The sequence below is a fragment of the Nicotiana tabacum genome, chromosome 2, assembly GCF_000715075.1.
Source record: "Nicotiana tabacum cultivar K326 chromosome 2, ASM71507v2, whole genome shotgun sequence".
Taxonomy (NCBI): domain Eukaryota; kingdom Viridiplantae; phylum Streptophyta; class Magnoliopsida; order Solanales; family Solanaceae; genus Nicotiana; species Nicotiana tabacum.
In genome coordinates this window covers 50,127,765-50,199,853 of record NC_134081.1, presented here as the reverse complement: position 1 = coordinate 50,199,853, position 72,089 = coordinate 50,127,765, and the positions used below count along the sequence as shown (strand labels likewise).

At 38.3% G+C, this 72,089-nt stretch overlaps 1 protein-coding gene across 2 annotated transcripts; it reads right to left on the bottom strand.

Moving 5' to 3' along the window:
• Nucleotides 1-14,997: 14,997 nt before the first annotated feature.
• On the bottom strand, nucleotides 14,998-19,889 carry LOC107805160 (KH domain-containing protein At3g08620). Of its 2 annotated transcripts, none has more exons than XM_016629152.2 (7): nucleotides 19,635-19,889; nucleotides 19,435-19,523; nucleotides 18,619-18,782; nucleotides 16,675-16,794; nucleotides 16,257-16,373; nucleotides 15,943-16,086; nucleotides 14,998-15,511 (listed from the first exon to the last, which is right to left on the bottom strand). In XM_016629152.2, exons 1-7 carry the CDS (start codon nucleotides 19,718-19,720, stop codon nucleotides 15,365-15,367), a joined length of 867 nt encoding a protein of 288 aa, XP_016484638.1. In that variant the 5' UTR covers nucleotides 19,721-19,889; the 3' UTR covers nucleotides 14,998-15,364. The 2 variants fall into 2 exon arrangements, with proteins under 2 accessions (XP_016484638.1, XP_016484639.1); XM_016629153.2 differs by having other exon boundaries at nucleotides 19,435-19,509; nucleotides 19,635-19,778.
• Nucleotides 19,890-72,089: the final 52,200 nt, after the last annotated feature.

The window sequence follows — 72,089 nt, the reverse complement described above, 5'->3', positions numbered from 1 at the left end:
CCTATTCGGATTATGAGTTGTTATTTTATAAACGGAAAAGGCCCATTTATGCCAGTGAACTATATGAAATTAGGCACATTTTCCCGTTATTAAAAGGTGGTCTCAATCCTGCCCTTGCCGTGTATAAGCAGGATCACATATGCCATATTTTAGACGGACAACCCTAATAAAATATTTAGCACCAGATTTTGATACGTGTCACAAATCTGCTGCAATCCATCTATACCCTAATTTAAATAACAAATCAATCCGACCCATCACCCTTATTTTAATAAACCGACCCGACCCAGTACCATATTTTAATAAACCCCTATCTTATTTTATTTCCCCCACTCTCTCCCACCTCGCTTTCTTCTCCCAAATCCCAATTTCTCCTCTCACCATAGCTGCTCAATTAGGGTTCTTTCCCAAATTGACACAATTTCAGAATTACTTAGGTAGGGTTTTTTTCTTTTCTTCGTTCATGAAATATCGCAAATATCGAGCTCTTCTAATCGGTGTGTAAAGAATTATCGATGTGGAAATATTGCGCTCCATCTCACTTCGTGGACTCCTGAAAATCCTGGGAGACGCTTCTTTAGGTGTTATAAACCTGATGTAAGTTAATATTTTCTCTTAAATTTTCAGATTTGTGTTTATAGGGATTTTTATTTTTTTTGAATAATAATCAAATTTAGATGTTATGTTGCAGCCAACATCATGCGGATATTGGGAATGAGATGATGAAGAATTTCATCCAAGAGCCACTATTGTCATCAACTAATTAAAAAGGGAAAAGGAAACTCTTCTTGATGAAAATGATTACTTGAAGAAAAAAGCTAACTTTTTTTAGAGAGAAATCATGTATTTGAAGGAAAAAGTTGTTGCGGTTCAGCTTGAACCTAAATCATTGAGGGATGTAGTTGCTGATTTGGAGGCATCTTTTGTTATTAAAAATCTCCCTTCCCATACTGAAAATGATGGGAGATATGCAAAGAAGAGAGAAAATGTATTTGTTATATTATTGTGCTTCCTTGTTGGGTTTGTTGTTGGTTATGTATTACATAGTTAAGTTATGTAGGTTTGGAATATTGATGGAATGTAATCATATTTTGTGACTATATGAATGGATGGAATGTATGACTTTATGTAAATTTTGCTTGTGTAATGGTTTGATCTTAATGTAATGAGTTTGCAACAACCTAACTGCAAAGGTTTAACTCAGAAAGATGGTTTGAGCTTATAATGTGCAGCTTAGAACAACTTTCAGCAAAATATCTACACTTGTTAACAGTGTGTATCTGCAAGAAGTTCAAATATGCCCCTCAACTAAACGCTATTGAACAAATATATCCTCCACAGGTTCCAGCTACACATGTGATGACCCAAAAGATTATCTTTAAATTTAAAAATTATTTCTGTATTCTGAGACCTCAAATAGCATCATTCAGCTTTCCTCGACTTGCGTGCATAGTCCGTAAATTTTTCCGAAAAATTTTTACGTTAAAAATTAATTAAAATATGAAATAGAGCTTTAAAACTCAATTGGGTTGACTTTGGTCAATAGTTTGAGCAAACGGACCCAGATTAGTATTTTGACAGTTCTGGTAGGTCCGTATCATGATTTGGCGACTTGGGCGTATGTCCGAAATCGAATTCGGAGGTCCCTAGCTTGAGTTATCACATGTTGTCAAAATGTTTAAGTTTAAAGGTTTTATGACTTAGAGATTTGACTAATGTTTGACTTTATTGATACTGGATTTGTATTTTGATTTTGGAACCCGGTATAGCTCTAATACTATATTTATGACTTGTCTGCCTAATTTGGTGAGAAACGGAGCTGGTTTGACATGATTCGGACGTCCGATTGTTAAAGTAGAAATTCTAAAATTTTCTTAAAAATTTAATTTGATTTGTTGTCTGCTTCGTAGTTCTAGGCGTTATTGTGGTGTTTTGATTGCGCGAGCGAGTTCGTATTAAGTTTTTGGACTGGTGTGCATATATGGTTTGGAACCCCGAGGGGCTCGGGTGAGTTTCGGACGATTTTCGGACCATTTTTGTTCAAGAACAGATGGCTGGAAATCTGGTATTTCCCAGTTCTGGTTTCCTTCTATGCGATCGTGTTGCTTCATCCGCGATCGCGAAGGCTTAATGTCACCGACAAAAATTTAAACTATGTGATCGCATAGTCACGTCTGCGATCGCACAATGTCCGCAGTCAAAGCACCGCGAACACGAGGGCCAAGCCGCGTTCGCGTAGAATGAATGAAGGCAGAAGCTGGGCACGCCATTTGTGCTATGTGATCGCACAAGGCAGTACACGATCGCGTAAGGCTGAGAAAATATTCCCCGCGATCGCATGACCATTTACGTGATCGCGTAGAGTTAAAAATCTGGGCAGCCAAAATATGCTTCGCGATCGCGAAGAGTAAAATGGAACTAGGAAAAGACGTGCTACGCAATCGCTAAGGAATTTTCGCGATCGCATAAGGTAAAAACCTGGACAAACAAAACTTAAGTTCTGTAAATGGGATTTTGACCCATTTTCTACCATTTTAGATTTTGAGCTTGGGTAAGAAGATTTTTGGGTGATTTTCACGGGAAAACATTGGGGTAAGTATTCCCTATCCTATATTGATTATATTTCATGATTCCATACTCATTTACATCATGAATCCGTGAATTTATGGAAGAAAAATTAGATTTTTATAACAGCTTCCAAAAATGTAAAATTAAGATTTGAAGGTCAATCCGGTATTGGAATTCGATAATTTTTATATGGTTGAACTCGTATCGGAACATGTGTTCGGATTTCGTGAGTTTTTTCGGGATTCGATACGTAGATCCCACTGTTGATTTTTTAGATGAATTTCGGATTTTTTATCCGTAAAATTAGTAATTTCATACGGAATTAATTTCTACGATTTGTATTAAATATATTGAATTGTTTATGACTAGATTTGATAATTTCGGACACGAATTTGCGAGGCAAAGGTTTATTGGAATCTTGAATTTGGTTGCAAATCGAGGTAAGTGTCGTGGTTAACCTTGACTTAAGGGAATATGATCTTTGAATTATTTGTTACGTGAATTTCATGTGCAACAATGTATAGGCAAGGTGACGAGTGCCTATACCTTGTCAAATTAATTATTTGCATAATTATTTAAAAATCATAAATTGTTTTAATACACGAAATAATTATTATAATAATTATTTCTCTCATATTTCTTGTCAAATATTAATTCTTGAATTCATGCAATAATTGTTACATGCTTACTTGATTTATGTGTCTTAATTGTTACGTGACATTTAGCATATTAAATGTAAAATTACCTATTTTCTCCCTAATTTTTCACAATTAATTGCTTCTTGTCATTACTTGTTTCCTGAATAAATTATAATCATTGTATGCTTTATTGCCTAATAATTTCTTATTGAATGTAATATTTATTGGAGTATTTTTATTACAATCAAGATTTGTTAATTTTATATTGTTGGTGTGGGTTGCACGCCGCAACAGAATTAAAAATGAATATATTGGGGGATCGGGTTGCACGCCGCAACGGATTATATTTTAAGTTTATATTATTGGAGCGGGTTGCACGCCGCAACGGAAATTTATCGAAATATTATGTAGATGGAGCGGGTTGCACGCCTCAACGAAAATTCATTGAAGAATTATATTGTTGGAGCGGGTTGCACTCTGCAACAGAAGTTGATTGAAATAATAGTTGGTTATGACTGCCGAGTTGGTTTCAACTGTTGAAATGAGTTACTTGTCTTATTTCTATTATTGTTGTTATTACTATTATTGCGTACATGTTAATGTAAGTGACCTGCCTTAGTCTCGTCACTACTTCGTCGAGGTTAGGCTCAGCACTTACAGAGCACATGGGGTCGGTTGTACTCATACTGCACTTTGGACTTCTTGTGTAGATTTCATAGTTGGTCCCAGTGGCGTACTGTAGATTGAGCTCGGATTCAGCTACCAGTGGAGACTTGAGGTATAGTTGTACGACGTTCGCAGTTTTGAAGTCCCCTTCTAATTTATTTTAGCTGTGTGCTTTCTTTCAAACAGTTTCATTTTATTCAGACCCTTGTTTGTATTATTCTAGAAGCTCGTGCACTTGTGATACCAGTTCAGGGATGGTATTCAGACATCGGTAGTATTATGGAGTGTTCACTTTATTTCAGACTTCACTTCCGCAATTGTTTCTTTGTTATTAATTAATTTAAAATTGTGTTAGAATGGCTATATATATTCTAACGTTGTCTTGCCTAGCAAGTGAAATGTTAGGCGCTATCACGGTCCCGAAGGTGGGAATTTCGGGTCGTGACAAGTTGGTATCATAGCACTAGGTTACATTGGTTGCACGAGTCACGAGCAAGCTTAGTAGAGTCTGAAGGATCGGTATGGAGACGTATGTACTTATCTCTCAGAGGCTACAGAGTCTAGGAATAATTCCACTTCTTTCATCCTTATCGTGCGGCATTAATTTAGCTTGAAACATATATCTCATATTCCTTTGTATCCACTCGTGTATGACATTGCACACTCGGTATCAGTTGTGCATCGACGATTCGTGATGCCGCAGATGGGCTACGAGGGAGCCAAAGAAGCTCAAGCATTGCCTCAACGTGTGGTTCCGACTGAAGATACGGACGTATTAAGAGATTACCCAGTGAATCACGTAGGGGTGCAACGAACCTTGGCATCTGGTTGATTTATACGAGTTGTGAAGGTTAATATTGTGGATCATCGGACGTTGTGACCTATGACTTCGCGCCGAGTGGGGAGTCCACTATCAATGGTTAGATTGCGGGGTCATGTGTTATATCAGTTTTGGCCTAAAATGTATATATGTTGTACTGAAAGGTTCCCCAAAAATTTACACATGTTTAAGTCCTGAGATTTTGTAGAGGATAAGGTTGGGACTTGCAGTATGTCCGCCTCCTTAATAATCCTATACTTCAGTACCAAAGGAGTTACAGAAATAACTTTAAATTTACAGAAGGTCTACTCAGCATGGACGTCACAGTTGCGGATTTTGGGGTGCTTCGGAGGAAGTACAGTGGTTGACGAGATTCTAGACTATGTGGTTCGTGCCAATATTTGTCTGTATGGAGCTCTACTTTTGCGATCATTGTGTATAAATAGGGGTAAGGGTTACCCCAAAGAAGAATCGAAGAGTATGTTAAGAAATGGGTCAGCTCAGCAGGTTGAGTCAGCATAACAAAAGAAGAAATTGGCCTTGGGAGAGATAATTCTCCACACGTGTTCGTGGCAAGCCTATGAACAGGGCACACCAGCCAATGCAACACCGCCCACTTGGCTCAGTTCTCAGAAAGACTTTTGAAAGAGTTTGTTTCCTTGACTCTCCGTAATGAGTGGCGCATAGGGTTTGAATGGTTGCGTCAGGTCACCATGATGGTGTCCGAATATGCCATCAGGTTCAATAAGTTAGCCCGTCATACTCCTACTTTGCTTCCTACATCCAGAGAGCGAGTCCACTGACTTATTAAAGGACTCAATTATGATCGTAAAATTTTGTACGACTCGGGAGCTACAGGTTGATACTTCATTTCTGCTAGTGGTAGAAATTGCCAAGATATTAGAACGTGTTCGGGGTGAGAAAAAAGGAAACTAAGGAGACCAAGAGGTCTCGAGGTTCTGGAGTATTCAGTGGATTCTACTCTGCAAGTATAAATCATTATGGCGGGGGCTCGGGCAATCGGCCAGCCCAGTCCGCACATCAGATTACTCGGGGTGCTCTAGTATGTTCTTTTAATGCACCACCGACATGAGTTTCCTAGAATGGTTATTCCAGTTATCTGGCACAGACTCAGTATGAGCAGCCAAACCCGCAAAGGGGTTGTTATGAATGCGGTGATACTAGGCACGTCATGAGAAAATTGTCCCAGACTTGGGAGAGAAATATTTCATCAAAGCACTCAGGCTACGTGGCCCATTGCAGTTACTACACCACCCACACGACCGATTAGGTTGTGGAGGACGGGCGGATAGAGGGCGTCCTAGAGGTGGAGGCCCAGCCGTTGATATATATAGGTGGAGGCCCAGCCGTTGATATATTTGTTTTATGGTATGGCGGAGGTCGCTACATTAGATGGTGTCATTACAGGTACAACCTCGATTTAATATAAAAGAATAATTTCCTTAACTTGATTTGGTTCTGAGTATTGAGACAAGTCCTCCTATTGTGCTCCACTTATGAGTGAGCTTCGTAATTCTATAATCTACTAATGTGTTTACTCCTGTTGGGAGGTTCTATGGAGATAACTACGCCTATCATTCCATGTTGGTCACTAATAAGAGCTGTGAGGCTAAAGGTGGCTTTCTGTCACTCATTTCGGTAAGTTTTGATGTAATTTTCGGATAATTAATTAAAAATTATGAATTATATGCCCTACCGGTGTGGGGTTCATTATGTATTATGATTTTGTTTAACGGAAATTATTTAAAAGAAGAAATTGGAAAGTTTCGATTGGCACGATGTGCATATTACTTGTGATTCAGAACTGAGAATGAGGTCCTCACATTTTAATATAAATTGATATGTTAAAACCGGCTACGAGCTGCAGTAGAAGTTATATAAGGACGAGATCCTTGTGAGGAAAATTCTTGTGTTTAAGTTCTCCCTTGTGAAATTAAATTTGTACTATAGTACTAATAGGGAGTCATGCCTGATAGGCTTATTTGAAAATTCTTGTATGAAGTTCTCTATGCATACTTGCCAAATTCATGTTGTAATTATTGAGTTTTAACCTATGTGGTAGGTGCCCACCTAGGTGGCGTTAAATGTGACTCGTTAATTCGGGTAAATACTTATGAGGTCTTCATGCCTCACATCTCATTATCAGTATTGTGAAGGTTTGAAACGAGATATTTGTAAACACGAAGTTAATTGATGATTCTATAATTGATTATGAACAACTATTAAGACCAGATTGACCCAGAAGAGTGCTCCGTTCAGGTGGACCAAAGAGTGTGAGGAGAGCTTTCAAAAGATCAAGACAACTTTGACTACAATCCCATTATTGGTATTACTTACAGGTTCGAGCTCTTACACGATGTATTGTGATGCATCTTGTATTGGACTTGGTGTTGTATTAATGCAAGATGACAGAGTGATTGCTTATGCGTCGCGGCGGTTGGAAGTCCATGAGAAGAATTATCCTGTTCATGACTTAGAATTGGCAGCCATTGTTCATGCACTGAACATTTGGAGACACTGCCTCTACGGCGTGTCATGTGAAGTATTTACTGATCATCGTAGCCTATAGTATCTGTTCAAACAAAAAGATCTCAATTTGAGGCAGAAAAGATGGTTTGATCTGTTGAAAGACCATGATATCACCATTTTGTATCACCCCGAAAAGGCTAATGTGGTGGCATATGCTTTAAGTAGAAAGGATGTGAGTGTGGGTAGCCTTGGGTATATTCCGGTTGGTGAGAGGCCATTAGATGTCTATGTTCATACTTTGGCCAATCAGTTCATGAGGTTAGATGTTTCAAAGTCCAGTCAGATTCTAGCTTGCACAGTCGCTCGATCTTCTTTATATGAATGCATCAGAGAGCGGCAGTATGATGATCCTCATTTACCTATCCTTAAGTACACGGTGCGGCATGGTGACGCCAAACAGGTTGCTGTGGGGGAAGATGGAGTTCTGCGGATACAGGGTCGTATTTGAGTGCCTAATGTGGATGGGCTTCGTGAATTAATTCTTGAAGAGGCACACAGTTCCAGGTATTCTATTCATTCAGGTGCCGCCAAAATGTATCAAGATTTGCGGCAACACTATTGGTGGAGGAGAATGAAAAACGATATAGTGGCATATGTAGCTCGGTGTCTAAATTGTCAACAAGTCAAGTGCGAGCATCAGAGACCTGGTGGTTTGCTTCAGAAGTTAGAAATTACTGAGTGGAAGTGGGAGCGTATCACTATGGATTTTGTTGTTGGGCTCCTACAGACTCAGAGAAAATTCGATGCAGTTTGGGTCATTGTGGACAGGTTGACCAAGTTAGCACATTTTATTCCAATGGCAGTTACCTATTCTTCATAGCGGTTAGCTGAAATTTACATTCGTGAGGTTGTTCGCCTTCACGGTGTGCCAGTGTCTATTATTTCAGATCGAGGTACGCAGTTTACCTCGCACTTCTAGAGGGTTGTACAATGTGAGTTAGGCACGTGGGTTGAGTTAAGTACAACATTTCATCCTCAGACAGACGGTCAGTCAGAGCGCACTATTCAAATATTGGAAGATATGCTTCGTGCTTGTGTTATAGACTTTGGAGGTTCTTGGGATCAGTTCTTGTCTCTAGCGGAGTTTGTATATAATAACAGCTATCAGTCGAGCATTCAAATGGCTTCATATGAAGCATTATACGGGAGACGGTGTCGTTCGCCTGTTGGCTGGTTTGAACTGGGAGAGGCTCGGTTGTTGGGTACCGATTTGGTACAGGATGCCTTAGATAAGGTCAAGATTATTCAGGATCGACTTCGCACATCTTAGTCTAGGCAAAAGAGTCATGCCGACCGTAAGGTTCGTGATGTTGCATTCATGACTGGAGAAAGAGTATTGCTCCGAGTTTCACCTATGAAAGGTGTAATGAGATTCGGAAAGAAGGGCAAGTTAAGCCCTAGGTATATTGGACCCTTTGAAATTCTTGAAAGGGTGGGTGAAGTAGCCTACAGGCTTGCACTACCACCTAGTTTATCAGCAGTTCATCCAGTGTTCCATGTGTCTATGCTCCGAAAATATCATGGTGATCCGTCCCATGTATTAGATTTTAGCTCAGTCCAATTAGACAAAGATTTGACTTATGAAGAGGAGCCGGTAGCTATTCTAGCCCGACAGGCTCGACAGTTGAGGTCTAAGAGTTATCCTTCAGTTCGGGTGTAATCGAGATGTCAGCCGGTAGAAACATCTACCTAGGAGTCCGAATCAGACATGTGGAGTAAATATCCACACCTTTTCACCAGCTCAGGTACTTTTCTAATTCCGTTGGAGGATGAACGTTTGTTTTAGAGGTGGAGAATGTGATGAACCAAAAGGTCATCTTTAAATTTAATAATTATTTATGTGTTTTGAGATCTCAAATAGCACCATTCAGCTTTCCTCAACTTGCGTGCACAGACCGTAAATTTTTTCGGAAAGTGTTTACGTTAAAAATTGATTAAAATGTGAAATAGAGCTTTAAAACTCAATTGGGTTGACTTTGGTCCACATTTTGAGTAAACGGACCCGGATCAGTGTTTTGACAATTTCGGTAGGTCCGTATCATGATTTGAGGACTTGGGCGTATGCCCGAAATCGAATTCGGAGGTCCCTAGCTCGAGTTATCACATGTTGTCGAAATTTTTAAGTTTAAAGGTTTTATGACTTAAGCGATTTGACTAATATTTGACTTTGTTGATATCGGGTCCGTATCAAAATCCGGTATAGCTCCATTACTATATTTATGACTTGTCTGTCAAATTTGGTGAGAAACGGAGTTGGTTTGACGTGATTCGGACGTCCGGTTGTTAAAATAGAAATTCTAAAGTTTTCTTAAAAAATTTATTTGATTTGGGGTCCGATTCATAGTTCTAGGCATTATTTTGGTGTTTTGATTGCGCGAGCGAGTTCGTATTAAGTTTTTAGACTGGTGTGCATATATGGTTTGGAACCCCGATGGGCTCGGGTGAGTTTCGGACGATTTTCGGACCAATTTTGTTCAAGAACAGATGGTTGTAAATTTGGCATTTCCCAGTTCTGGTTTCCTTCTATACGATCGCGTGGCTTCATCCGCGATCGCGAAGGCTTAATGTCACCGATGAAAATTTAAACTAAGCGATCGCATAGTCACATCCGCGATCGCACAGTGTCCGCAGTCAAAGCACCGCGAACGCGAGGGCCAAGCCGCGTTCGCGTAGAAGGAATGAAGGCAGAAGCTGGGCACGCCATTTGTGCTATGCGATCGCACAAGGCAATACACGATCGCGTAAGGCTGAGAAATTGTTCCCTGCGATCGCATGACCATTTACGCGATTGCGTAGAGTTAAAAATCTGGGCAGCCAAAATATGCTTCGCGATCGCAAAGAAATATCCGCGATCGCGAAGAGTAAAATGGAACTAGGCAAAGACGTGCTACGCGATCGCGAAGGAATTTTCGTGATCGCATAAGGTAAAAACTTTGACAAACAGAACTTAAGTTCTGTAAATGGGATTTCGACCCATTTTCTACCATTTTCGATTTTGAGCTCGGGTAAGACGATATTTGGGCGATTTTCACGGGGAAATATTGGGGTAAGTGTTTCTTATCTTATGTTGATTATATTTTATGATTCCATACTCATTTACATCATGAATCCATGAATTTATGGAAGAAAAATCAGATTTTTATAAAAACTTCCAAAAATATAAAATTAAGATTTGAAGGTCAATCCGGTGTTGGAATTCGATAATGTTTATATGGTTAAACTCGTATCGGAACGAGTGTTCGGATTTTATGAGTTTTTTCGAGATTCGAAACGTGGGTCCCACTGTTAATTTTTTAGATGAATTTCGGATTTTTAATCCGAAAAATTAGTAATTTCATACGGAATTAATTCCTACAATTTGTATTGAGTATATTGAATTGTTTATGACTAGATTTGAGAATTTCGAACACGAATTCATGAGGCAAAGGTTTATTGGAATCTTAAATTTGGTAGCAAATCGAGGTAAGTGTCGTCGTTAACCTTGACTTGAGGGAATAGGATCCTTGAATTATTTGTTACGTGAATTTCATGTGCAACAATGTATATGCAAGGTGACGAGTGCCTATACCTTGTCAAATTAATTGTTTCCATAATTATTTAAAAATCATAAATTATTTTAAGACACAAAATAATTATTATAATAATTATTTCTCTCATATTCCTTGTCAAATATTAATTCTTGAATTCATGCAATAATTGTTACATGCTTACTTGATTTATGTGTCTTAATTGCTACTTCACATTTAGCATATTAAACATGAAATTGTCTATTTTCTCCATAATTTTCCACAATTAATTACTTCTTGTCATTACTTATTTCCTGAATAAATTATAATCATTATATGTTTTGTTGCCTAATAATTTCTTATTGAATGTGATATTTATTGGAGTATTTTTATTACAATCAAGAGTTGTTAATTTTATATTGTTGTTGGAGCGGGTTGCACGCCGCAACGGAAGTTGATTGTAATAATAGTTGGTTATGACTACTGAGTTGGCTTCAACTGTTAATATAAGTGTCTTGCCTTAGTCTCGTCACTACTTCGTCGAGGTTAGGCTCAGTACTTACATAGTACATGAGGTCGGTTGTACTCATATTACACTCTGCACTTCTTGTGCAGATTCCGGAGTTGGTCCCAGCAGTGTACTGTAGATTGTGCTCGGATTCAGCTACCAGTGGAGACTTGAGGTATAGTTGTACGGCGTTCGCAGTTCTGAAGTCCCCTTCTACTTTATTTTAGCTGTGTGCTTTCTTTCAGACAGTTTTATTTTATTCAGACCCTTGTTTGTATTATTGTAGAAGCTCGTGCACTTGTGACACCAATTCTGGGATAGTATTCAGACATCGCTAGTATTATGGAGTATTCACTTTATTTCAGACTTTACTTCCGCAATTGTTTTTTTGTTATTAATTAATTTAAAATTATGTTAGAATGGCTAATTATATTCTAACTTTAGTTTGCCTAGCAAGTGAAATATTAGGTGCCATCACGGTCCCGAAGGTGAGAATTTCGGATCGTGACAACACACCAACAGAGGGAGTTGGCTACAAATATTCAAGGGAGTTGAATATACACAACCTGAACATGCAGTCTTTGAACATACACAATCTGAACATACGCAACTAAACATACACAATCAACATTTAGAACAATAACCATCCTATATATTTTTGGCTACAAGCTAATAGAGAGAGTTGGCTACAAACATTCAAGGGAGTTGTTCTAGCTATGATAGTGCATATGAAATTAGCAGCACAATATAAGGGCTATAAACATTCTGATTTGTCACAATTCAAGGGAGTTGGCTACAAACCAATAGCCTGAACAACAACCTAAACAATACTTAGAACCAATAGCCTGAGTATCAAAATATGCTCTGCACCAAGCTTGTGGTGGATAATGCAATAGGTCTTTAGCAGCAACACCATCATCAGATATCTCACCTAACTTCTTGAGTTAATCTTTGAAATCTTCTTCATAAGTTCTCCAAGCACTCCACCATAAAAGTTTCTTCATCTGTCCACTTCTCCATTTTTTCTGCCAGTTAGCTTCAATATGTCTCACACAAAACATGTGGTGAGCATTAGGAAGTACATTCCTCACAGCATCAAGTAAACCCTATTGACAAAAGAAACATAAATGTGAGAAAGCAAAATAGACAGAATAGAAAAGGAAAACAAATAAAAGATGAAAGTAATACCTTTTGCATATATGAGATGAAAGTAACTTCATGACCATCATTTAGATCCAAAAAAGCTTCAGAAGCTCAATAAACCATCCCCAAGTTCTAGCATTTTCCTTGTCTACCACAGCCCATGTAAGTGGGTAAAAATAATTTATGTTATCTTGACCAATAGCTACTAGCAACTGGCCCTTATATCTCCCCTTAAGAAAAGTACCATCCAGCCCAATAAGTAGTCTCAAGCCATCTTTTCAACCCATCTTCAATGCATTGAAGCATATATACACCCTTAAGAACTTTCTTTTCCCTTCTTCAAGAGCATCTTTAGAAATATTAATTACAACATCAATGCCAGGATTAGATTGTCTAAGTTCTTGCCCATATACCTCATGTTTCTTGTAATCATCAACAAAACTGCCCTCTAACTTCTTAAGTGCCAAATTCTTGGCCCTTTTAAGCTTATACATTGACACATTAAATTCAAACCCAGTCTCTAAATCATTTTTCATTTCCTTCGGGCTATACTGAGGATTATACTACACTTTTCTCTTAAATAGGTATGCTAAAATATTCTGGTCAGCCCTAGGATTTTTGAAGCAAGGATCACATGTATGGATATCTTTCCATATCTTCATTTGATAGCTATAACTATTGTTATCCTGTGAGATATAACATCTAAATGGACAACCAGTAGCACACTTATAGCTAGCCCTAGTTGAATCAGTTTTGATCACCTGCAACCATCTTCTATTAGCCAATGCATAGAAGTTCACTGTACTTCTAGCTTCTTCAATATCCTTAAATGTCATACCTAACTCCAACTCCTTAAATTTTTCTAACATATCAGCTACAACCCTCTTTTTATCTTTACTAATAGCTTCAAGTTCTGAATAATCATATTCAGAACCTTCTGAATCATCAAAAATACTACCACCCAAACTACTTTCACATCAAATGTTGCATCAATATCTACAGAATATTTTTATTTATGATAATAATATTTTGACCAAACACCCTAGCTTCAAACTTATCCACAGCAAAAAAGTTAATCACATTGAACTTTGTAGAGAATAAGTACTGAAGAGTCCTCACACCATCATCATCAGTTACCAGGTAGTACCTTCCCGAAGGTCCAGTCACTAAAAGTTGCTCGACTGAGCTAAATCCTAAATTTTTGGTAAATTCTTCACAAAGACTTTTATAGTTGACAAGGCAAGCATCATAACCAGATAAAGTGTACACATGCTTCTGATCATACACTATTTCAGGTGAAAATACCCAATTACCCCCATAGTGAAATACCATGTCCACTTTAGCAATTATCTTCTGTTTATATCACATGCAAAGGAATAAAAAGAGCGACAAGTGAGGGTCCACGGCAGTAAGTAGAAAGGCATAAACAGGACCACAATCATTTTGAGTAAAAGTATTTCAAAAACATACGGTAATGAAGGACCACAACCAGACAACAAAATCATCAATTACAACACATTATTCACTTTATTTTATTCTGTAGTAGGATAAAGTGCCATAAAGATATCAATAAACAACAACCCCATTATAAGACAAGAAACCTTAACCCCACATATAAATACAAATAAACGAATCTCTGACCCACAAATAGAAAAAGGAGAAGAAGACAGAAACATGACATACCTGTTAAAAGCATCAAGCTTTCGACTTGTCTCTGAAAACAAAATCCTAGAGGTCCAGCTTTGTGGTATGGTCGACTGAGGAGTAATTGGGATTTGGAAGAAAGCGAAGAGATAGAGAGAGAGAGAGAGAGGGGGGGGGGATAAAATAAGATAGAGGGTTTTATTAAAATATGGTATTGGGTCGGGTCGGTTTATTAAAATAAGGGTGATGGGTCGGGTTGATTTGTTATTTATATTAATGTATAGATGGATTGCACCAGATTGTGACACGTGTCAAAATCGGGTGCTAAATATTTTATTAGGGTTGTCCGTCTAAAATATGGCATATGTGAACCTGCTTATACACGGCAAGGGCAGGATTGAGACCACCTTTTAACGACGGGCAAATATGCCCAATTTCGTATAGTTCACTGGCATAAATGGGCCTTTTCCGTTTTATAAATTAGTAGCTTTGTTATTTCTAAATGTAAAGTCTTAATATTAAAAAGAAGTGGAAAGGAAAAAAGAAGTGAAAACAACATCTTCAAGGATTCCATTTAAAGACTTTTTGAGTAATTATTAAACAGAGAGAGTTCATATAACAGATGGAGAGAAAAAAGCAAAAGAAAAAAAAAGAAAAAAAAAAGCCCTTCAGTTTCTTCGTGCCACGTAGAACATCAAAAAGTTGTGGCTTTTGAATAGCTGATGAATAATGAGATAAGCAAAGGGGCAATTTGGTCAAGGTACACAAAAGTTTGTACTGCATCTACAGTTATATTCCTTTTTAGCCAACCATGATGCTCCATTTTATTGAAATGACCAGATTATCCGTTTAATCCCAAGCAGCCATGTTGATGACACAAGGTGGTGAAGAAGCTCAACTGTGGCTTCTTATATAAGAGAAAAAAATCTAGCTACTAATACCCACACCACCAGATTTAATATAAACCAAATTATATATTTGGACATAGGATGTAATGAGTTACACTTATAAGACTAAAAAGGGAAAAAGGAAAACAAGACCACACTTATCAACAGTAAGTCAATAACAAATAAATCAAATAATAATTCTACACTAACAATAAAAACAACTAGAAGAAACTACAGTCACCAAATGAGTAAGAGGTTATCAAATATCGACCCATATGCTGTTTTTGTTCTGTCACAACCTATTTTTACCACAGCCAAAGTCCCCAAAGCCACACTGTCTTCAGGTGCAATGACACCATATGCATCCTCAAGTCTGGAATTTGTCATGCAGCTATATGAATGCACCATGTCTAGAAAGAAAGCCTTGGCATCTGTCACCAGCCAGTTTTCGCTCGCTTCATCCCACTTGAACTAAAAGGAGATAGACTACCCCTTGGTTGGGGACTCTCTTCTCTGAAATTGTTATTCAGCAAAGCAAGTTCTCTAAGTTGGTGCCTTTTATATAAGTCCTGCGACTCGTCCTGCAATTCCAGGAAAATGAACACTAAATCGGGCAAAGTTGATTCATACTATACCAAAGGAAATCAGTTGGCTTCCAGTGCCTCAAATCTTTTGAGATTATAAATAATAAGCCTTTAATTTCAGTCATGTTTGTTCATCATAGCCTATTGACTAGGCAAAAGAAGATACTCAATAGGGAAACAGTCGATACATTACACCCTTTTCCACATGACCGTTCAAGTTCAGATATAAATTAAACAAAGTACATAACCACGCAATATATCTGCTTGTGGAAGGAAAACTATATGACAATTTTCTATCTGAAAAGTTTATTTTTATAGTATGTTGGTTTCTACTGCAGCCACATAAGGACTAAAACCAGATTGAGATTGGCACATGATAATGAAGGCTATCTTCAAGCTCTATACATTGAACTCAGGGAGATACTTACCACAGGTTTTAGTAATTCTTCAATAATTTCCCTTGCTTGTTTCAATTGTGTATCAACGATATTGATGGGTAACTCTGCCTCAAGTAAAACATGCAGCGGCTCATTGAGGTGTTCATAACCTGGTCGCCCCCTTAGACTCTCCTCCTTCAATTATACAATATATTAATTAAGAGAAGTTAAGCAAATCACTGGAAGTTTACAAAATTAATTACCGAAATGGTATGTAGAGGATCATAGAGAGAGAGAGAAAGGTTCCTATAAACAAACTGGAACAAAGAGCAGTAAAATGTGCAGAAAAGACAGAAAAACTTTACCTTGTCAGGGTCTTTAATTGAACCCTTTCCTCTTATAAATACACGACATCCGGTAGAAGCTTCCACCCGTTTCAGGGAATTGCCTCTAGGTCCCAAAAGCCGTCCGACAAAGTTGAACTGCATCCCACAAAGTATGTGACTTAGTGCAATCATTATAGGAATGCATGTGTAAACAGATTCATCCTTGTGCTACCTCCTATCTTATATGAACTACTATTATGCTGAGTAGTCAAAAATCTATCTGCAGAAGGCCTCCAAGACTTGACATTGATATCATATACTAATGGATTATAATGATATCTACTGCCTAAATCATTTTATGCACACCCAATGCAACTATCACTAGAAGGTAAGTGACAAGATTGTGGAAAAAGTAAAATGAATAAAATACTATCAACAGATTTCCAAGTCAGCTTACATTCGGATATCTTTCAACGGGTATATCTAACCGCAAAATCCTCTTCACAACAAATGAACTTGGACTTCCTGGTGCTGCTTGCCAGTCGATGGGCATTCCCTGTGGTCCATCTAATCTTTGCTGCAAAACAAATTTCACGCTAATCAAAACGCATATATCAAAACAGAAAGCAGAGCAGCGAAAAAACTGGAGAGGGACATGAACGGGCTAACATAAAAGTGCGGGTCAGCAATTATGCCAATGTCGCAATGGAAATGGCTTGAGAGCATAGAGTAATCACCAACGGATATGAAGGTTAGTCACTAAATTTTCCTGTGGAATTTTCTGATATTGGAACTCCCTGCTCAGGACTGGGGTTTAGTTGTTATTATTGTATGAAACTGAATCATAAGAACCAAATTCCGATAACAATGAATGGCAAACAAAAGATTCACCAAGCCCTCTCACCACCTTAAATATCCTTTGCAAGTCAAGGAAACCAAGAAAAACAGACATATGAAGTATTGAAGGCTGTAGAGGAAGAACAGCGCTTGGACCAGCAAGAAAAAGGAAATGGGATAGGTGGAAAGCACAGTGCTATGACAAATAAATTTATTAACATGTCATAGTAGTGTCATTACCGGATCTACGCTAATTTGCCTTTTCCTACTACCAAATAAAGTTTCATGAACAAAATATTGACAAAGGACAAATTAAATAATATACATAGAAAAGTGAAGCCTTAGAAGCCCATTCAATGCGTCAAACCTCCTTTGCATGTCTGAAAGATTACAGAAACACATGTTCGAGTGTTTCAAATGCTTTTTGTTTAAATGAATCATTCCTTTGCATGAATTTAAAGGGAACGGAGCGGATATATTTCAGTCCTAAGCATGTCAAACAAAATGAACTGGTTCATTCCTTGGCATGAATCTCTTTATCTAGGCTTTAGAGAAGTTTAACATCAAAGATAGGGTATTGACTTTTTTGTTCAAAGCAAGACTGAAGATATTCCAATTGTCAAACCCTCACTGTATATGGATATGAGCTAGCTGAATAAATTGCAAATTGCAGCAATGACACAGCAGTTACATACTTTCTCACCACATAAATTGTCATATCCATATAAAGCAGTATATAGATAGACACAAATTGTCATAATATGGATGTATCCATGCATAATTTTCTTTTAAAACCTGAAGGCAAGATCTCAATTACATACTTTCTCACCACATACACTTTATATTGCATCACAAGAATAAATGTATCTGTGTATCCAAAATTTGTGTTCTAATATTTCAAAGTTTGGCACTAATCCCTCTTCCAGAGAAATTGTCATTGGTGCTTGATGCAGAATCGCTGGAAAATAATTTATTTTCCACGGATTGTTACAATATATTGCAAGATTTGTAAATTGTAATTTATGCTTTTTCTTATGTAGGTTAACTTGTATTCTCAATATTAATTTGAGCACTTTCTAAGTCTCTAAGCATTATTTTTCATGGAAACTGTGGTCGGTTTTATTCTAAGGAGCATGGTTTCATAACTAGTACTTATTGGGCTATGCTGAAATTCCGGTTCAGTTGAAAGCTGTACAGCAAAAACTCTGCACAGTGTCTTTTAGGTGTAAAGAATAATTCTGCCTAATCTTAATCAACTTGATCAAAGGCGATGAAGTCATAAGAGAGCAATTGTGATGTTGAGATCTTTCTTTGGACTTTAATCTTCCACTTTTCTGTTTATAATGATGATTAAACTCACAAAAATCTTTTAGGTGTGCCATGATGATACTCATTAAGAGAAGGAACAAGGCATGTCACTTTACTGTTTTTCCTTACACCATGTCGTCTTTGAATTTTAGTAGAGAAACCATTAGTCTCACTAAAAGATTAGAACATAGCTAACACTTAATAAGCAGAAATGTGGGAAGTTTAACATATTATGTCATGTTACAAATATGCTCACCTCTTGAGGAGTGTTCCATCCATTCCCAGTCCAGCCACCTAAGGGTTTTCCTCCAATATCTTGCATCATGTCAAAGGAAGCCATAGGACTAGGGCTGCCGCGCTGTAGTCTGTCATAGTCACTAAGTCCTTGGTTGGGGATCATTCCAGAAACTCTTAATATTTCTGTAAACGTGATGCGAATTAAACTTTATGAAGTGGACATTTGCAGAATGCACAATGCTAGTAAGTCAAAGTAAAATCAACTTAACTACGTTCACTTGAACTTATACATCTATATAGACAATCACAAGGTGAATTTACCTCAAATAAGTTGCTATATAAGCACATTATCTTGTATAGAAGAAAAACTTTCAGCCCACTCAGGTTTACATTTCCTATGAAACAAGATTCCGCTGTTTATATACATGCTTCTCAACTGAATCAGTACGTTTCCTGTTTGCGTCCAATTTTGATCCTTCTAAAGTGAGTTATGATTTTGTTTAAACAAAAAAAAAAAAAAAAAAAGTTAAAGAAGCACATATTTTTCTTTGTTGAATATTCTGAAATCTATTAAACTCATATTTCTCTGTCTGTTCTCTCACTCTCGCTTTCTCTTTACTATAAATCTCTTCTTCTACCTGCTCTTGGAACTACAAAATCATACCACCCTTACTTGCTTGATATGAATGTTTTATGTGGTCATATATACTTAAAAGGGGTGTGCATATCATATAGGTTTCCTGACATGAATCAATGAATGAAAAGTAGTGACAGCCTAGCAATTTAAATGGAAATTCACAACTTTCGTCATGAGACAGAAGAAAAGAAAACAAACCTTGATTCAAAAGTCGGCTACATATTGGAAGGACTTGAGTAAAGGGTCCAAGCTTCTGCCTTTCTGCTAACAGCTCTGTCAAGTACTGACTACAAGAAATTAACAACACCCAAAAACATGTATAACATAACATGCTAATAAAGAATTATCAGTATATATCAAGTTACAAAACACCACACAAACGAATTGGGCAAAAATACCTATCAACATCTAGGTTGGTCCTTATATGAGGAGAAATAGCTCTTGCAGGTGAGAAATTCAACTTCTGATTGTACAAATTTGACATCACCCCTTCACTTCAACAAAAGGCTCTGAAACTTCTAGTTTTTCTTAAAAAGAAGAAGCTTTTGAACGGCCTGTATAGTGAAACCCTGGAGAACAGGAAATGAAATAAATACTGAAAAAACAATTTGTGAAATTATTAGGAAAATAAATCAAATGAATGGCCTTTTATTGAGTGTCATTGAGTTGGAAACTTAAATATATACGTGGGGTAGGAATAAGAACACGTTTTTTGTTTTGGTATGTGTAAAGAGCAAACTGTAATAATTCTTTCTTTTCTTCTTCTTTTATTTAACTGTGTGCTGTGTGCTGTGTGCAGTAGAAAGGAAAGAAGGAATAATAGGTTCTTCGCTGTAAGATTTCTTTTGGTAATAACATTGTTGTTCACAGGACGGGAACCTCGTCAGCATCACTTGTCTTTTGTTCTCATGTGGTAAAATAGATGAAAATTGAGAGTACGCCTATTATACTGTGCGCACGCGCCACCTGGTAAAGCGTCATTTTTGCGCTCTAAAATTGATAAAAATTATTTGTATCAAATATTTATACCAACTCAATAAGTGACATATGTATTCAAAAAATTAATTATCACTAAATTATAATTAATTAATATATATTTTATCTTAATTATGATAAATTAATATAATTTTTAGTATAAATTTTCGGTGTGAATAAGATTTTATCATATGGTATATGTGTTACATGCCGAATCTAGAGCTGCTTGTCGTTCCAACTCAGTTCCAATAATGCATTTCTCGGAGCGAAAAAGAGGAACTGCTTGATGTTGCATATTAAAGCTCGATTCGCATCATTATGTTCGATAAAAGGAATGAGGGAAGCTCCAATTAAAAAAAAATATTGAAAAGGAAAAATACTTCGAAGATGAACCTGTTCCCATGCAATAGTCAAGAATTCTTGACGGTATCGAGCTGGAACAACCTGTTCTTCCTTAATATACCGATTTAAGGCTAAAGAATTTCGTGCCGCTACCATATAGTATTCATCTCTACCTAGTGATAAATAAAGCATCCGCCCGGTTGACCTCTCAGAAATTTCATAAAAAGGGCTTTCTAGAGATCCCCAATGACCAATTCTAGCATGAATTGTTAATGATCCAATAAGTCCAACATTGATTCCTTCAGATGTGTCAATTGGGCAAATACGTCCATAGTGACTAGGATGGATATCTCGTATCCGAAAACTAGCAGTGCGCCATGTAAGTCCTCCAGGGCCCAAATAACTTAATTTTCGCCCATGAACTATTTGTGTCAATGGATTAGTTCGATCCAAAACTTGAGATAATATGTGTAAACCGAAAAAGAATTTATAAGTAGTTGTTAATGGAGTTGAGGTTACCAAATTCTGAGGTGTCGGTATCAATTTATGCCGAATTGCTCCACATATAGTCCCCCGAACCACATTTTCTAAACAAACCATAGACAATCTGAATTGATCTTGTCAAAGATCTGCTACAGAACGAATACGTTTATTTTTCAAATGATTCATATCGTCAAGTGCACTCATTCCAAATTTCAGCCAATCAAATAATCGGCGGCTGCCAATATATCTCGTGGTAACAAAAATATAGGGGCTTGAACCCTTCACCTCAATTGTGTAAAAGGTTGGGAACTCAGCCAGCTAGCCCTCTCTCACTAATCTGTATTCACTCAATCATCCAATTTTATTTGTATAAACATAAAATAAATAAATAACAACATTTGTAGATAAATGACCTATATTAATTTAATTTAATTTACGCCATCAAGTTAAATGACCTACAATAGTAGATAAATATCTATATTAATTTAATTTAATTTAATTATCTAAAAAATAAAGTAAGAGATTTAATTTATATGTAGGGACCGTATAAGGAAATTTACAATATCAGTGTAGCTTAAAATATAATAACAAATTAGTTACCAATTTTACTATGTTATCAGTCAGTACTTATTATAAAATACGTATAAGTAATCTAATTGTGTATATTTTTTTATAATGTCAATGCATAAATGTTAAACCCGTAAATAAATAACTTGAGGTGATAGGAAAAAGTGCATTATGTACACATTTTTATACCATTTATGTATATAAATTAAATAAAAAGATGTTTCTTATCACCTGTGATTTGACCAAAAGATTTTAGGGTTTTGAATGGAGACATTTGCATTTAAAATATCGGATTTCCTTTCATAATATCATGTGAATTGACCTGTTATTTAAGTGTATATTTCAAATTCGTTTTCTTCCGAATTTGAAATGCATGACATCAAAATATAGTCTGACGAAGTATCGTTGACATAGTATCTATTAAGTACTTAACAGATATTAAGCAATTTGCTTACTAAGACGTATGTTCAAATGTAAGTTTTGAAGTTCTCATATGAAGGTAAACTTAACTTCAAAATTTTTGAAGACCATGTATATATAAAGGTATAAAATATAAAAAGAAAATATTCTTCCCTCCATAAAATGTGTCAACACTTTTCGCATTTTGTAGTCAAGATTTTCAAATGTTTTTTTCGATATTTTTTATATGAGAAACATTACAATTTATTCTTTTGATAATAAACTGTAAAATATTACCATTAACCAGCAAAATATAACAACTCTAAAGAGCATTCAGAGGCCAGAGCCACATCACCCTCTAGACTTCCAAACGGAAACAAACAACTATCCCTCTAATTACATAGCTTATGTATTCAGTATTGACAATTCCTTGCCCTCTTTGAGCTTTTTACCCACTCTATTCTTTCTTTAATTTCATTTGTATCTGTACTATTGCAAAATTTGTATTTATACATGAACTCCTGAATATTTTCCAATTCCTAGCTTGCCATGTATAAACATTACAATTTATTTTTAGTACTTTTGATGTGATTTTTAAATATTTAACTTTTATTCCCAAAGTAAGTGAAAACTGATAAAAGAATTGAGGTTGAATAAGTGATTTTAAAAGGTACATCAATCAATATTTATTCAGCTGGAAAACTATTAATTTTTTCTTCAATTTCATTATTAATACTCCAAGAAGTGCATAATCATTAATTACTTATTCAAAATGAGATAAAGGGAATTTAATCAAATATCTCTAGTAATTAATGTATTAAATAATTATTCTAAAGGAATGTGCCAAAACCTTAAGGGTTTGTTTTGTTTAATTTGGATTTTAGAAGTTATAATCTCAAAAAATATCAGCATAAGTTTACACAATATTTGATTGGGATTAAGGAGATGTAAACTCCACATACAAATTAGCATTAGTTAATCCAACTTTTGGTTGTTCCTTTTTATTTTTATTTCCTCATAAGTAATACCCGAATAAGTTATGCGGGAATCTACGCATTAGTTTATGCCTGATAAAATATAAAATAAATATATATATTAATAATATATAAATTAAAACGCTAAAATGATCAAACTAACCCTTATAATAGTAAGAAGTTCTTTTTTTTCTTTTGAAAAGTTACTAACAAATATTTTAAGCTATACATTTTACACTAATATGTAATATATCAAATTAAACAATCAACAAGAAGGAATCTTCATATTGCTAAGCTCTGTATCATTAATACTTACATTACAATTCCTATATTACTAAGGGAAAAGGGCCAAATATACCCCTCTACTTTTATATATTGTCTACAGTTAACCTCTGTTATACTATCGGGCCAAATTTATTCCTACTGTTTTACTATCGGATTAAATTTACCCCTACAATCAGCAAACTTTTAAAAATACCCCTTGATCTGTTAAGTCATCCAAAATTTCTCAAATTCCTTTTATTTAAATCACTTGTTGTTTTTCTTGGTCCACTGTTTTAATTTTAAAAATTACTATTGATGTGAATGCTAAAATTACTAGACTATACAAATTATTCATAATTTTTTTATTACCAATGCATCCATTTCGTAATAAATAAAATTAATTTAAAATTTTATTTATTTTTCAATCATATACACATCGTAGAATTTAGTGAGGTCTATTTATTATGTATTATATGCAGTTGATCATTATGTGTGTACATGTATATTCAAATATATTTTGTCATTATCTGGTTAGTATATAGTTCGATCGATTAACTTAAGAGTGCAAAATATGTAAGCATTTAATTAAAGTAAAGATGAATTAGACAATGTAAAGTCTCCCACGAATTTCAACTTCAATCACTAATACTTGCAAAGTCTCCATACATTTGGTGCAACGAATTCATTAGAATTGGGATGTTGTAAATACTTTTAGAATTTAGAAAAGCTACCTAATTTAGAATTTTTAATTTACTATACTTTGTTTATTCGGCTGTATTATTTAATATTTTTTTCTCTTAATTTTTTTTCCTAATTCAGAAAGTAGGTAAATGCCAATTATTTCAAAAATAGTAGACCAAGAAGAACAACAAGTGATTTAAATAAAAGGAATTTGGAAGATTTTGGATTACTTAACAGATCAAGGGGTATTTTTAGAAGGTTGTTGATTGTAGGGGTAAAGTTGGCCCGATAGTATAACGGTAGGGGTAAATTTGGCCCGATAGTGTAACGGTGGTTAAATATAAACAATATATGAAAGTAGAGGGGTATATTTTGCCACCCCATAACTATAATTTTTGCATTACTAATTCATACATTACTTATTCCTTCTCTAAATCAATTGTCACGACCCGAAATTTCTACCGTCGGGACCGTGATGGCGCCTAACATTTCACTTGCTAGGCAAGCCAACGTTAGAGAATTATTTAAACCAAATCCTTATTTCTATTCAGTAAATAACAAGAATTAGCGAAGATAAAATATAATAAGTGCGGAATAATATAAATACTGTATTAATCACTACCACCCAGATCTGAAGTTATAATATACGAGCATTCTAGAATTCACTACAAGTAATAGTCTGAAAGAAATACAACTGTTTGAATGAAGGAAACAGTAGAACAGAAAAGATAGACAGGGACTTCAAGTTCTGTGAACGCCGACAGATCTACCTTGAATCCCCGGATAGCGGTCCAACACCAAAACTTTCGATCAACCTGAGCTGGTACCAAAATCTGCACAGAAAGTGCAGAGTGCAGTATCAGTACAACCGACCCCATGTACTGGTAAGTGTCGAGCCTAATATCGGCGAAGTAGTGACGAGGCTAAGGCAAGGCACCTACAAATCAACTTGTACAATTTAACAGTGTATATACAAATAACAGTAATGAAGAGCTTGACATGCAATATCGGGAGGGAAAAACATGCTGAGGGAAATACGAGATAAAGAACTACAGCAGAATGATAACTGGAACAACCAATATATAATGAATCAACAGGAACACGAATACAGTAAAGGAAAAATGCACGGCATCACCCTTCGTGCTTTTACTCTCAATCTCACCATAAAATTAATAGAAATGACACGACATCACCCTTCGTGCTTTTACACTCATAATATGGCACGGCATCACCCTTCGTGCTTTTACACTCACAATATGTCACGGCATCACCCTTCGTGCATTAACACTTCCCCTTAACATAATGCAATGCATAAATAACAATAGGGAGATAGAATAACAAGTACAAGCCTTATTTCAATATTTTGTTCCACAATATCAATCTCAACTTAGAAATAAATACTCAATTATTACCAGAGAATACGTAAACATGATAAGAACGATCAATTTAACAACACTAGTCTAAACACATAACAATTAGGCATAGGAAAGAGACAATATAAGAAAAATGGGAGAAAATAGGGAAAACAGGTAAATTTGGCCATGCATAAGTACTCGTCACCTCACATATACGCCGCTCACATGAATTTCACATAGCTAATAATCTGAGGTTCCTAATTCCCTCAAGTCAGGGTTAGACACAATACTTACCTTGCTCCGAAGGTCACTTAATTCTCAATCACAGCTTTTCCTCTAGAATTCACCTCCAAACCACTCGTATCTATTCAAAAATGACTCAATAATATCAAATATTGCTAAAGAAATCAATTATATTGCATAAATTAAATTTCTCAAATTTTCCTCCAAAAAGTCAAAAAATCGACCCCGGGCCCGCTTGGTCAAAATTCGAGGTTCGGACCAAAATTCATTTACCCATTCATCCACGAGCCCGAATATATAATTGGTTTTGCAATCCGAACTCAAATTGAGGTCTAAATCCCCAAATTTCCGAAATCCCTAGTTTCTACCCAAACCCCTAATTCTACCATGAAAACTCTAGATTTTAGGTTGATAATTCATAAAATGTAATGGGTAATTGAAAGAAAATGGTTTAGAATCACTTACCAACACTTTGGGGAAGAAAACACCTCTTGAAAATCGCCTCTAGTCCGTTTAGTTTTTGAGAAAATGAGTAAATGGTCAATTCCCCTTTTTGGATTTTTTAAAGTGCTGGGCGACAGTGTGCATCACGTTCGCGAAGAGTATCGGCTGCCAAGCCTTCGCGTTCGTGAGACTTTGCTCGCGTTCACGATAGTTACCCCTCATGGCCTTCGCGTTCGCGAGACCATGCTCGCGTTCGCGATGAAGGATCACTGACTCTCTCCCAGGTTTGCCTAACACTACGCATTCGCGAGGAGCTGGTCGCGTTCGCGAAGGGTAACGCCCCCATCGCTTCGCGTTCGTGACCAAGTCTTCGTGTTCGCGAAGAAGAAAATTCCAGCTGACCAGTTTACTCTTCGCGTTCGCGAGAGTACCTTTGCAAATGCGAAGAAGAACATGCCAGAACACCAGAATCTGCAGAAAACCAGATTTTCCAAAGTCCAAACATCTCGTGGCCTATCTGGAACTCACCCGAGCCCTCGGGGCTCCAAACCAAACATGCACACAAGTCTAAAAATATTATACGAAGTTGTTCACGCGATCAAATTGCCAAAATAACACCTAGAACTATGAATTTAGCACCAAATCAAATGAAATTCTCAAGAACACTTTAAAATTCCTATCTTCTCAACTGGACGTCCGAATTACGTCAAATCAACTCCGTTTCTCACCAAATTTCACAGAAAAGTCTTAAATATTATAATGAACCTGTACCGAGATTCGGAACCAAAATACGGACCCGGTACTAACAATGCCAAACATCAATCAATTCTTAAAAATAAATAATTTTCAGACTTTTAAGTTTCATCAAAAATTCATAACTCGAGCTAGGGACCTCCGAATTCGATTCCGGGCATACGCCCAGGTCCCATAATTCAATACGGACACACCGAGACCATCAAAACACGTATCCGGGACCGTTTACCAAAAATATTGACCGAAGTCAATTAAAATTAACTTTTAAGGTAAAATTCTTATTTTCATCAATTTTCAACATAAAAGTTTTTCGGAAACATGCACGGACTGTGCACGCAAATCGATGAGGGTAAACATGAGATTTTTAAGGCTTAAGAGCGCATAATCGAGTTCTAAAATATAAGATGATATTTTGAGTCATCACATTCTCCACCTCTAAAATAACCGTTCGTCCTCGAACGGACATAGAAAAGTACCTGGGCTGGTGAAAAGGTGGGGATATCTACTCCGCATATCAGACTCGGACTCCCAAGCGGCTGCCTCAACAGGCTGACCTCTCCACTGCACTCGAACTGAAGGGTAACTCTTTGATCTCAACTGGCAAACTTGCCGGGCTAGAATAGCCACCGGCTCCTCCTCGTAAGTCAAATCCTTGTTCAATGGGACAGAGCTGAAATCTTAACACATGTGACGGATCGCCGTGATACTTTCGAAGCATGGACACATGGAATACCGTATGAACAGCTGCTAAACTAGGTGGTAACGCAAGCCTGTAAGACACCTCTCCTACCTTCTCTAGAATCTCAAAAGGTCCGATATACCTAGGGCTCAATTTTTCCTTCTTTCCGAACCTCATCACACCCTTCATGGGTGATACCCGAAGCAACACTCTCTCTCTGACCATGAATATAACTTCACGAACTTTGCGGTCGGCATAACTCTTCTGCCTTGACTGAGCTGTGCGAAGTCGATCCTGAATAATCTTGACCTTATCCAAGGCATCCTGTACTAAGTCTGTTCCCAACAACTGAGCCTCTCCCGGCTCGAACCACCCAACTGGCGACCGGCACCGCCTACCATTTAATGCCTCATAGGGAGCCATCTGAATGCTCGACTGGTAGCTACTGTTGTAGGCGAACTCTGCAAGGGGCAAGAACTGATCCCACGATCCATCGAAGTCTATAACACATGCTCGGAGCATATCCTCCAAGATCTGAATAGTACGCTCGGACTGCTCGTCCGTCTAAGGATGAAATGTTGTGCTCAACTCAACCCGCGTACCCAACTCACATTGTACTGTACTCCAGAAATGTGAGGTGAACTGCGTACCTCGATCAGAAATGATTGACACGGGCACACCGTGAAGACGGACGATCTCACGGATGTAAATCTCTGCCAACCGCTCTAAGGAATAGGTAACTGCCACAAGAATGAAATGCGCTGACTTGGTCAGCCTGTCCACAATGACCTAAACTGCATCGAACTTCCTCTGAGTCCTTGGGAGTCCAACAACAAAATCTATAGTGATACGCTCCCACTTCCACTCAGGAATCTTTAACCTCTAAAGTAAACTACCAGATCTCTGATGCTCACACTTTACCTACTGGCAATTTAGGCACCGATCTACATATGCAACTATGTCTTTCTTCATCCTCCTCCACCAATAATGCTACCGCAAGTCCTGATACATCTTGGCGGCACCCGGATGAATAGAATATCGGGAACTGTGGGCCTCCTCAAGAACCAACTCACGAAGTCCATCCACATTAGGCACACAAATACGACCCTGCATCCTCAAAACTCCATCATCTCCAACAACAAACTACTTCGCACCACCGTGCCGTATTGTGTCTCTAAGGACAAGTAAATGAGGATCGTCATACTGTCGATCTCTGATGCGCTCGAACAAAGAAGACCGAGTAACTGTACAAGCTAGAACACGGCGGGCTCAGAAACATCCAACCTCACGAACTGGTTGGCCAAGGCCTGAACATCCAATGCAAGCGGTCTCTCACCAGCTGGAATATAAGTAAGGCTACCCATACTAGCTGACTTTCTACTCAAAATGTCGGCCACCACATTAGCCTTCCAGGGATGATACAATATTGTTATATCATAATCTTTCAATAGCTCTAACCACCTCCCATGCCTCAAATTGAGCTCCTTCTGCTTGAACAAATACTGCAAGCTTCGATGATCCGTGAATACCTCACAGGGCACGTCGTAAAGATAGTGCCTCCAAATCTTCAGCGCGTGAACAATGGCTACCAGCTTTAGATCATAAACATGATAATTCTTCTCGTGAACCTTCAGCTGCCATGAAGCATATGCAATAACCTTGCCACCCTGCATTAATACTGCACCAAGTCCAACTCGGGATGCATCACAATATACCGTATACGATCCTGAACCTGTGGGTAATACCAATACCGATGCTCTAGTCAAAGCTGCCTTGAGCTTCTGAAAGCTCGCCTCACACTCGTCTGACCACCTGAACGGGGCACCCTTCTGGGTCAACCTGGTCAACGAGGCGGCTATGGAGGAAAACCCCTCCACGAATCGACGGTAGTAGCCTGCCAAACCCAAGAAACTATGGATCTCTGTAGCTGATGTGGGTCTAGGCCAGTTCTGAACTGCCTCAATCTTCTTAGGATCCACCTGAATACCCTCTGCTGATACAACGTGACCCAAGAAAGCAACTGAACTCAACCAAAACTCGCATTTTGAGAACTTAGCATATAACTGGTTGTCTCTCAGAGTCTGAAGAACGATCCGAAGGTGCTGTTCATGCTCCTCTCGGTTGTGGGAGTAGATCAAGATATCATCAATAAACATAATCACAAAGGAAACCAAGTAGGGCTTGAACACCAGATTCATCAAATCCATGAATGCTGCTGGGGAATTTGTTAGCCCAAATAACATCACTAGAAACTCATAATGCCCATACCAAGTCCGAAAAGCTATCTTAGGGACATCACATGCCCTAATCCTCAACTGATAGTAGCCGGATCTCAGATCAATCTTCGAAAACACCTGGGCACCCTGAAGTTGATCAAATAAATTATCAATCCTCGACAATGGATACTTGTTCTTGATGGTGACTTTGTTCAACTGCCGATAATCTATACACATCCTCATCGATCCATCTTTCTTCTTCACAAACAACACACGTGCACCCCAGGGCGAGACACTAGGTCTAATGAAGCCTTTATTAAGCAAATCTTGTAACTGTTCCTTCAATTCATTCAACTCTGGTGGAATCATGCGGTATGGCGAAATGGAAATGGGCTGAGAGCCCGGAGCCAAATCAATGCAGAAATCAATGTCCTTATCGGGTAGCATCCCCGGCAGGTCTGCAGGAAACACCTCTGGAAACTCACGAACAACTGGCACTGAATCCATAGAAGGAACCTCCGCACTAGAATCGCGGACATAAGCCAAATAAGCTAGACATCCCTTCTCGACCATATGCCGAGCCTTCACATAAGAGATAACCCTGCTGGTGGAATGGCCAAGAGTTTGTCTTTACTCTAATTGAGGCAACCCCTGCAAGGCTAAGATCACCGTCTTGGCGTGACAATCTAATATAGCATGATAAGGTGACAACCAATCCATACCCAGTATGACATCAAAATCAACCATATGGAGAAGTAGAAGGTCTACACGAGTCTCAAGACTCCCAATGGTGACCACACACAAACGATAAACACGATCTACAATAATAGCATCTCCCACTGGTGTGGACACATATACATGAGCACTCAAAAAATCACAGGGCGCAACCAAATATGAAGCAAAATAGGATGACACATAGGCATAAGTATACCCCGGATCAAATAGAACTGAAGTATCTCTACTGCAAACTGAAACAGTACCTGTGATAATAGCGTCAGATGACTTAGCCTTAGGCTTGGTCGGGAAAGCATAACATTGGGGCTGGGCCCCACCACTCTGAACTACGTCTCTGGGATGGCCTCTAGCTGGCTGGTCTCCACCTCTAACAGTCTGGCCTCTACCTCTGGCTGCCTGACCCCTGCCTCTGGCTGGCTGAGCACGTGGTGCAGCAACTGATGCCGGAACCATGGCACGAGAACTCTAATACTGTGAGATGCCGGTTGCCCAGGGGCAAAATCTAGCAATGTGCCTCGGATCACCACAAGTATAACATGACCTCGGCTGCTATGACTGCTGACCCTGAAACTGACCCTGTCGACCTGAGTAACCACCCTGATAACTCTGGAGTGGAGGTGCACTAATAAGAGCTGGTGGTGCACTGTAGGCTAGCTGGTCGAAATAATGCATATGAGTACCACGACCACCTGAGGCACCGTGGGATGCCTGTAGTGCTGAATGAAACGGCCTGGGAGGATGGCCTCTACCAAAAGTACCCCTACCTCTAGATGAGGCACCGCTGAACTCACCGGAATGATGAGGTCTCTTGTCAGACCCCTGATCTCCCTGAGCAAGAACCATCTCAACTCGTCTGGCGACATTAGCAGCCGCTTGAAAAGAAATCTCACTCCCAGTCTCCTTAACCATTTGCAATCTGATAGGCTGAGCAAGTTCATCAATAAACCTCCTCACCCTCTCTCTCTCGGTGGGAAGCAGAAGAATAGCATGACGGGCCAAATCCACAAAACGGGTCTCATACTGAGTAACAGTCATACTGCCATGCTGGAGACGCTTAAACCGACGGCGACACTCTTCTCTCAATGTGATAGGCATAAACTTCTCTAGGAAGAGCTGAGAGAACTAGTCCCAAGTAAGAGCAGGCGACCTAGCTGGTCTAGTCAGCAAATAATCTCTCCACCATTTCTTGGCGGAACCAGTCATCTGAAATGCAGCAAAATCGACCCCATTGGTCTCCACTATACCCATGTTCCGTAGAACCTCGTGACAGCTATCGAGATACTCCTGGGGATCCTCTGAAGGAGCACCACTGAAGTGAACTAGGAAGAGCTTGGTAAACCTGTCCAATCTCCATAAAGCCTCAGAAGACATAGCTGGCCCACCTCTAGCCTGCGCCACAACAACCGGCTGAACTACTCCGACTGGCTGAGCTGCTGGAGCCTGATACCGGGGAGCTATCTGCTCCGGAGCGGGAGTAGTAGGAGTTTGAGCTCCTCCTCCAGCCTGAGAGACGGCTGGTGCCATGGGAAATGGGCCAGTCTTGGCCACTCTCTCCATAAGGCCCACCAAACGGACCAAAGCGTCCTAAAGTACTGGGGTGGCAATGAACCCCTCCGGAACCTGAGCTGGTCCGGCAGGAACCTCCTCGTCAAGATCTATCTAAGGCTCCACTGCTAGGGCTGTTGCTCGGGTTCTGGGCTGAGCTCTGCCCCTACCTCGACCTCTGGAACTATCTCGGCCTCGACCTCTGCCCCGTGTAGGCGCTGCCACTGGAGTCTCTGGCTACTGCTCAACTGAGGAAATAGTACGTGTTCTCGCCATCTACAAGAGAATAAGAGTAGAAGAGTTCAATCAGTATTGAGAACCAAAATCGTACGATAGAGAACAATAGAAGTGAAATTTGTACCTAAGCTTCATAGTCTCTGGAAGATAAGCACAGGCGTCTCCGTACCGATCCTCCAGACTCTACTAAGCTTGCTCGTGAATCGCGAGACCTAGGCAACCTAGTGCTCTGATACCAACTTGTGACGATTCGGAATTCTCACCGTCGGGACCGTAATGGCGCCTAACATTTCACTTGCTAGGCAAGCCAACGCTAGAGAATCATTTAAACCAAATCCTTATTTCTATTTAGTAAATAACAAGAATTAGCGAATATGAAATATAATAAGTACGGAATAATATAAATACTGTATTAATTACTATCACCCGGATCTAGAGTCACAATACACGAGCATTCTAGAATTCACTACAAGTAATAGTCTCAAAGAAATACAACTGCTTGAATGAAGGAAATAATAGAATAGAAAAGATAGACGGGGACTTCAAGGTCTGTGAACGCCGACAGATCTACCTTGAGTCCCCAGATAGCGGTCCAACACCAAAAATTTCGATCAACCTGAGCCGGTACCAAAATCTACACAGAAAGTGCAGAGTGCAGTATCAGTACAACCGACCCCATGTACTGGTAAGTGTCGAGCCTAACCTAGACGAAGTAGTGACGAGGCTAAGGCAAGGCACCTAAAAATCAACTTGTATAATTTAACAGTATATATACAAATAACAGTAATGAAGAGCTTGACATGCAATATCGGGATGGGGAAACATGCTGGGGGAAATACGAGATAAAGAACTACAGCAGAATGATAACTGGAATAACCAATATATAATGAATTAACAGGAACACGAATACAGTAAAGGAAAAATACATGGCATCACCCTTCGTGCTTTTACTCTCAATCTCACCATAAAATCAATAAAAACGGCACGGCATCACCCTTCGTGCATTAACTCTCATATCATGGCACGGCATCATCCTTCGTGCATTAACACTCACAATATGGCACTACATCACCCTTCGTGCTTTTACACTTACAATATGGCACGACATCACCCTTCGTTCTTTTACACTCACAATATGGCACGGCATCACCCTTCGTGCTTTTACACTCACAATATAGCACGGCATCACCTTTCGTGCTTTTACACTCACAATATGGCACGACATCACCCTTCATGTATTAACACTCCCCCTTACCATAATGCAATGCATAAATAACAATAGGGAGATAGAATAACAAGTACAAGCCTTATTTCAACATTTGGTTCCACAATATCAATCTCAACTTTGAAATAAATACTCAATTATCACCAGAGAATCCGTAAACATGATAAGAACGATCAATTTAACAACACTAGTCTAAACATATAACAATTAGGCATAGGAAAGAGACAATATAATAAAAATGGGAGAAAACAGGTAAATTTGGCGGCGCATAAGTACTCGTCACCTCACATATACGTCGCTCACATGAATTTCACATAGCAGTTAATCTGAGGTTCCTAATTCCCTCAAGTCAGGGTTAGACACAACACTTACCTTGCTCCAAAGGTCACTTAATTTTCAATCACAACTTTTCCTCTAGAATTCATCTCCAAACCATTCGTATCTATTCAAAAATGGCTCAATAATATCAAATATTGCTAAAGGACTCAATAGAAACGACATAAATTAAATTTTCCAAATTTTCCTCCAAAAAGTCGAAAAATCGACCCCGGGCCCGCTTGGTCAAAACCCGAGATTCGGACCAAAGTTCATTTACCCATTCACCCACGAGCTCGAATATATAATTGGTTTTGGAATCTGACCTCAAATTGAGGTCTAAATCCCCAAATTTCAGAAATTCCTAGTTTCTACACAAACCCCTAATTCTACCATGAAAACTCTAGATTTTAGGTTGATAATTCATAAAATGTAATGGGTAATTGAAAGAAAATGGTTTAGAATCACTTACCAATACTTTGGGGGAAGAAAATACCTCTTGAAAAGCGCCTCTAGCCCATTTGATTTTTGAGAAAATGAGTAAATGGCCAATTCCCGTTTTTGGATTCTCTTAAGTGCTGGGTGACAGTGTGCATCGCGTTCGCGAGGCCACTGTCGCGTTCGCAAAGAGTATCGGCTGCCAAGCCTTCGCGTTTGCGAGACCTTTCTCGCGTTCGCGATGGTTACCCCCCCTGGACTTCGCGTTCGCGAGACCATGCTCGTGTTCGCGATGAAGGATCACTGACTCTCCCCCAGGTATGCCTAACACTACGCGTTCGCGAGGAGCTGGTCACGTTCGCGAAGGGTAACACCCCCATCGCTTCGCGTTCGCGACCAAGACTTCCCGTTCGCGAAGAAGAAAATTCCAGCTGACCAGTTTACTCTTCGCGTTCGCGAGAGTACCTTCACGAACACGAAGAAGGACATACCAGAACACCAGAATCTGCAGAAAACCAGATTTTTCAAAGTCCAAACATCCCGTGGCCTATCCGGAACTCACCCGAGCCTTCGGGGCTCCAAACCAACCATGCACATAAGTCTAAAAATATCATACGAAGTTGCTTGCGCGATCAAATCGCCAAAATAATACCTAGAACTATGAATTTAGCACCAAATCAAATAAAATTCTCAAGAACACTTTAAAATTCCTATCTTCTCAACTGGACGTCCGAATCACGTCAAATCAACTCCGTTTCTCACCAAATTTCACCGACAAGTCTTAAATATTATAATGAACCTGTACCGAGCTCCGGAACTAAAATACGGACCCGGTACTAACAATGCCAAACATCAATCAATTCTTAAAAATAAATAATTTTTAGACTTTTAATTTTCATCAAAAATTCATAACTCGAGCTAGGGACCTCCGAATTTGATTCCGGGCATACGCCCATGTCCCATAATTCGATACGGATCCACCGGGACCGTCGAAATATGAATCTGTGCCCGTTTACCAAAAATATTAACCGAAGTCAACTAAAATCAACTTTTAAGGCAAAATTCTTATTTTCATCAATTTTCAACATAAAAGTTTTCCGAAAACACGCCCGGACTGCGTACGCAAATCGAAGAGGGTAAAAATGAGATTTTAAGGCTTAAGAGCGCAGAATCGAGTTCTAAAACATAAGATGACCTTTTGAGTCATCACATCAACCGATCTAAATGACATATAAAAAGGACCCCAATAAGTGTCATCTAACTTATAGAAGTTTTGATAATTAACATAACCAAAAAAAAAAAGTTAAAGAAAAGTAAGTATAAGTTTGATAAGTTTTTATAGCTAGAAGTAGGGGTGTATAAATAAAACCGACAAACCGCACCAATCTGATAATCCGAGTCAAACCGAAAAAAAATATCCGACTATGGTTTGGTTTGATTTGGTATTGGAAAAAAAAACCGACGATATTTGGTTTGGTTTGGTTTTAACTAAAAAAAGTCAAACCGAAACCAAACCAACCCGAAATTATATGTATAGAAACTTTAAATATATTTAATACATAAAAGTATTTATTGTAGGGTAGTTTATAAATATTTCTTAAGCTTTTTCATAGTTTTATCTTTTAACGTATTATTTCAAACTTGGACTTATAATTTTTGGATGCTTCAATAAGTTTTATAGTCCATAAATGTTAGTAACTCAAATAAATCCTAAACCAAAATCAAATCAATACTAATGCTATAAAAGATATCCAATTCAATTGTATCATGAATGAAAATAGTGTTGGATATCTATTTTTTAGTTTTTTCATGGTTTAGATAAAATGCATAACTTATTTTTTAGTCATGTAAATAATAATACTTATTAGTCGTACTTATTTTAGCAACTTATTAGTAATTTTAAATTATGTTTGTTTTCATTATGGCTTATTAATAATATTTATTTTATGCGATTTTATTATCTTTATTGTTGAATATTTTAGTACAATGCCATGACTCATCTCATATTTATGTTATTTTATTGAAAAACACCTTATATAGTTCTGTCTTACTAGGATTAAAGAAATATTTGGAGCACAAATTTTACGTTTTGTGCTATGAAGACTTTATGAAAAAAAACTGAAAAAACCCGAAAACCCGAGATTAAAAAATCCGACTTTTATTGGTTTGGTTTGGTATTTAGATTTAATAACCCGATACCATTGATTTGGTTTGGTAATTAGAAAATCCGAACCAACCCGACTCATGTACACCCCTAAGAACATTGGGACCCCTCGGTTAAAAATGCCACATAATTAACCTCAGCGCCCCCAATCTTCGTTCTTCCACCGGCAGCTCCACCACCCAAAAGCCTCAATTTTTCACCACAAAAAAGAGCTTCAAAACCAGAATTTAATCAATAATTTTCAGCCCCAACAGTATAACCAAATGAGTGGTATTGAAATATCTAACACGAACCCATAAAATTTCAATCTAAATACGCCTCTAGGCCAATTACTATACATATCACAACTCGTATGAAAAAGATTTATCTCGGTTTCAAATGCAACAGAAATATGTTTCGATGACATAACATTTCTGATGTATGATTGTCTTATTAAATAAGGAAAAAAATTAATTTTCTCACTTTTGAACGGAAGTTATTTTCTTTACAGATTTCTTCAACAAAATTTAATATTATTATCCATCTTTAATAATCAAAATTTTTATTAAGCACTATCTAATTTGCAATGTATTTTTAAGTTTTAATAAAATATTATATTACTCTCTAATCAAACACCAAAGTATATCTTAAGAAATGTTCGCGTAACACAAAAACATCCAGACGAATGACAAAGTTATATTTTATGATAGTTCTAAACACAAGTGCCAGCAGAAAGCATCTGCCAACTGCCAACTGCCAACAACCAGGCAGCCCCCTTGACATTTTGTTAGACTACAACTACAAAATAAAGATTCAAATCTCTAAAATAATAGTATTACTAGTACTTTACGTTAATTTAAGTTTTGTATAACATCGCCAAGGTTTATGTTGGAATGAATAAAATCTATATATCCACCTTTAAAATCATGGTAGGAAGCTGACTTTTCCTTACGAGTTTAAATTAGTGAGGTCCTCAATATGAATAGTGAACAACAAGTGAGAAATCAAAATAAAAGTTTGTATAAGAAAATATATTCTATTTCGAAAAATTGGTCAATTTTTTTAGACAACAGAAAAACTTACTTCTCTCCCAATCTTCTCTACTACCTTTTATTTATTTGCTGATTAACAACTGTCGCCGCATAATTATTATCCCTCCCAATCCCACCTAAAAATTCTTGCATCTTCATCATTTAACACACATAGACATACACTACACTGTCTTTTATTTCTTATTTAAATTTTTTTAATAAGAAGACAAAATGCAAAATCCAATCATTAAGCTGGTGCTAACCATTGGTTCCATCTAAATTCGACCTTATTATACTTTCTCACCTTCATTTAATCTTAGTGATGAAATTTTCATGGATTAATCTAATGTTTATACAAGATAGGGTCTTAAAGAAGGGAAGAACCAAGAGGAGCTTTTGAAAGTTAGAGAAAAGATTATTTTCTTACAAACAAACGGATCATTAAATCAAATTTGCTTGAACAAGACACACTAATCAAAAGAAAAATGAACCGATCATTTATTGCAAATTCTACACATGTATTCTTGACATTCTATAACTTGAACAAAACTATTCAAGAATTTTCGATCTCGAAAAATCATCGTACGTTTAGCCGAATAATAAATTTGGACAAAATAAATATCAAAATAAGTCAATCAACGGAGAAAAAATCAAGTAACTACTAAGTGTCAAAGTTATAATTATTACTTTCCCAATTCAACTGGAGGATACTCCAAGGAAACAACAATTGAATAACTTATAATGATCAGTATTTAATAACAATAGTTTGAGGTTAAAATCACTAAAGGGTGTAGTAATATGGTTGAGATCGCTCCACCTTTAACAAGAATTTCATATTCAAGTCATTAATGAAGAATTTATTGGTAACAGAACACTTTACCAATAGGCTTATTCGACACGAATCTAAACAAATTGAACCAGTAAATGTTGAATATTAAATAACTAGGACAACAAATTAATCTAATGGTAAAATCTACATAGAAAGGTAAGAATGGGGTTGGAAGGTACATAGCATAGGATTCTAAAATTAAGCGAGGAGTGTGCCTTGAAAAGTATATGGCAGTGCACGTTGGGCCAGAGACAACAATGTGTGGATCGCAATAAAGCCCCCACTGCAAAAATTATTTAACTCATGCATATTTTTGGACAACCCCAATTCCCAACCGTCCTCTGTTTTATTCCTAATTTTCCTTACCTCTATCCATTACTTTGTTTGTCTTTATCTAGGTGTTTTCTTGTTGCCGAGTTAGTAATATTCCTCTAATTATAGCCTTGTTCTTTATAGTAGTCGTATTGGTTTTTAGAATAATGTTAAATTAAGTGTAGTCGAAAATGAATTCCATAAAAATATATTACATAAAAGATATTTTTATAATTTTTATAGCTCACTCTCAATCTTTTTGGTTAAGTACGAAAATAGGTTGTCACGACCCAAAACCCTAACCTGTCGTGATGGCGCCTATCGATGGTACTAGGCAAGCTGATTTTTTAAAATACTTCAAATATTTCACAAAATAAACCAAAAGCTTGATATGACAGAGTTTTCATAAAAACATGAGTTAAACTCAAAATACAACGCGAAAAAAATAGCTCCAAACATCGGAGTGTCACCAAGTCAAGAGCATCTAAACAACCAGTGTAAGAAACAGTGTCTACAAGAGTCTGTGTCTAAATGCCAATACAGAAAAGAAAGATAACAAGAAAGGGAAAACAAGGACTGCGAACGCCGACAACTACCTCGTGAATCTCCGATATTCAACCACGCACGAGATCAACGTCCTTCATAACCAGAAACACCTGGATCTGCACACGAAGTGCAGGGTGTAGCGCAAGTACAACCAACTCAGTAGGTAACAATAATAAATAAGAAACTGAAAGATAGTGACGGGCTATACAATTTTAGTTTGTTTTCAGTAATCTCAGCAATAAAGTAGACATGCTTTCAAATCCGGCAATTTAAGTCAAATCAGTTTATACATTACCAAGTTCAAGTAAAATCGGATACAATATCTTTCAGGAGTTTCAAAACAGTGACATATAGAAGCTAAGTGCAACAACAAATGAAAGCAAGTACAACCTCTCAGGGCAACAATCACTCAACCTTTCTCAATAGCTCAATTACTCGGCTCTCAGCTCTCAACACTCCCACTCAATAGGTACCTGCGCTCACTGGGGGTGTACAGACTTCGGAGAGGCTCGTGTACGGACAACTCACGTGCTGCACGGATAACTCACGTGCTATCGTATCATATCAAGATCCGCACGGATAACTCACGTGCTACAGTATCATATCAGAATCCGCACGGACAACTCACGTGCTAAGTATAAACATCATGATTCGCACGGACAACTCAAGTGCTACGGTATCAATACCTCACAAACAGGCCCTCGGCCTCACTCATTCATCAACCTCTCTAGTCTCACGGCCCTCAGTAATAAAGGGGAATTAACCCAAAATAGAATGATATAATGTATCAATAGGGAATAACAAAGACTGAGGTATAGTATGCAAGTAATACCACAACTGAGTACAAGTAACAATAAGCATGAAGATTCAACAGGTATCACGACCACTGTGGGTCTCTACAGCACCAACGCATAATCTAAGCATGATTTCTAACATGATTTACTGTGACATTTCTATAACACAAGAAGGCACATAGCTAACAACAAGCTTATTCCACTTTTCAGTTTCATGAAATGGACCAAGTCCCAATTCCTACGGTACACGCCCACACGCCCGTCACCCAACATGTGCGTCACCACCAAACAATCATATAACAAAAAAATCCAGGGTTTCATACCCTCAAGACCAGATTTAAAACTGTTACTTACCTCAATCCGAGTAAAATTCTATTCTAAAATGCCCTTGCCTCGCGAATCGGCCTCCAAACGTCCCGAATCTAGCCACAAGCAATACAATACAATCAATACGGGCTAAAGAAATCAATTCCATAAGAAAATACGAATTATAAGCCAAAAATCCAAAATTGACTCAAACTCGCCCCCCAGGCCCACGTCTCGAAATCCGACAAAAGTCATAAAATCCGAAAGCTCGTTCACTCACGAGTCTAATTATACCAAATTTATCAAAATCCGATATCAAATGGCCATTCAATTCCCAAAACTTTACTCTCCAAATCCCTAGCCTCGACCCCCCAAATTTCACCTAAACAACACACCAACTAGGTGGGAAATCAGTGGGAAAACATAATCATTGAAGAAAACATAATCATTGAAGAAAAATAGACACAAGGATCTTACCTAAAAAAATTTCCTTGAAAAGCCCTCTCAAAATCTCTAAAATCCGAGCTCAAAATCTTGAAATGAGACTAAAAATCGCGAACCCTTATTTTTAAACATTCTGCCCAGGCTTTTCGCACCTGCGGCCACTTAGCCGCTTCTGCGGTCCCTCATCCGCTTCTGCGGAAACTCACTTACGGCGACCAACTGCTTCTGCGGTCCAAATCCCGCTTCTGCGGGTGCGCTTCTGTGCAGGCCTTCCGCTTCTGCGGACCAGTGGCTCCCAGCCATTTCCGCTTATGCGATCCTTTACGCGCATCTGCAGACACGCAGGTGCGGAAAGGACCTCGAACCTGTGATTTCTGCCTTCTCCACCTAGCCCGCTTCTGCGGCTCTCTTCCCACTTCTGCGGGCTCGCACCTGCTGTGCCCACTCCGCATGTGCGGTTACACCAGTAGCAGCAATACTTCAGCTGCTTCACCAACTCAAAATCAAGTCCGTTAACCACCCAAAATCAATCCGAGGCCCTCGGGACCTCAACCCAACATACCAACAAGTCCTAAATCACGATACGAACTTAGTCGAATCCTCAATTCAGCACAAACAACATCAAAAACACAAATTACACACGGACTCAAGCCTAATGAACTTTGAAATTTCTAAATTCTACAAACGACGCCGAAACCTATCAAACCACGTCCGATTGACCTCAAATTTTGCACACAAGTCATATTCAACATTACGGACCTACTCCAGCGGAATCGGAATCCGACCCCAATATCAAAAAGTCCACTTCCGGTCAAAATCTCCAAAAAATCGACTTTCGCCATTTCAAGCCTAAATCAGCTGCAAACCTCAAATTTACAGTCTGGACACGCTCCTAAGTCCAAAATCACCCAACAGAGCTAACAGAACCGACGAAACTCCATTCTGGAGTCGTCTTTACACAGTTCCGACTACGGTCAAAATTCTAAGACTTAAGCTTCGGTTTTAGGGACTATATGTCCCAAAACACTCCGAAACCAAAACAAAACCTCCCGGCAAGTCACATAAGCAGAAAAAGATACAGGGAAAGCAGTTAATAGGGGATCAAGGCTCTAACTCTCAAAACGACCGGCCGGATCGTTACGTATGTACTAGTAACTAATTAAGTTACTCGCACTTTGCGCGATATATTGGTAAATTTAGAAATGATCTTATAAATTTAGTCAGGATCGAAGAGATAACTTATAAATATATTGTACGTAAAGGAAAGAAAAAGGCTCTTAAGGCTACTTTTTTTGCATAAGTCTGTGAGGCACTAAGTAACTCAAACAATGAGTCGTCATAGTGTAAGAATCAACTTTTACATGATCAAACATTCCAGACTTCATCTCCGAAATCTAAGGAAAAGATATTTTACAAAGTGTCACGAATGCAAAGAATAGTTATTGTAGCTTGTACATGACAAAATAAGTAACTTAGACTACACCAACATAAATGCCTCTTTGATTGAGCTGGAATGAGTTCATCTCCAAGAATGTAATCACATTTACATAAATTGCCTATTCAAGAAAAATTTTCACGCAATAAAATAGAAGGTTTACCAGTTCATTATTCAAAGAATTAACAAAATTTAGTGTGGATTTAAACATACCTTAAACATACTCTTCATATGTCCCAGTAAACAAATATGATGGTCATTGTCTACTCGTAAATACACCACCTACGGATGATTGGTGTATATTCTCTACTCTTTGTGCTTTCAAGAGTATTCAAATACGTATGAAGTTTTATAAATAAAACTACTTACCTTAATTGAAAAGTGGTCATAGATTCAGTTTAACAACTAATTGAAAAAAAATAACAGACACAAAAAGTGGTCATCATATATATGAAGCAATAACAGGAATTGCACAATACCAAGTAAATACTTTATCAACAGTTAATTATTTTAGTGTTCCATTTTGATCTACACATCATATTTAATAAACTCTAATGAGACTTTTTATGGCTATCTGTCTCAGTTGTGTGATTATCAAAATTCTACAAATAATTCACAAAGACATACTACATAAAAATGAATTAATAAAAAGATACAACCTCCATCTATAGTAGGAGAGGATTCTAGTGTTCAGTGCCACGATCCAAAATCTACTAGTCGTGATGGCACCTAACCCAACTCGTTAGGTAAGCCAATTAACAGTTAACATAATTTTAATAAATTAAAGGTGACCAACAAATGATATATCTGGATTCCATACAATATCCCAAGTACTGGTAGTACAAGTCATGAGCTACTAAGACTGGATTATTACAAAAATTGATATGAAATGAATACAATTTCTGTTTGAAATGTACATAAACAGAATTCAACTCTAAAACTACCCAGGGACAAGTGGTAGCCACATTCGGAAGGCATGAACATCTTCAGTCAGCCCCCGTCATCACCTGCAACTCTGCTCCAAAATTTGCATGCAAGGTGCAAAAGTGTAGTATGAGTACAACCGACCTCATGTACTCAGTAAGTATCTTGACTAACCTCGGTGAAGTAGTAACGCGGCTTTTTAGTTAAAAGATACTTACTGATATAACATGTGTAGTAAACTAACAATAGAACAATACTACAATATAACAAAAAAGAGTACATGAAACTAATATGCGAAGCAGTAAATGAGTACTAGAAGAAATCACAATTTAATATTTCCCAATATCTCGACCGATCCTTTCCTTAGATCGATAGCCAATAAACCACGATAGTAAATGCATAACTTTCATAGTGTGAGGAATGCACCCAAGATATCAAGTAAATGGCACGGCAACACCCTTCGTGTATTTATCTCATCCTCACCAAATATACGTATAACAGTACTAATCGGATGAAAGAAATGCCAATAACAGTAATGACAAAGTAAAAAATACACAGGTAGCAATAACAAACAAGACAGTACATATGGACCACGGTAACAGACTAGGTAGAAGGTATAGAAATAATGATAGCAATTAGGAAAGAAGAATATAAATTTCATTAACTAGCATGGTAGAAGGCCTAGGTGTAGATATAACAAATAAGAGGGAAAGCATGATCTTTATGAGCTAACAACTAGAAGTTATGAATAACTAACATGATAAAAAGCTTATACGAAAGTGCAACAAATGAAAAATGTCATGGATGTAGATATAACAACAAGAGGGAAAACATGATATTGCAAGTTAAATAAATAGAAGGCACAGGCAACACAACAACAATTGATATAGAGGACAAAGATAGAACAACAACGACAAGTCACATAAAAAATATAGGTACAACAATAACAACTCAAGGTAAAGGCATGAACGTATACAGAAGGAAAAGATATCACAACATAATGCATGTCCCTCGTCCTCGCCTGTACCGAAACATCCTTCGTGCCATGAACTCCTGATAATATAAATGAAATGGTACGTCATCACCCTTCGTGCTTTACACTCTCCCTCACATGTTAATATAAATGTGATCGGGATAATATAAATGAAATGGAACGGCATCACCCTTCGTGTTTTTACTCTCAAATGAAATGGCACAGTATCACCCTTCCTGCTTTACACTTTTCTTCACATGATAAAATATATGAAATGACACGGCATCACCCTTCGTGCTATACACTCTCCCTCACACGATAATGTATATGCAATGGCACGACATCACCCTTCGTGCTTTACACTCTTTCTCACCAAGCATATGTATATCAATAAAAAATAAGGTAGGAAGCATAAATAATGTTAAGGAGAGTGGTTAAACGAATATTCCAAATGAACCCCAATCATAACTTTCAAGCCAACAATAGTTCAATAAACCCTCAAGAACCTTATTGTCCAAGTATTTCAACAAATCTCAAGAATGACATACAACACGAGTATATAATCTAATATCTCAAGAATAACGACCGTAGCAATTTATTAGTGATTAAGCATAATGATGACCGAATTAGACACATCAATATTTTTCAAAATTCCGTCAAATTTTAATCAAATTATAATAAACTAAATCCTGGTTTCTAACATTTAATTCCATATTCTTATTGATCTAGAAGTCAAGTAAGACATGAAGCAAGAAGGTCACGTAGTTCTACAAGGCGTAATTTATAGTATAATTTACCCCCGAGCATGATTAACCCTAGCACATGCATATATGCTCATCACCTCATATATGTATCACCCCCGCATATAGCAAATACTGTCAATTAGAAGAAAATTTTTTTTCAACAAAGATAGGCAAGACACTTACCTTAAACAAGCTAAATCGATACACTAGAAGTGCCATCCTGCTCAAATCATCCTCCAAACGGCTCGAAACTAGCCAAAAGCAACTCAAAATCATCAAATAATGCCATAAGAAGCAAACCCAATCAATAAAGGTCTAATCTTTACATATTTACTCAAGGTCAACCAAAAAATCAAACTCGAGCTCGCACCTCGGAATCCGACAAAACTCACAAAATTCGAAAATCCATTCATTTACGAGTCCAACCATATTAATTTCACTCAATTTCGACTCTGAATCGATGTTCAAAACTCAAAAATTCACTTTAGCAAAGTTTAGACAAAACCCCTCAATTTTTCCTTTTGAAATCATGAATCAAATGCCAAAAATAAAGATAGAATCATAGAATATAATCAAAACCGAGTAAAAGATACTTACCCCAATCCATGCGATGAAAATCGCCTCTAAAATCGTCCAAATCCGAGCTCCATAGCTCAAAATATGCTCAAATGTCCGAAACCTTCGAAATAGAGTACTTTATATCACTGCTCCAGCAATACCCTTCGTGAACGCGGTAGCAGCCTCGCGTTCGTGAAGCACAAACTCACACTGCCACACTTTACTCTACGTGTTCGCGGAAACAAACTCGCAAAAGCGATGAAGCACACTGCCAAACCTCCGTGATCGCGGACAAACCATCGCGAACGTAATGCAAAACCCATCAAGACTGACCAGCCCCGCTCAACACTACGCGAACGCATAGCCATAGACGCGAACGCGAAGATTAAAAACTTCAACCAAGTACGAACGCGATCTCTAAAGCGCGAACGCGAAGAACAAACAGCTCCACTAACAAAAATACCCACCGCGATCGTGTTCCATCTCCCGCGATCCCGAAGCACAACTGAAATACCAGAAAACTAGCAATCTCATGCAACTCCGAAATGGTCTGAAGTCAATCCAAAACACACCCGAACCCCTCGAGACCCTGTCCGAACATGCCAACAAGTCCCTTAACATAACACGGACTTACTCGAGACCTCAAATCACACATAACAACATCAAAACCACGAATCGCACCTCGAATCGAACTTAATGAACTTTTGAACTATCAACTTCCAAAACTCATGCCGAACTATATCAATTCAACTCGGAATGAACTTAAATTTTGCACACAAGTCCCAAACGACATAACGAAGCTATTCCAATTCCCGAAACCATAATCTAAACCTGATATAATCAAAGTCAACTCTCGGTCAAATTTATGAACATTCTAACCCTTCAAATTTCCAAGTTTCGCCAATTAGTGTCGAAACCTCCAAGAATTATCAAAATGCAAATCCGGGCACATGCCCAAGTCCAAAATCACCACTCGGACCTAACGGAACCATCAAAACTCCGATCCGGGGTCAAATATACAAAAAGTCAAACTTGCTCTACTCTTCCAACTCAGAGCTTTTAACGTGAGAATCCCTCTTCCGAATCGATCCCGAATCATCTAAAAACCAAAACCAACGATTCAAACAAGTCATAATACATCATATGAAACTACTCAAGACCTCAAACAGCTGAACGGAATGCACATCTATATTAGGAGAGGATTCTAGTGTTCACCCGAGACAAAATTCACAAAGAATTAAGTTAATATTCATTACCTGAAGAAAAACAAATTTTACCAAATTAAAGAAAAAATTAATCACATAATGAATATTTCATACGTATCCATTAAAAGTTAGAACACAATATATTTACTTGTGCAGTAATAAATCCTGATGACTTGCTATATAGTGCTATTACTAAAAAGGAGTAGTGCTATTACTAAAAATAAAGTCTACACTTCTTTTCAAATATAAAAATGGTTTCCAAAAGTGCAAATATAATTTTAGAATTGTGCAAAAAATATATATGATCAATACTGAAAACCCTTACCACTATGTACCTTTACTATGTTGGTCACATTGACGTCTTCATTTGACGCCGACGTCACCAGCAACGTCTGACAAAGAAGAAAGTCTGAATTGAAAAACTTTAACACTTACCCTACGAGGAATTGATCAATCTCTCCTAATTGATCAATCATATAAGTGTTTATTGTAGGAAGAGAGAGAAGAAATCTTTTCTCTTGACATAGATTGATCAATAATCAGATAAACAATAGAAATATAATGTATACAATTATGGTCCTTGTGTTATCATCTTGCACCAATTTGTTTCTTTGTCAACCGGAACGGGCCAACCAAAGAATAAACGTAAATGTTAGAAATCTCTGTTTTTTCTTGTGGTAAAAATACAAACTTCACCAAGCATAATTTGAACCAATTCTTTTTTCTTTAATGGGAGTATGAACCATTTTATAAGCAAATAAAAATATTATTTTATTAAGAACAAATACAATACCTTCCAAGTTACATCATTTATAGCTTTTACATTCCAAGTAAAAAAAATAATCAAAAAAACAAAAAAGGCAAGTACTGAAGGAAGGTTCCTCATATTTTCTCACAGAAATTAAGAAAATTTGACAAACAACTGAAACACAACCTCAAGCAAGATTAATCTTGCATTCCTCAACTTTTAAGCATATTCTATTCTCCGTTACCATCAAAATCACCATATTCTCTATTCCATCAACATATCCTTACATTTTCTTTCTTTATCACTTCTTGCTCCAACTAAGTCGAGTTAACTCATTCCAAATAGTAAAAATTTTCATGATGTCTTGCAATTCTCTGCCTCATCTTACAAAGAAAACCATTAAGCATAGATAAGAGTACGCATGAGAATGTTTCAGTGTAAAAAGTGAGTTGCTAATTACAAAGGATGAAGGAGACATCGAGATACAAGGAGTTCCAGCAAGTGAAATAAAAAATAAAAATTACACATGAAATCAATGCTACGTTAACGTATAAGCAACAAAAGGAAAAGAAGAGAAAAATTTATAGTGTCACTTTTATAAGTGTGTTCAATTTTGATCTCAATTTTGTACTTTTTCCATTTGAAAGTGACAACAGGAATAAGTACGTCATTGAGCCAAGACAAGAGCATTGTATTCATAGCTTATTAAATGTTCTTGGTTATCAAAATTTTAAGAACATCACATATTTTATGCATTCTGGTTTCCACAAGAAATTGGGAGGCTTTCGACATCAACCAAACCCAAGAGCAACTGATATAAATTTGCCTTCTTTCCATCTTTCTTTTTAAATTTGTTTTAAATGGTTGTGGTAACTTATTTTGAACTTCAAATTGGTGCATTAGTTTAAGTTGAGATTGCTATCCAAATTAAAGACATTAAAACAATAATAAACAACCAACAAGCTAGGAAGCTAGAAGTTTGAAGGAGGCGATATCTTTTTTTAACCATAGTGTTCCATATTAATTTGCTCGTACCTTAACTATTTTACTAAATTATTTGCTATATTCCTCAAGTAAAGTATCGAGCGATAAAAAGAAATACCTAGTATTATTTTAAATCTCTAATGGAATTTAAATCATGGCCTTTCATCATTTTTATCCATTTCGTTGAAATTTGAATGATGCGATATCTTAATGCTTTTACGCCCCAACTACCAAATTACATTATATGATCAAAGGGGGAAAAATGGTAATTTCTGATGACTAAAAAGGTGTAAGAATTCAATTCACTAAAGATGTGTCACGACCCAAAATTCATAAGTTGTGATGCACCTAATCCAACCCGCTAGGTAAGCCAACAGTCACATGATTAACAAAGAAGATGAAATAACATGGTCTAATAACTCAACATCAGAAGAATACCATAAAATATCTGAGAACAAAGTCAAAATGCTACTACAACCAACCCCAAAATCTGGTGTCAACAAGTACACTAACATTACTGAATAACAAGGTACGAAATAAATCCTCTAATACAACGGCCTGAACATGAGAAACAGTAAAGATAAAGATAACAAGAAGAGAACTTCAAGGACCGCAGAAGGTATGGTAGCTACCTCATAGTCTCCCAAATAGTTGGCACAACTCAAGCCTGAAAATCACCTTGGCCGGATATACCTGAATTTGCACACGAAGTGTAGAGTGTAGTATGAGTACAACCGACCCAATGTACTCAATAAGTAACAACATTAACCTTGAGTTGAAAGCAGTGACGGGCTCAGAATAATAGTCAAATACTAGTACCAATAACCGATAACAGTTCAGAAAATAAAGAATAAACCGTAGAAATAGTACATCAATGATATTAAGTACAACTTGTCCTTATTTCAGAAATTTGGTCAAGCTTTCAAGTATAACAGTTTAAAACCCAACACAGATAAAGTAGGTTATTTACGAGTTAGCATGAGGAAAGTACATCTCTATGCCTACATGTCAAGTATACACGTAATTCAAAAGTATCACCGTGGATCCATCAATAGTATTTACACTTAGCACTGTACGGGTGCCTGACATAACTTCCCATCATCAATCACATATATGAAACACTGTGCCTGCACCCACTGCTGGCATGTCAGACTCTGGTGGCACGAATCCTGCCCAAGCGGTAATTATAATCACTTAGCCGAATAATGAGGCCCGGTGCACGCGTCGCCTCAAAATAATAACACTTAGCCCAATATGGGTCTAGCGTACGCGTCACCTCAGAATCAGTACCAAACCGGCTCTAAGGCCCACAAAAGTCATTTACCGTTCAAGTCTGAGATGAACACATCTCAAGTATTTAGTTAAACAGTTTTACCCTTAAGCGCTATCAGCATCATGTAAGGAATCAAATAAGAAGTACTAAGATAGAGTTATCACACACGGATATAATATCATGACTGAGAACAAGTATGCAAATAAGGTATAAAACTCAGAAACAACAAGAATAGCCCTATCAAGTCTCAAACAATTAGCATATAGCCTAGACATGATGTCTAACATGATTCATTATTCAAATAATACAACAAGTAGAGGGGACACGGGGATAACATGATATGATAGCAAAACAAGTCTGGTATTAGCCTAAAGGCTTCCCCAAACCATGAACAAACCGGTACACGCACACACGCTCGTCACCAAGTGCGTATGTCACCCCAATATCTTTCATATAATGTAGTCCTTGGGGTTAAATACCCTAAACTCCAAGTTTAGATGTGTTACTTACCTTAAATCGCATAAACCACAACTCCAACAAGCCCTTCCCATGCGTACCGGCCTCCAAACGACTCGAATCTAGTCACAAATAACTCAATATCAACAAGTAATGCCGTAGGAAACAACTTCAAACAATAAAGTTTCGATCATTATCAAAATCAAAAAGTCAACCCCGGGACCGCACCTCGGAACCCGATACAATTCATAAATTTCGAATACCCATTTGATTACGAGTCTAACCATATCAAAATCATCCAATTTCGACCTCAAATCGACCTTCAAACCTCTATTTTTTTAATTTTTGAATGGTTTCCAAAAAATCCCCCATTTCTTCACTTTAATTCACTATTTAAATGCTAAAAACAAAGATGGAATCATGAAATATTAATAATTCCAAGTCAAAAATACTTACCCCGATCCAAGACGTGAAATCCCCTCCAAAATTATCCAAAACCAAGCTCTACAACTCAAAATATAGAATTAATACTCTAACCCCCGATTTGGAATTTTAATATCTGCTTATGCTGCCCTCCAAAAGAGTCAAACGCGAACGCAAAGAGTCAAACGCGAACGCGATGACCAAACTTCTTAAAGCTACGCGGTCGCAATCCATACCCCGCGAATGCGATGAACAACTTGCCTCAATCTTCGTGAACGCATCCCTATACTCGTGAACGCGATGAACAACTTCCCACGGCCACCAAACAACCCTTCGCAATTGCGATCTTCTCTTCGCGATCGCGTATAAGGAAATCAAATACAACAATATTCAGTAGTCCAACAAGTCTAAAATGAAGCCGAAATGATCCGAATCACACCCGAGGTCCCCGAGACCCATCTAAACATACCTAAAGGTCCTAAAACACGATACAAACTTAGTCGAAGCCTTAAATCACATCAAACAACATCAAAATCACGAATCACACCCCAATTAAAGCTTAATGAACTTTCAACTTCTAAAACTAATGCCGAATCATACCTAACCAACTTCGATTGACCTCAAATTTTGCAAACAAGTCATAAATGACACAACAGACCTATTCCAATTTTTGAAACCAAAATCTGAACTCGATATTAACAAAATCAACTCTCGGCCAAACTTCTCAACCTTCTAAACCTTTAACTTTCCAGCTTTCGCCAATTCAAGCCCAAAACGACCTACGGACCTCCTAATCAATATTCGAAAATACGCCTAAGTCCAACCATATGAAGCTATCAGATCCATCAATACTACATTCTGGCGCCGTCTACATAAAAGTCAAACTCCGGACAACTCTTTCAACCTAAACCTTCAACCTTGGGACTAAGTATCCCAATTCACTCTGAAACCTCCCCAGAACCAATCCAACCGCCCCGACAAGTCACCTAACCATAATTAAATATAGAAGAAGCAATAAATGGGAAAACGGGGCTACAATACACAAAATGACCGGCCGGGTCGTCACATTCTCACCCTCTTAAACAAATGTTCATCATCTAACGGGTCTAGAATCATACGTGGAGTCTCAAGGCGTGGATATCTGCTCCGCATCTCCCGCTTGGTCTCCCAAGTAGCCTCCTCGACTAGCTAGCCTCTCCATTGAACTTTTACTGAAGCTATATTCTTTGATCTCAACTTTCAAACATGCAGATCCAAAATGGCCACCGACTCCATATCATAAGTCAAATCCCCGTCTAATTGAACCGTGCTGAAATCCAAAACATGTGACAGATCACCATAATACTTCCGAAGCATGGAAACATGAAACAGTGGGTGAACACCCAATAGACTAGGAGGCAATGCAAGCTTGTAGGCCATCTCCAATCCTCTCAAGCACCTTAAAAGGGCCAATATACCGAGGGCTCAACTTTCCCTTCTCCACGAACCAAATCACATCCTTCATGGGCGATACTCTGAGCAACACCTTCTCTCCCACCATATATGCAACATCACGAACCTTTCGATTGGCGTAACTCTTTTATCTAGACTATGCTGTGCGAAGACGATCCTGAATTAACTTGACCTTTTCCAAGGCATCCTGAACCAAATCAGTACCCAACAACCTAGCCTCTCCAGGCTCAAACAAACCAACTAGGAACGACACCGCCTCTATATAAGGCCTCATAAGGAGCCATCTGAATACTCGATTAGTAGCTGTTGTTGTAGGCAAATTCTGCAAGCGGTAAAAACTGATCCCAAGAACCCTCAAAATCCATAACACAAGCGTGTAGCATATCCTCCAAAATCTGAATGGTGCGCTTGGACTGTCCGTCCGTTTGGGGGTGGAATGTTGTACTCAACTCAACCCGTGTGCCTAACTCTCGCTGCATTGCTCTCCAAAACTGCGATGTGAACTGCGTGCCCCGATCTAAAATAATGGACACCGGCATACCGTGAAGACGAACAATCTCGCGGATATAGATCTCAGCTAACCGCTCTAAAGAATAGGTAGTCACAACTGGAATGAAATGTGCGGACTTAGTCAACCAATCCACAATTACCCAAACTGCATCAAATTTCTTCAAAGTCCGTGGGAGCCCAAAAATAAAGTCCATGGTAAAACGCTCCCATTTCCACTCGGGAATTTCAAGTCTCTGAAGCAAACCACCCGACCTCTGATGCTCGTACTTTACCTGCTGATAGTTCAAGCACCGAGCCACATACTCCACCATATCTTTCTTTATTCTCCTCCACCAATAGTACTTCCTCAAGTCCTGATACATTTTCGCAGCACCCGGATGAATGGAATACCGCAAACTGTGGACCTCCTCAAGAATCAACTCACGCAACCCATCAACATTGGGCACACAAATCCGACTCTGCATCCGCAACACCCCATCATCTCCAAAAGAAATCTCCTTGGCATCACCGTGCTGCACTGTGTCCTTAAGGACAAGCAAATGGGGGTCGTCATACTGACACTCTCTGATGCTCTCATACAAAGAAGACCGAGAAACTATACAAGCTAGAACCTGATTAGGATTCGAAACATCTAACCTCACAAACTGATTGGCCAAGGCCTGAACATCTGATGCTAGCGATCTCTCACCAACTGGAATATATGCAAGGCTACCCATACTCACCGCCTTTCTACTCAAGGCATCGACTACCACATTCGCCTTCCCGGAATGATACAAAATGGTGATATCATAATCTTTTAACAACTCCAACTATCTCCGTTGCCTCAAATTTAGATCCTTCTACTTAAACAAGTGTTGTGGACTCCGATGATCTGTAAATACCTTACAAGACATGCCGTAGAGATAATGCCTCCAAATCTTCAATGCATGAATAATGGCTGCCAACTCTAAATCATGAATAGGGTAGTTCTTCTCATGGGGCTTCAACTAGCGTGAAGCATAAGTAATCACCCTACTTTCTTGCATCAAGAAACACCCAATACCAATCTGAGAAGCATCACAATAAACCGTATGTGAACCCGATGCTGAAGGAAAAACTAGAACTGGAGTTGTGGTCAAGGCAGTCTTGAGTTTCTAAAAGCTCTCCTCATACTTATCAGGCCACCTGAATGGGGCACCCTTCTAGGTCAATCTAGTCAAAGATGCAGCAATGGACGAGAAACCCTCTACGAATCAATGATAATATTCGGCCAAGCCAAGAAAACTCCAAATCTTAGTAGCTGAAGACGATCTGGGCCAACTCTTAACTGCTTCAATCTTCTTCGGATCTACCTTGATACCCTCATTAGACACCACGTGCCCCAAGAACGCCATAGAGTCAAGCCAAAATTCACACTTGGAGAATTATTAGTATAAAGCTTCTTCTCCCTCAACGTCTGAAGTACAGTCCTTAGATGTTGCTCATGATCCTCCTGGCTGCTAGAGTACACTAGTATATCATCAATGAATACTATGACAAAAAAATCAAGGTATAGCTGGAATACACTGTTCATCAGTTGCATAAATGCTACTGGGGCATTGGTCAGCCCAAAAGACATTACAAGGGACTCGTAGTGACCATAGCGGGTCCTGAATGCCGTCTCCAGAATATCAGAATCCTGAATCTTCAACTGGTGGTACCCAGACCTCAAATCAATCTTAGAGAACATTCTAGCACCCTGAAGCTGGTCAAATAAGTCATCAATGCGCGGTAGTGGGTACTTGTTCTTAATTGTAACTTTGTTCAACTGCCTATAATCAATGCACATCCATATAGTACCATCATTCTTCTTCACAAATAGAACCGGTGCACCCCAAGGCGGCATAGTAGGCCTAATGAATCCCTTATCAAGTAGCTCCTGAAGTTGTTCTTTCAGTTCCTTCAACTCTGATGGTGCCATACGATACAGTGGAATAGAGATGGGCTGAGTGCCCAGCACCAAGTCAATACCAAAATCAATGTCCCTGTCGGGTGGCATGCCCGACAAGTCTAAAGGGAACACATTCGGAATGTCTCTCACTACCGGTACGGACTCAATGGTAGGAGTATCAGCACTAACATCCCTCACAAAGGCCAAATATGCCAGACATCCCTTCCCAACCATCCGTTGGGCCTTCAAAAATAAAATCAATCTACTGGGAACATAGTCCAGAAAACGTATCCGCTCAACCCTAGGCAATCCCCGCATCGCCAATGTCATAGTCTTAGAGTGACAATCCAAAATAGCATGACATGTTGACAACCAATCCATGCCTAAAATCACGTCAAAATCAACCATACTAAGTAGTAAAAGATCGACTCTCGTCTCCAATCCCCCAATAATCACCACACATGACCGATATACATGGTCCACAGTAATAGAATCACCCCACCGGTGTGGATACATGAACAAGCGTAACTAAGGAATCACGGGGCATATCCAAATAACGAGCAAAGTACGATGATACATATGAATAAGTGGAACCAGGATCAAATAATATAGAAGCATCTATGTGGCACACTGAAACAATACCTGTGATCACTACATCTGAAGAAACTACCTTTGGCCTGGCGGGAAAAGCATAGCATCGAGCCTGACCACCACCTGTCTGACCTTCCCCCGCTGGGATGACCTCGACCCTGTACGACCTCTACCCCGAGCTGGCTGAGTGGGTGGTGTAGCAACTGGTGCAGGGGTCATAGACTGGCCTCCCTACTGCACTGGACCTCTGTAGCCACGGGGGCAATACTTCCTCATATGCTCCAACTCTTCACAAACATAACAACCTCGAGCCGGAAATGGCGGTGGGGCCTGCATCAGACCCTGAGAACTAGAATAACCACTGGAAGAACCCGGTACTGACAAACCCTGAACTGATAGAGCACATGATGAACTCTGCTCTAGGAGGGCACTGAAAGATGACTGATGCGGACGAGCACTGTATGAACCATGACTAGCTAATGCAGCACGATAAACCGGACGAGCCATCTGAGCGGGCCAGTAAGGACGACCTCTGCTGTGATGTGACTGAGCTACAGATGAGGTACCACTGAAACCACCAAAACTACGGGTCCTCTTGCCCTCCCGCTCTTCGTGCTCAAGCCTGCGAACAAACTCCAAGCGCCTAGAAATCTCGACCACCTGGTCAAACCTAACATCCGTCTCGGCCTCTCGGGCCAAACTGTAACGTGGGCCATAGTTGAGGCCATCAATGAACCTCCTGATCCACCCTCTTTTTGTGGGAACCAACCATATATCATGACATGCCAAATATACGAATCTCATCTCATACTGGGTCATAGTCATATCTCCCTGGCGTAACTGCTCAAAATCTCTACGCAGCTCCTCCATGCGAGTCTGTGGGACAAACTTCTCGAAAAAGAGAATGGAGAACTCATGCCATGAAAGTGACCGTGCGCGAACTAGCCCGCTCAACTCATAGAACTGCCACCATCGGTAGGCTTCCCCAGTCAGCTGAAAAGTGGTAAATGCTACTCCACTAGTCTCCGAAATACCCGCTGTGCGAAGAATCTGCTGACACCGATCTAGGAAATCCTGGGCATTCTCTAACTCCTCCCCGCTGAACTCTGGAGGCTTAAGCCTCCCAAACCTCTCTAGTCTCTTCTGCTCCTCATCACTCATAGGTGGGCCAACCTCGGCCCCAGTAGCAGCAACCTGCTGGGCTGGTAGTACCCCCATTGTTTGGAGTCCCTGAGCTACCTGCTCTGGGGTATGGGTGGCAGGAGTCTGAGTACCTCTCCCGGTCTGAGAAGTGACTGGTGCGGCTAGAACTGAAACCGCTTGAACAAGGCTAATGCATACAGTCAAAATCTGAGCCAAAGCCCCTTGAGGGTCTGGGATCACTCTCAATCTTTTTGGTTAAGTATGAAAATATGTACCAATATTATTTATGGTAAATGTACAACGTGTAATTAATATACGTAAGATATGAGGATAATGTATGCTAGTACCTTTGAGCATTAAATGTTGACCAAAATAAGTGTTCTCAAGTAAAATTTTAAATATCCGTAAAGAAAAAAAGTGATGGAAGTTATTTTCTCACTTGTCATGGAAAATTTTTCTTGGAGAAGATAATATTCACAAGCTAAGGACATGTTGAAGCAGATAACGAAATAGGTTTTATTTGAACCAAAAAAAATGACTTAATAAGAATTTTTTCCAAAAAGCATTTTTGGCCATGCCAAAAACACCTAAGCTTTAACAGGCACTGATAGTTTATAGTGTCACTTTTATAAGTGTGTTCAATTTTGATCTCAATTTTGTACTTTTTCCATTTGAAAGTGACAACATGAACAAGTACGTCATTGAGCCAAGACAAGAGCATTGTATTCATAGCTTATTAAATGATCTTGGTTATCAAAATTTTAAGAACATCACATATTTTATGCATTCTGGTTTCCACAAGAAATTGGGAGGCTTTCGACATCAACCAAAACCCAAGAGCAACTGATATAAATTTGCCTTCTTTCCATCTTTCTTTTTAAATTTGTTTTAAATGGTTGTGGTAACTTATTTTGAACTTCAAATTGGTGCATTAGTTTAAGTTGATATTGCTATCATAATTAAACACTGAAACAAGAATAAACAACCAACAAGCTAGGAAGCTTGAAGTTTGAAGGAGGCGATATCTTTTTTTAACCATAGTGTACATACTGTTATTCCCGGTCAATATTGCTGTATTTGTAAATATTAATTCTGCAAAATATAAGTTAACGTAATGAAATAATAATAATAAATTCGAGCCCACTGAATTCACAGTGTTTCCTTAAGGAATTTAATCCCCTCCTAGTACCCAAGGTAATGGATTATTTCCTCCCAGGATAGAACGAATAACACACTGGTGTAGCGGTACTTCAAACCCCAGTGTTTCGGCGAACACAAAGTTCGGTAGCAAATCACACTTACAGTTGCTTTGTTTGAAGTTAAAAACAATGCAGAACGAAGGAGTATATACTCAGAAAAACGTATGGAAGTTCTGAGAGGAAGGAATGCAATGTATAGCCAATTTGTTGAGCGAATTGTATGTTGAGTTGAGTATCTTTCTTCAACATTTGCTGCTCATATATATAGCAGCCAAGAAGGAGTGCAAGACCAAACGTCCACCCTTTATGGTGGAGCAAGCATTACATGTTTGTGGAGCAAGCACTTCATGTTTGTGGAACAAGCACTTCATGGTGGGAAGACCATTATCCGGCTGCCAAATTATCAATACACGGATTGGAAAATATCCGTTTATAAATAAGGATAATCTTACGTTAATATTTACTATTAACAAATAAATTTGGTCCAAAAAATTAATCAATCAATCGATCATTTGACCAAATCCAAATCCAAATCCGAATCCGAATCCGAATCCGAAGCCGAAGCCGAAGCCGAAGCCGAAGCCGTAGCCGTAGCCGAAGCCGAGCCGAGCGAGCGACGACGACGACGGCGCGAGGCTTGCTTTCTTCTTAACTCTTTAAGAGCTACAAGAAGAGCAATTATATATATACCCACCAAAAATATCTTCCACTTCCAATATGGGACAATGTCTCATTGTTAAGAGGGGGAAACTTAAAATTTTACTCAAAATTTCATTTTCCCTCCATTTCCCATTCACCCTCATTTTAAGAATATTACATCTTAAAAATAAAACCTCAACAATCCCCCACATGAATGGGGAATGGCTATATCACGGAAGTATGCATGAAAAACTGTGTGATTTACAAGCAAGGATTAATTGCATCTGGATAAGTAGGTTTCCCTTTGAACTTTCCGTAGTAAACTTATGTCGGATATACTCGGTCAATCGGTAGATTTGATATCTTTGAACCGTCGATCTTTGGTGTATACCTAGACAACCATAAGTCACACAATCAACCCTTAACCGTCTTTGGTTCTCATTGTTGTGTTCGTTTCAGCCATGAACACCGCCTGGTTTCATAAGTGCGTAGAAAACTGGCCTTACAAAGTTCTCCTTAAAGCGGCTCACACTTCACACTTAAATAGGTGATTCCTAAACGTGTCATCCTGTAGATACACTATTTGATATACCCCGTATCAAATTTAGAAATCATTAAAAAGCTTTAATGCTTTATCCTTGGTACTGAACATTGTCTCATCACGAGAATGGACTAAAATTATTTGACAATGTTGAACCGTCATTAATGACTTTGTTTGATCTCTTTGAACCTAGATCTTGGGATCTCCAGTCTTCTAGGTAGAGTTACCGCCACAATGACTTGTTCTCGGCCATAGCCCCATTCCCCTTGATGATTTCTCAACTACCTCTCTAGTTAGGCCTTTTGTAAGTGGATCCGACACATTATCACTTGACTTTACATAGTCAATTGTGATAATTCCTCTAGAGAGTAATTGCCTAACGGTTTTATGTCTTCGTCGTATATGACGAGATTTACCGTTATACATGACGCTCCCAGCCCTTCCAATTGCCGCTTGACTATCACAATGTATGCATATTGGTGCCAACGGTTTGGGCCAAAATGGAATGTCTTCCAAGAAATTCCAGAGCCATTCAGCTTCTTCACCGGCTTTATCTAAGGCTATGAATTCAGCCTCCATTGTAGAGCGGGCAATACATGTTTGTTTGGACGACTTCCAAGATACCGCTCCTCCACCAATAGTGAATACATATCCACTCGTGGACTTAGAATCAGTTGAACCGGTGATCCAATTTGCATCACAGTATCCCTCAATCACCGCAGGGAAATTACTGTAGTGCAATTCAAAGTTCTGGGTATGTTCTAAATATCCCAAAACTCGTTTCATTGCCATCCAATGAGATTGGCCTGGATTGCTCGTATATCGACTCAGTTTACTTATAGCACAAGCTATGTCTGGTCGTGTACAATTCATGATATACATTAAGCATCCCAATACACGAGCATAATCTAATTGTGATATGCTTTGGCCTTTGTTCTTTGCTAATGCAAGATTCACGTCAATTGGAGTCTTTGCAACTTAAAGCCCAAGTGCTTGAATTTTTCAAGTACTGTCTTAATATAATGAGATTGTGACAATGCCAGACCTTGAGGAGTCTTATTGATCTTAATTCCCAGAATTAAATCAGCAACTCCCAAGTCTTTCATATCAAACTTGCTATTGAGCATATGCTTAGTAGCATTTATGTTGGCAATGTCATTACTCATTATCAACATATCATCCACATATAGGCAAACAATGACTATGTGATTTGGAACATTTTTAATGTACACGCATTTATCACATTCATTTATCTTAAAACCATTTGACAACATTGTTTGGTCAAATTTCGCATGCCATTGTTTGGGTGCTTGTTTTAGTCCGTAAAGAGACTTAACAAGTCTACATACCTTCTTTTCTTTACCTGGAACCACAAACCCTTCAGGTTGTTCCATGTGAATTTCTTCCTCCAACTCTCCATTTAAGAAGGCCGTCTTAACATCCATTTGATGAATTTCAAGACCATACACTGCAGCTAATGCTACTAACATCCGTATGGACGTAATTCTTGTAACTGGAGAGTATGTATCAAAGTAGTCTAGACCTTCTCGTTGTCTATACCCTTTGACTACGAGCCTTGCCTTGAATTTATCAATAGTGCCATCATCTTTGATTTTTCTCTTAAAAATCCATTTAGAACCCAAAGGTTTATTTCCAGGAGGAAGATCAACCAATTCCCATGTATGGTTGTTCAATATGGATTCTATTTCACTATTGACTGCCTCTTTCCAAAACAATGATTCCGAAGAAGTCATAGCTTCTTTAAATGTTTGAGGCTCATTCTCCAATAAGAAAGTCACAAAATCTGGTCCAAATGAAGTAGACGTTCTTTGACGTTTACTACGTCTTGGATTCTCCTGATTACATGTACTTTCTTTTGTTTCTTCCCGAGGTCGTTTAGATCCTTCACCAAACGACTCATATTCCTTTTTATACGGATATATATTTTCAAAAAACTCAGCATTATCTGATTCTATAACCGTATTATTATGAATGTCGGGATTTTCTGATTTATGAACCAGAAATCGATATGCTTTACTATTTGTCGCATATCCTATGAAAACACAATCAACGGTTTTCGGTCCTATCTTTACCCTTTTGGGTTTAGGAACTTGCACTTTTGCCAAACACCCCCACACTTTAAAATAATTCAAGTTGGGCTTCCTTCCTTTCCATTGTTCATAAGGAATGGATTGTGTTTTGCTATGGGGCACTCGATTTAATATTCGATTAGCCGTAAGAATGGCTTCCCCCACAAGTTCTGTGGCAAACCAGAACTTATCAACAACGCATTCATCATCTTCTTTAATGTGCGATTCTTTCTTTCCGCAATCCCATTAGATTGGGGCGTGTAAGGGGCTGTTGTTTGATGAATAATTCCATATTCTAAACATATTTCTTCAAAAGGAGATTCATATTCACCACCCCTATCACTTCTTATCATTTTTACTTTCTTGTTAAGTTGCGTTTCAACTTCATTTTTGTATTGCCTGAATGCGTCTATTGCTTCATCTTTACTATTCAGTAAGTAAACATAGCAATATCGAGTACCATCATCAATAAAAGTTATGAAATACTTCTTTCCACCGCGAGATGGTATTGACTTCATGTCACAAATATCTGTGTGAATTAAGTCTAAAGGATTTGAATTCCTTTCAACTGACTTATAAGGATGTTTAACATACTTAGATTCCACACATGTTTGACATTTTGATTTTTCGCATTCAAACTTGGGCAGTACTTCCAAGTTAATCATTTTCCGCAAGGTTTTATAATTGACATGACTCAAACGTACATGCTATAAATCATTTGACTCAAGTAAGTAAGAAGAAGCTGAAATATTATTATTATTTTCAACAACCATTACATTTAGGTTGAAAAGGCCCTCGGTGAGGTAACCTTTTCCCACAAATATTTCATTCTTACTAATTATAACCTTGTTGGATACAAAAACGCACTTAAAACCGTGCTTAATAAGAAGTCCAGTAGAGACTAAATTCTTTCTCATTTCGGGAACATGAAGGACATTGTTCAAAGTCATGACCTTGCCAGAAGTCATTTTTAGAAATACCTTCCCATATCCTTCAACTTTTGCTGTTGAAGCATTTCCCATATAAACTGTCTCTCCGGATTCAGCAAGAGCATAGGTAGCAAAAGCCTCTCTAACTGCACAAACATGGCGAGTGGCTCCTGAATCAAACCACCACAGTTTAGGATTTCCCACCAAGTTACATTCAGAGAGCATGGCACACAAGTTATCAACATCATCATGGTTTACTACCATGTTTGCTTGACCCCTTTTCTTGTCTTTCTTCGGAGCACGACACTCCGTATATTTGTGTCCGGTTTTCCCACAGTTGTAGCAGTTTCCACTGAACCGCTTCTTGCTTGGGTTGTATTTCGGACCAGAAGCCTTCTTCCTCTTTTTGTTAGCTTCAACAATATTTGCTCCCATTATTGTTGAATTTCCACGGCCTCTCCTTTCAGCAGCTTTATTGTCCTCTTCGATTCTCAACCGAACAATGAGATCTTCAAGGGACATTTCCTTTTGTTTGTGTTTCAAATAATTTTTGAAGTCCTTCCACAACGGAGGCAACTTCTCAATCATTGCTGCTACTTGGAATGCTTCGTTGATTACAAGACCTTCAGCAAGTAGATCATGAATAATCACTTGCAATTCCTGGACTTGAGTAATAACAGACTTGCTATCTATCATTTTATAGTCCAGAAATTTTGCGGCAACGAATTTCTTCATCCCGGCATCTTCAGTCTTATATTTCTTTTCAAGCGCATTCCACAATTCTTTGGATGTCTCCATGCTACTGTATACATTATACAGATTATCATCCAGTCTGCTAAGAATATAATTCTTGCATAAAAAATCAGAATGCTTCCACGCTTCAATCACGAGAAAGCGTTCATTATCTGGAGTTTTATCCGGCAGATCAGGAACATCTTCCTTGATGAACTTCTGTAGACATAACGTAGTTAAGTAGAAGAACATCTTCTGCTGCCAGCGTTTGAAATCAATCCCGGAAAATTTTCCGGGTTTTTCTGCCGGTGCCAACGTCGGTGTTCGGCTTGTCGTTGCGTTGGCAGTCGCCATCGGAACAGCTTGGTTTTCGTTTTCAGTCATCATCTTTTATGTAAAAGAATGATACAAATAAACGTTTAATACACGTTTTCAAACTGGAGTAAAAATCACGTAGATTTTAATATCCAACAAAACGCCACGAAGGCTTAACTCTCCAAAACGGGAGTACACAAACCACAAAGGTTTTAGTTTGCAGAATAATAAGAATAACACAAGTACAGAAATAAATATTAAATTCCTTAAGATTGTTATTCCCGGTCAATATTGCTGTATTTGTAAATATTAATTCTGCAAAATATAAGTTAACGTAATGAAACAATAATAATAAATTCGAGCCCACTGAATTCACAGTGTTTCCTTAAGGAATTTAATCCCCTCCTAGTACCCAAGGTAATGGATTATTTCCTCCCAGGATAGAACGAATAACACACTGGTGTAGCGGTACTTCAAACCCCAGTGTTTCGGCGAACACAAAGTTCGGTAGCAAATCACACTTACAGTTGCTTTGTTTGAAGTTAAAAACAATGCAGAACGAAGGAGTATATACTCAGAAAAACGTATGGAAGTTCTGAGAGGAAGGAATGCAATGTATAGCCAATTTGTTGAGCGAATTGTATGTTGAGTTGAGTATCTTTCTTCAACATTTGCTGCTCATATATATAGCAGCCAAGAAGGAGTGCAAGACCAAACGTCCACCCTTCATGGTGGAGCAAGCATTACATGTTTGTGGAGCAAGCACTTCATGTTTGTGGAACAAGCACTTCATGGTGGGAAGACCATTATCCGGCTGCCAAATTATCAATACACGGATTGGAAAATATCCGTTTACAAATACGGATAATCTTACGTTAATATTTACTATTAACAAATAAATTTGGTCCAAAAAATTAATCAATCAATCAATCGATCATTTGACCAAATCCAAATCCGAATCCGAATCCGAAGCCGAAGCCGAAGCCGAAGCCGAAGCCGAAGCCGAAGCCGAAGCCGAAGCCGAAGCCGTAGCCGTAGCCGTAGCCGAAGCCGAGCCGAGCGAGCGACGACGACGACGGCGCGAGGCTTGCTTTCTTCTTAACTCTTTAAGAGCTACAAGAAGAGCAATTATATATATACCCACCAAAAATGTCTTCCACTTCCAATATGGGACAATGTCTCATTGTTAAGAGGGGGAAACTTAAAATTTTACTCAAAATTTCATTTTCCCTCCATTTCCCATTCACCCTCATTTTAAGAATATTACATCTTAAAATAAAACCTCAACACATACTAACTTGTTCGTACCTTAACTATTTTACTAAATTATTTGCTATGTTCCTCAAGTAAAGTATCGAGCAGGTAAATAGAAATACTTTGTATTATTTTTAATCTCTAATGGAATTTAAATCATGACCTTTCATCATTTTCATCCATTTCATTGAAATTTGAATGATGCGATATCTTAATGCTTTTACGCCCCAACTACCAAATTACATTATATGATCAAAGAGGGAAAAAAAATCTTTGGTAATTTCTGATGACTAAAAAGGTGTAAGAATTCAATTCACTAAAGATATGTCACAACCCAAAATTCACAAGTCATGGTGCACCTAATCCAACCCGCTAGGTAAGCCAACAGTGACATGATTAACAAAGAAAATGAAATAACATGGTCTAATAACTCAACATCAAAAGAATACCATAAAATATCTGAGAACAAAGTCAAAATGCTACTACAACCAACCCCAAAATTTGGTGTCAACAAATACACTAACATTACTGAATAACAAGGTACGAAATAAATCCTCTAATACAACGGCCTGAACATGAGAAACAGTAAAGATAAAGATAACAAGAAGAGAACTTCAAGGACCGCAGAAGGTATGGTAGCTACCTCATAGTCTCCCAAATAGTTGGCACAACTCAAGCTTGAAAATCAGCTTGGCCGGATATACCTGAATTTGCACACGAAGTGTAGAGTATAGTATGAGTACAACCGACCCAATGTACTCAATAAGTAACAACATTAACCTTGAGTTGAAAGTAGTGACGAGCTCAGAACAATAGTCAAATGCTAGTACCAATAACCGATAACAGTTCAGAAAATAAAGAATAAACCGTAGAAATAATACATCAATGATATTAAGTATAACTTGTCCTTATTTCAGAAATTTAGTCAAGCTTTCAAGTATAACAGTTTAAAACCCAATACAAATAAAGCAGGTTATTTACGAGTTAGCATGAGGAAAGTACATCTCTATGCCTACATGTCAAGTATACACGTAATTCAAAAGTATCACCGTGGATCCATCAATAGTATTTACACTTAGCACTGTACGGGTGCCTGACATAACTTCCCATCATCAAGCACATATATAAAACACTGTGTCTGCACCCACTGCTGGCATGTCAGACTCTGGTGGCACGGATCCTGCCCAAACGGTAATTATAATCACTTAGCTGAATAATGAGGCTCGGTGCACGCGTCACCTCAAAACAATTACACTTAGCCCAATATGGGTCTAGCGTACGCGTTACCTCAAAATCAGTACCAAACCGGCTCTAAGGCCCATAAAAGTCATTTACCGTTCAAGTCTGAGATGAACACATCTCAAGTATTTAGTTAAACAGTTTTACCCTTAAGCGCTATCAGCATCATGTAAGGAATCAAATAAGAAGTACTAAGATAGAGTTATCACACACGGATATAGTATCATGACTGAGAACAAGTGTGCAAATAAGGTATAAAACTCAGAAACAACAAGAATAGCCCTATCAAGTCTCAAACAGTTAGCATATAGTCTAGATATGATGTCTAACATGATTCATTATTCAAATAATATAACAAGTAGAGGGGACACAGGGATAACATGATATGATAGCAAAACAAGTCTGGTATTAGCCTAAAGGCCTCCCCAAACCATGAACAAATCGGTGCACGCACACACGCTCGTCACCAATTGCGTATGTCACCCCAATTTCTTTCATATAACGTAGTCCTTGGGGTTAAATACCCTAAACTCCAAGTTTAGATGTGTTACTTACCTTAAATCGTATAAATCACAACTCCAACAAGCCCTTCCCATGCGTACCGGCCTCCAAATGACTCGAATCTAGTCACAAACAACTCAATATCAACAAGTAATGCCGTAGGAAAGAACTTCAAATAATAAAGTTTCGATCTTTATCAAAATCAAAATGTCAACGAAAAAGGTCAACCCTGAGCTCGCGCCTAGGAACCTGACAAAATTCACAAATTTCGGACACCCATTTGATTATGAGTCCAACCATACCAAAATTCACTATTTACATGCTAAAAACGAAGATGGAATCATGAAATATTAACAAATCCAAGTCAAAAATACTTACCCCGATCCAAGACGTGAAAATCTCCTCCAAAATCGCCCAATACCGAGCTCTACAATTCAAAATATTAAAATAATACTCTAACCTCCGATTTGGAATTTTAATAACCAGTTATTCCTCTTCGCGATCGCGGAAAGTCCGTCACAATCGCGAAGAACAACAAAATGCTGCCCTCCAAAATACACTTCGCGAACGCAAACACTCAAACGTGAACGCGATGACCAAACTCCTTAAAGCTACGCGATCGTGATCTAAACCCCGCGAACGCGATTAATAAACACCTGCACCCATGGGCCATACCTCCCTTCTTCAAGAACGTGATACTCTTCACGCGTTCGCGATGAACAACTTGCCTCAAGCTTCGCGAACGCATACCCAGACTCGCGAAGGCGATGAACAACTTCCCACAACCACCAAATAACCCTTCGCGATCGCGATCCTCTCTTCGCGATCACGTATAAGGAAATTAGATACATCAATATTCAGCAGTCCAACAAGTCTAAAATAAAGCCGAAGTGATCTGAATCACACCCGAGACCCCATCCAACACATACCAACATGTCCTAAAATATGATACGAACTTAGTCGAAGCCTCAAATCGCATCAAACAACATCGAAATCATGAATCACACCCAATTCAAGCTTAATGAACTAATGAACTTCCAACTTCTAAAACTAATGCCAAATCATACCAAACCAACTCCGATTGACCTCAAATTTTGCACATAAGTCATAAATAATACAACGGACGTATTCCAACTCCCGGAACCAAAATTCGAACTCGATATAAATAAAATCAACTCTCAGTCAAACTTCTCAACTTTCTAAATCTTCTAAACCTTCAACTTTCGCAATTCAAGCCAAAATGACCTACGAACCTCCAAATCAATATCCAGACATGCGCCTAAGACCAAAATCACCATACGAAGCTATCAGAGCCATCAAAACTCCATTCTGGAACCGTCTACATAAAAGTCAAATTTCAGTCAACTCTTTTAACTTAAGCCTTCAACCTTGGGACTAAGTATCCCAATTCACTCCGAAACCTCCTCGGAACCAATCCAACCGCCCCGGAAAGTCACCTAACCATAAGTAAACATAGAAGAAGCGATAAATGAAAAAATGGGGTTACAATACACAAAATGACCGGCCGGATCGTCACAAGATGTATCAAACATGGAATTTTATACGTGGATTATACTTATTCATGGTAAATTTGGTCACAATTCGAATTAAATAGTTGAAAGTTTAAAGCATCTTAGACTACTTTAATATTCAAAATCATCCGTAAAGACAAAAGGAAAAAAAGAGCTACGACGACGTTTCGCGGGAGGGGAGATGAAGGAAAACAAGGAGAAGATTTGAAAATATGTAGCAGCTGAACATTAAACAAGAAAATAAAAAGAAATGGAATATTGGGTTTAAAGTAGGATTTTTTTCTTTTTTTGGCCCGCGGCCAAAAATAATAATAGGCTGTAGCCCAAATATATAAAATATATAAACTGATTATGTGTGTGTATATATATATATATACAATCAGTGGGTGAGCCACATGCACCAAAGGGGTGTCTACACTCCTTCGCCGGAAAATTACATTGTATAGCTCGGTAATTTTTAAAAAATATGTATATATATTATATAATGACACCCCTTGACTTCTTGGTGAGTTTATTTTTTTATATTTTGACTCCCCCTAATGAAAATTCTGGCTCCACCACTATATATATTGTATGTATATATACTTAATATACAAAAGATATACATTGCCGGCCGTTATTGATTTCGGCAGACCAAAAATATAATTATACCTTTAAAGTAAATGGATTGTGTTATAACACATAGGTTATATCAAATCAATCAATCAAATTGATTGAAACAAAATTTGTGTCAGTCAAACCATGATTCTATTTTGCTGAATCCGTTTAATTAGTCCAACTGGACTCTACACAAACATTTTGAGAAGGAAATATTCAAAAATTGAGAATATTCAAAAATATGTCAATAGTATGTGTTTGAGTGTACCCGCGGTGGTGGGAGATTAAAGAAGGAAATATTGTCTTTTATCAAACAGGAGATTAGAAGAGACATTTCTTTTAAATCAAATAGGAGGTTTCAGCCATTCGCACTTATGCTTTAGAATGCCAGGTGGATTATGCAGAGAGATTATATTTTTATTTTATAGAGTTTGTTGGGGGCAACACAAGGGGATATGAAAGTTGCATATATAAAAATCGCAAAGGTTTGTGATTCTAAATAAAAAAAAGGAGCCTTAGATTTCGTGATTTAAAACATTTAAATATGGCATTATAATTAGTCAAAGCAATATGAAGAATGCTGACTAATACAAAATCGTTGATAGCGCAAGTGCTGAAGATAAAAAAAAATTCCAAATGGTTCTTTTATGAGTGTTGAAGTTAAAGGGTCTTTCTCGTGGATATGGAAAAGTTTGATGCATGTGGAGATGACAACTTTTGCATATTTCTAGTTAATGATGCACTTTTTACTGTGTGGAATTATTCCTAAGGATGATTTTTTACCCTGTTACATTACGCGCTTATAGGGATAGAGAACTAAAGGTTATAATTTGATTGATAATGGGAGCTTAGAGTGAATCGATGTGCTTAATAATTTATTCTATGAGGCTCACATAAGAGCTATTATTTTCTTCTATTCCTTTGTGACGACCGCCTCGGAGGCGGAGCCAGGATTCGAAACTAATGGGTTCAGGATTCTATTCCTTTTAAGTTACTAGGTTCTAAATTAATAATTTATACATATTCAATAAATTCTTAAGCACAAATACAAAGTTTTGTACAAAGCTACTGGGCTCGATCGAACCCACGCCCGAAAGGTCTAGCTCCGCCCCGGATCGCCTAGGTTATTATGACTCTTTATAAGAACTGAGTCTTATGATCATGATAGGAATAATAGAATTGAATCTTGTAGTAGATCTTTCCCAAGAATTTTTGTTGAGTTTGTTGAAAATAAACATTAAAAATAAGTTAAAGCATTTCTTGAGAAGGTGTTTGATGATTGCCTTACCGGCTAAAGTGTGCTAATGACGAGGCTTAGACTACACGATGTTACATGTAGGGTTTATGGGTTGAAACAAGAAATAATTGAACATAAATTCTTTTGCTGTTTAGAAAATGAGTTATGTGTTATGGCATAATATGCATCAAATTAATAATTTTGCTAATTGGTGGTATAATGTGGTTATGAATGTTAAGCAATTCCCAGATTTAATAAATTTTTGAACTTATCCGTGCATTTAGTGTGGTTTATTTGGAGATCACGACATAGATAATCCTTTAGTAGTGAAATGCGGGAGGCTGATGGTAGGTTAAGAACTCACATTTTTGCTATACTAATTACTTCACTTTACTCGTGTTTGAGCCTAATTGTTATTACTTTGTACTTATTACGTGTGTTATAATGTGTAAGATGTGATTCCGAATTGAGAAGCAATTTTGGAGCTAAAACAGATGAATTAGAGCTTGAGACTAAGTAAAAGCTCAAAGAATTAAATTGAGATTGTGTTCGGGATTCAAAGACCAAGTCTGAATATCTAAAAATAAAAAATTAAAAAAAATCCAGAAGCAAAGAAAATTGCACTAATACTCTACATGGAGCACTATGGCAGTGCAAAAGGGTTGATATGACAAAATAAAAAATCAAGGCTATAAACTTCTCTACTAATGCGGCGCATGGAGCACCGCATGGCACGTCACGTCAGTGAAAAGTTTTGCGGCCCGATTTTGTACTTCACTTTATTAAAGGTATTTTAGTCCTAAGATTTTTGTACACGATATAAATACTTCCTAAACACGATTTTGAGAGGAAAATTTGACCTAGAAAGCTTTGGGAGAGTGGCTAAGGCGTGGAGACACAGTAATTCATCGATGTTTCCATCAATGACCGGTTCAATACGAGAGTTTGAATCGCAGCGTTAATTTTAATGATTTCTATGTCTTTAAACTTCTTTGTGATTAACCCCTCTACATTTATGGAGTATTTTAGCTTAGACTTTGACATGATTTGGTGACCTGGTTGTTGTCTATGAATTTGATTATTATTTAATTTCTTGATTTTGTTGGAGAATCTTTAACTCTGGTGGTAATTTTATTTAATCGGAACAACAACAACAATAACATACCCAGTATTATCCCACACTGTGGGGTTTGGGGAGGGTAGTGTGTACGCAGAGCTTACCCCTGCCTTGTGAGGATAGAGAGGCTGTTTCCAATAGACCCTCGGCTCAAGAAAGCATAAGCACCACATTAATGAAAATATAGACAAGAAGGGATAGTACCAAAAAGCCATATAAAAGTAGAATAAAAATAACAATGTTATGAATACTCTAGATTGCGTGCCAATACTACTGTTATGAACACTCTAGCCTACCTACTCTACTACCCTAATCATCGACCTCCATACCTTCCTATCAAGGGCCATGTCCTCGGTCAGCTGAAGCTGCGCCATGTCTTGCCTAATCACCTCTCCCCACCTCTTCTTTGGCCTACCTCTACCTCTCCGTAGGCCCTCCAACTATCAACCTTTCACACCTCCTCACCGGGGCGTCTGTGCTCCTCCTCATCACATGACCGAACCACCTAAGATGCACTTCTCGCATCCCATCCTCAATAGGGGCCACACCCACCTTGTCGCGAATAACCTCATTTCTGATCCTATCTAACTTGGTGTTCTCGCATATCCATCTCAACATCCTCATCTCTGCTACCTTCATCTTCTGAACATGAGCGATCTTGACTGGCCAACACTCAGCCCCATACAACATCGTTGGTCTGACCACTATTCTGTAGCATTTACCCTTAAATTCCGGTGGCACCTTCTTGTCACACAAAACACCGGAAGAGAGTCTCCATTTTATCCATCCCGCCTCAATACAATGTGTGACATCTTCATCAATCTCTCCATCCCCCTGAATAATAGACCCAAGGTGCTTAAAACTTCCTCTCCCAGGGATGACCTGCGAGTCCAGCCTCACCTCCCCTTCCCCTCCTCGAGTCTCGCCACTGAACCTATACTCCAAGAATTCTGTCTTGATCCTGCTCAACTTGAAACCTTTAGATTCCAGGGTCTGCCTTCATACCTCTAATTGTGCATTGACACCGTCTCGCGTGTCCTCAATCAATACAATATCATTTTCAAATAACATGCACCACTGCACCTCCCCTTGGATGTGGCGTGTTAGTACGTCTATCGCCAGAGCAAACAAAAAAGGGCTGAGTGTCGACCCCTGATGCAACCCCATCACAACTGGAAAATGGTTCGAGTCCCCACCCACCATCCTTACTTGGGTCTTTACTCCATCATACATGTCCTTAATCAACCTAACATAGGCAACAAGTACACTTCTAGCCTCCAAACATCTCCGCAAAACCTCCATCGGTACTTTATCGTACGCCTGTTCTAAGTCGATGAACACCATATGCAAGTCCTTCTTTCTCTCCCTATACTGCTCCATCAATCTCCTAACAAGGTGGATGGCTTCTATTGTCGAACGCCCCGACATAAACCCAAACTGGTTCTCGAAAATAGACACACTCCTCCTCACCCTTAGCTCTATCATTCTCTCCCAGACTTTCATAGTATGGCTAAGCAGCTTGATACCCCGATAGTTATTGCAATTTTGAATATCACTCTTGTTCTTGTATACAGGAACCATCATGCTCCACCTCCACTCTTCGGGCATCTTTTTCGTTATAAAAATGACATTAAATAACCTAGTGAGCCACTCCAAGCCTGCCTTGCCCGCACTCTTCCAAAACTCCACCAGAATTTCATCCGGCCCGGTCGCTTTGCCCCTGCTCATCTTACGCATAGCAACTTCAACTTCATCAAATCTAATCCGTCTACAATACCCAAAGTCACAACGACTCCCGAAGAGTTCCAAATCACTCAGTACAATTCTCCTGTCCCTCTTCTCGTTCAAGAGACTATGAAAGTAGGTCTGCCATCTCCGACGGATAAGCCCCTCATCCAACAAAACTCTACCTTCTTCATCCTTGATGCACTTTACTTGGTCCAAGTCACGCGCCTTCCTTTCTCGCACCTTGGCTAACCTGAACAACCTATTGGTTTAATCGAAAGAGGAGCATAATATTAATATTATTATAACGCATGCCTTGATTTAATTCCTTCCATCAATTCAATACGCGAGTTTGGATTATAACATTGGATTCATGATTTCTTATTTTTCAACTTTATTTTTATGACTTTCTCCATATTTATAGAGTAGCTTAGCTTAGAATTTGACATAATTTGGTGACTTGGTTGTTGTCTATGGATTTGATTATTATTTAATTGCTTGAGTTTATTAGAGGAGCTTTAACTCTAGGTTGTGATTTTATTCATAATTTTGTTTAAGTGAAAGAGGTGCATAATATTGAATGTTGTTGCAATGCATACCTTAA

Excerpts from the sequence above, each read along its gene's own strand:
- LOC107805160 (XM_016629152.2), bottom strand. The coding sequence starts at position 19,720 with ATGTCAAATTTGTACAATCAGAAGTTGAATTTCTCACCTGCAAGAGCT. Across the intron at positions 19,524-19,634 it reads ACCAACCTAGATGTTGATAG|TCAGTACTTGACAGAGCTGT; the intron begins GTATTTTTGCCC and ends AATTTCTTGTAG. Across the intron at positions 16,374-16,674 it reads CCGTTGAAAGATATCCGAAT|TTCAACTTTGTCGGACGGCT; the intron begins GTAAGCTGACTT and ends TGTGGGATGCAG.